Source organism: Anopheles ziemanni, chromosome X (assembly GCF_943734765.1).
Source record: "Anopheles ziemanni chromosome X, idAnoZiCoDA_A2_x.2, whole genome shotgun sequence".
NCBI lineage: Eukaryota > Metazoa > Arthropoda > Insecta > Diptera > Culicidae > Anopheles > Anopheles ziemanni.
The window spans coordinates 15,489,036-15,554,278 of record NC_080707.1 but is presented as its reverse complement, the minus strand read 5'-3'; the positions used below and the strand labels follow the sequence as shown (position 1 = coordinate 15,554,278).

The 65,243-nt window shown below is 48.4% G+C and overlaps 2 protein-coding genes across 2 annotated transcripts; both read left to right on the top strand.

The window, feature by feature from the left end:
* The first annotated feature begins 5,314 nt into the window (after window positions 1–5,314).
* On the top strand, window positions 5,315–41,988 carry LOC131291161 (mucin-19-like). The gene is made up of 10 exons (XM_058320352.1): window positions 5,315–5,368; window positions 21,181–21,431; window positions 21,494–27,873; window positions 28,508–28,671; window positions 35,430–35,567; window positions 35,734–35,809; window positions 37,526–37,681; window positions 37,766–38,165; window positions 38,277–38,549; window positions 38,607–41,988. Exons 1-10 carry the CDS (start codon window positions 5,315–5,317, stop codon window positions 41,986–41,988), a joined length of 11,274 nt encoding a protein of 3,757 aa, XP_058176335.1.
* A 9,123-nt stretch (window positions 41,989–51,111) lies between these two features.
* On the top strand, window positions 51,112–54,363 carry LOC131291160 (uncharacterized). Its single transcript, XM_058320351.1, has 2 exons — window positions 51,112–51,698; window positions 53,268–54,363. The coding sequence occupies exons 1-2, from the start codon at window positions 51,112–51,114 to the stop codon at window positions 54,361–54,363; spliced, it is 1,683 nt and encodes a 560-aa protein (XP_058176334.1).
* The last annotated feature ends 10,880 nt before the right edge of the window (window positions 54,364–65,243 follow it).

The following is a 65,243-nucleotide window of genomic DNA, read 5'->3' as shown; positions in this document are numbered from 1 at the left end:
TATAACAATGTACTGCGCAGTTAGTGCGCGGGGCGCATCCGGGGCCGGCGTGCGCGTCGTGACAGACGAGAACCCCGAGAGCACCGAGTCGCCGGTGACCTCCAGCGGCCGCCATTAGAGCACGCTCGAGAGAAGTGGACGTCCGTGTGCCATCGCCGGCATGCCAAAAATGGACATAAAACCGCCGATCAACCAGCTCCGACGTCGAGCAGAGTTGCCTTGGCATCTTGCTTGGGTGCTTGGCATGGTGAGTGGTTGTGCAGAGGGGAGGAGGGGGGGTAGGTAACAAAAAACAATACACCTACAAACATACATAGTCACGTACATATCACGTAGCAGTAGAGTACCGCGCGGGAAGGACGGTGGAGTAGCTGGACAAAACCACGTCTCGGCGACATTCTCATATGGAAATTCGCAACATCCGTACCTCACATCCGCCCCCGGGGGGAGGGGGAGGGGGGGGGGGGTTTGCAGGGGACTAGGGAGGGGAAAGCGAAGAAGGAGTTGATCTCTTAGGAAACGCCACTTGCGCCTGCCGTTCGACACCATTTCGGACCCAGTTTCGGAACATCTGCGGCGGTGTCAGCGTCCGACTCGGAGGTTCCCCCCGGGCGCCAATTCGCTGAAGGCACGCTGTTGACACGCGCGCACCTGAAGTTCGTTAGTGGAAGGAAGGCCGCCCGCCTCATTATCCGGTGCGGCCTTCGAGCAGGACTCACGGCGGATCCTCGCCTGCGAATCCCTCCGGACGTGGCGACGCTTCCGGGACTACATTTCTCGAACTGCGGGAGAGAGGGGAGAACGGCGGAACAGTGTATGCCCAGTGTATGTCCTTGTCCTTGGGTCTGACCGATGCACACGTCGCGAGAAGCAGGAAGTTGTATGGACTTTATGCATAGCTCTGGCTAGCCTTGAGCCTGGCTGAGTGATTGCTATCAGAAGGGGTCGACGCCGCTCCGGAAGAGTCCGGGAAGATTACTGGAGGACTAGAGGATTCACTTTTCCCAGCCAGGTAGCCTACACTGCAGATACTACGAGCTTATATTGCATGAGACCTTTATAACTGTCAGAGGACTTTTACCTATTCCTTATCGCCGATAACGATGAGGTGTTAAAGTCCGTCAAATCGGCAAACGAAGTACTATTTCTGAAGGTACTATTTTGACAACTAGTATGATCCAATGTATCCAACATCTTGGATTGGTTTCAAGGTTCCGGCTCTGCCAGTATTACGATAGAGCGCACTTGTCCATGGTGCGTGAACTCGCCAGGGGTATCAGGGACTCGGGCACGCACGATTAGATCGTGTCGTGTCAAGTAGCGATCGCTGTTGGTTGTCAATCTGAAGACTGAAATAGGGAGTGGGGTATTTCAGTAACCCGAATTTTTAATACTGAATGTTTTTATTTGCTCTTTCAGATAGGAACTGCAAAAGTTAGTCAGCTTGCAAAAGTTGAAACTGAACATTTTTACGATGTGTTAACTCTCGTACCGCACTGTCCATTCGGCACCGCTTTTGCTGCGTGCGAGTTTCGGCTCGGCAGCGACTGTAAACATATGCCATATTCGGGTTTGGTTTCACATTGAGCGGCAGACCTCTTTTGCCCATGTACGGTGTGATCTCCTTAAAAGGGAAGCGGTTCGCCTGATTCATAATCGGCCGTCGCCGCCTCGGCAGCATCGGGCATCAGGGTCCGAGACCTCCCCGCGCCGCTCTCCCCGCGCACACTTCCCGACTGTCAATTTCCTCAGCTTGGGCTCATGGCTGCTCATTGGTTTTGTTGTTGTCTCCTTCTCACTCTCCGCTTCACGCTGTGCGTGTCTTTTCCTTCCGCTGTGAGGTGAGGGTGCACGCTTAACCGACCCTTTGCTGCCTTGTCTGCGCTGCCGGTGCACCCTGATCCGATCGAGCCGCGCACGAACCCCCTGAAGATCATTTCTCGGACGGAATATTTCTCAGTTTTGCTTTTTTACTTCGAAACAAATATTTGTAGGTTATCCAACGATCGTAACAAACGAATGAAAAGTGTATATACTGCAAGCAAACGATCGGTTTTGTGATAAATTCTTGTAAACTATCCTCGTCTGTGGCATTACGTTCGTACTAACAATTATACCGAGATTTGGATAATCCCTTTCTGATAAAAACAGGCAGGAAAGTATGAATCCCAAAACTTGTAAAGCATCATTGCTTTTATTTTGGAACAAATTTGAAGAAAACGTCGCAAAGGTTAATGATATAATCATAAATAAACAAAGCAAAAAATAGAAAAGTTAGGCTGAACCAGTAGTAAGAAGAGAAAATTGTAAAATACCCAAGCTCTGTTTTAATAAGAGTTACATACAAAGAGCATAATTCCTATAAACGTACCAGCATTTCTTAAAACTCGAAATTTAAAGGTAAAATTTAAAGAAATCTTTAAAAACTAATATAAAATTTTTGTCAAGAGCAGTGAGTTTAGAAGTAAAAGAAGTGAGGATGCGTTTATAGGAATTTTGCGCACTGTAGTTTAGTGTAGAGCCACATCAGTATTTTGTTGAACATTTTAAAAGAACAGTGCGTGTGGATTGATGTGTCTTCGGGTTCGGCAGAAGGTTGACCTTGTCGTCAATGAGATCGGGATTGTTCGGGATAGTTGCATAAACGTATTGGACGCATCGACTCGCGAGAATGTCTGATGCTTGAAGTTGCTGATGGAGGAAGCAGAAGATAGGATAAGGGAGGAAGAAACGCAGGCAACTGCGATGCACATCAGCTCAGCCGACGCACAGCATCCTCCATCGATCGCTCGTTCGCTAATGGATATTATCCAATTTGTGTGCTCGCCTCACTTTTTTCACAATGTGGTCTCTTGTCCATCGCCATTCTTTCTCGCGTTCCTTTAGTTGTTGGTTTCTCTTCCTTGGAATAACCACCCCCTCCTGCTATCGGTTTATTTTTTGCAATGCTTCTCTCGCATATCACACATTTTTATCTTGTTTCAATGTTTGTCCGACTTTAAATGTTTCCTTTTTCCTGTTGCGTTGTGATTAAATTTGCAGCAACGCATTGAAAGGTGGAAAGGTTCTGGTTTAGGGATCACTAAATAAGGGACACTGTATCATGTGTGTGCGTTTATTTCCCTTGCACTTTCCCTGCACAGTCCCACAACATAGACGCGACCTTCTCTCTGCACTGTTTCACACTTTTCTTTTACCTCCTTCATATTATGTGTCCTTTTTTCAAGTCTATTATCATTTAGTACATTTGTTTATTGTATCTTGGTTGTTTTCTCTATCCTTCATTGGGTGTTTCCTTGAAGTTGATCTTATCTGCAAGTTGTACTGTTTCCGAAAACTTCTTTGGCACTTTCCTACCTTTGTAATATTGTCAACCTTGGATGTTACCTAGTTGATTTGTTAAGTTGCATTCCATTGTTGGGTTGTTCTTGAACATTTAGGGGATTTATTTTTGAAAATCATAAATTTTATATGGAAGAATTGTTAGGTGCATGCATGTATGCTTTTTCTACGGAATTTATCAAGATCAGATCTTTCTGGACCATCGGTTCCTTCGCGTGTTGCGACCTTTTTTCTTCCTTTTCCTCTTGTGCGCAACAATTTGCGTCTTCACTTTCGCCCTTGCCCGGAGCTGTGGAAGTGATCGCGAATCACGTTTCCGAATCGGGCTTCGCCATGCCGGGGGGGATGTGTTGTGGGGAAGGGGCGGAGGGTGGCGTTTGGGAGGAAAGGTTGCACGTAAAAGGATGCACAAGAACGTGGCGCGAGGGCTGAAGCTGAAGCAGTAAGTGGCACTTGTGGCGTCATGTGCTGGTGGACCCTTATTTCTTCACCTCCTTCTTTGTATTCCCCTCCTCCTTCGTCCTTCTCCTTCTCCTCCTTCACCATTCTCTCCGGCCGTGCTTTACTTCGCGCTCACTTATCTGAAATCATTATCGCCAAGGGATCGACCGGCCTGCGAGACATTGGCGCCGCATTTTTTCTTTCTTCCTCGCCCCTTTCCCCATCCTCCTTCCCCTCCCCATTCGTCGGCCTTCTACCCCTTCCCAGGCTCTGGGGTAAGGGTTTTTTGGGCAAACGCGACGCGACGCGGCGACCGAGGTCGAACCTCCTTCCCGGAGCCTTCGCCCGATCGGCGGTCGACGGTGGCTCACCGGTGCCGAGCCACCCGAAGCCACCGTGCAGAGCCTTTCGGGGGATACCGATTCGGAGCGAGCCTCTAGTCCGTCGATGGCGGCGCCCATACGTGGTCAGTACTGCAACTGCAGCCTTACCCGACGGACGATGAGCCACGAGCAGCAGCAACAGTCACATTTTACTCTCGCTTTCGTTTGCGGATGCGCCTAGGAAGACGCCCTAAGAAGTGTGGAGACTTCACTATCAGAGCCGGTGGTTCTTGCTAGTTTTATACAAGCCTAAAACCAATCAACGTACAGTGCGTGTGCTTTTACAAATTTCAAAAGCGGGTGACTTTCGAAATTTTAATCCTTCTCTGCTTTCTTGGATCAGACCTGATCTAAGCTATTATTTTCTATTTATCACCTCGTCTACGAGTGTTGCAAGGTTTCGTTTTTCACCTAAGTGATTTAATTTAGTGCATTATCTTTTTTTTTATTTGACAAACCGAAAAACAAGCGTTACGGAAAAAGAAAACGGAACGCAAACACAGTCAACCTTTTCGTACGTTTCGTGATTTTAATGTGAAACATTTGTGAGTGATACGCCCACCCCCCGCGCGCGCGTGTATGTGTGTCTCGTTTATGACGTGCGAATAATTTTTCGTTAAGTTTCTTTCATTCAAGTGAACTTTAGCTAGTTTTAAGTGGTACATTAAAGGTGTCTAGGATAAAAAAAGGATACGTCATAAGAACGCGCTGTTAGAAACAGGTGCGGACGTGCCGATAAAGGTGAGTTTACACAAGCTTTGTTGTAGTGTAAAAGGGTCGTTATTCAATCCATGTTTTTTTTCTGTTAATTATTGGAGATTTAACGATTTAAAAAAGTAATTTTTAAATTTAATCGTTGTTTTCCGGTTTTAAATTAAAGTTCTCTTAAAATTGACTCCATTTGTAACACGAATGCTTGTTCCAACAGCTTACCACGCGAAGTAAATAAAAGTGCCGGCACGCGCGGGCAGGACGACGAACGACGAACGACGAAAACGTATAAATACCACGACCATCAATCGATAACATCGAGCCAACTATCAACACCGTCCGGTACCGGATACCTCTTTGGTGGTGGTGTGTCTTGGCCGAACACTATTGCTTCGTCGGCGCGGCGCACCGGCTCCCGGCGGAGGTAATCGCAAACCATGGAGGCGGCCGACCTGTCGACCATCACCGACGAGGACCAGCTGCGCAAGATGGTGAGTAGGAGATACACCCTTAGCCCGTATACCTGTCAATAAGCGAATGGGCTTTTCAAAACAAACAAACACCCGCCAACCGGAAACTACCTGCGTACAGGACTTTGTTTTGTCGGCCGGCGAAAACTTTCGCTTTCGATCAAGTTGTTTCTTTTGGCCACGTCTTCTTACAACGCGAATCACGTGCGGTTTCAGCGATGAGTCAGCTAAATGGAAGAGGGATGCCTCTGAGAGCGTCTATCTTGTATTTAGATCCTCAATCGGTTCGGCTGACTCAGTGCGTGCCACCTGCTCAAGGTTGCAGTGAAGTATTGAAGTAAAAGAGAAAAAGACGTTTCTTTTCGGCTAATCTGATCGTATGTTGTTAACGGGGCTGTGTGCTAGTAAACGGAACATTAAATGGCAGTTTTCACACAGATGTTTTGCCTTACGAGGAATACTAACGCAATACACAGTTTGTGTTCCTCCTCAATTCACTATCTTTTATAGCGCTATACTTTCTAGTGCTACGTTTTATAGCAAAACAATTTTTAGATATTTGACCCTTGTTGGATTTCTGCAAGCATCCTTCAGAGTTCGCTTTTTGATAACAACTTTCTTCTCGCTAAGTTTTGCGAAATACGAACAAAAAGTGACGAGGAGATTTTAGCTTTAGCTTCACAACACATTCAGATTTACTGTACAATCATATTTACCACTTTTAAAAGTGGTGTTTCTACTCAACGCTTCTTAACACGTTAGATTATGTTTTGCTGTTATTAGTGATACAAAATCTATGATTGGTTGGTTTACAACTTTTGTCAAACATTTCGTTGAGAACGACATTTAATGTTTTTTATTCTAAAATGGTGAAAATAAACCATATGGGACACGATATGCGGGTACTTTGTAAGGTGAAAGTAAAAGTACTCCCATATTTACCTTGCACGTAAAAACGTTGATGTTTGGGTTTTCATTCCATACGGATGTTTGCACTTTACCAGTGTCTAATTCGTCAAAACCGCTAGAATTACAACCATTTGTTGTTTATTTTCATTACTTTACATTACAAAATTGTTTCAATAACTATGACTTTTCTTTAGTTCTCAGCAAAGAAATCATACATGGGACTGTAATGCGGGTACTGTCAATATGGGACGCAGTCAATTTGGTATTTTTTACATTTGCAGCCACTAAATGGCCACTTTGAGATACTTTTTTTTTTAAATAAATTGAAAATGAACATTAGTCATCGCAATTAGTTCCAACAAGTTTTCGATCCAAAAATAAATGAAAATGCAACATAAAAACTAAAGTAATGTTAAAAACAAGTTCTTTTGTAAGTAAGTCTTTGCTTGACTTCGTCGGTTTACCAAATGTTAAAAACAAATTGTATTATAAAAGATTGTACTAAAGAAGCGTTTTGAAAACACTTGGAAGTCAATGTGTTAAAAGTCATTTTCTCGTTTTGTTCGTGTTTTCGTGTCAAGTCGTCAGAGAAGGAATGGCGTGGATTATCTTGCAGAAAGGTGTCAATTAAGTTGTCTTTTTTATTGGAGGTTGATGATACTGTTACTAGTGTTGGGTCAAGTAACACTTATTGATGTGCTGTGCTTTTGTGGTACCACAGTAAATTGTCATAAAACATAACTATTTTTCAACTTTAGCTTAAAAGTTTGATGAGTGATAGTTATTAAAAATTCTATGCACAATGTTTATGCGAATCTGTTATACATAACATTATAATCAGTATATTAAAACCAAGTAGTTTTTAACGTATTTTAGTTTTTTTATTCAATTTTATTTTCCTTATTATTGGAAAATTATTTTCCTCCAACTTCTACCAGTAAATAGGGGTTAAAAAATGTATGTGTTCAAAACACACTATTTACTGCGCGGTGTGTGTGTTGGGTAGCACAGTACCACACGATCCAACGCTAGCTGTTGCATCCATTTATTGAATCTTTGATATGCTTGGTGTTTCATGAGGATTTTACGACGAACGGGGTAATACCTTCTCGAGGCCGACTTGCTTTAACGATGGAAAGGTATCTTCATTTTAATTTACTTTCCGAACTTGCGAAATGAAAATTCATGCGAGAAGGTGAGCGTGTAAAACTATGCCTAATTGTGTCCGAAACAAGGAAAATGTTTATTCGGTTACAAGGGGAATGTCCATGGACTTTTTACTAGCTCTACCAAGTGTATTCCCGTTGTGTAACCTCCAAGCGCTTGCAATTATCATTGAATCGGTTTTGTTAACCTTTCTCCGCGTAAAATTACTCTTTTAGTCACATCGTAAAGCTCATCTGTGTTAATAGTGGAGCGAAAAGTTGGCTAAAAACTGTCGCCAAATAACCATATGGCCACCGAGCGTGGGTCGCCGTTTTAGGGTCAAAGGGGTCCCCGGGGTCTGCATCGCAATTGAACCGATTGTAGAAGTGGAGATAAAATATTCCATTTATAATTGCAAAAAAGACGCAAGTGTGTGTGGAAAGGAGAGAAAAGGAAACAATCAACCCAAAAATGGCAAACGCGGCCATGAGATGGTGACGAATGGAAATGTACGTTTCGTAATGTTGCGATACGTTTTTGCGCCGTTTTATTTTATTATGTTTCCCCTCCCCACTCCCCTCCCTCGCTTGGTACGGCTGTATGTATGTCGCGTCTCGGGCCGGGATCTACATTCAAATGTCAAAAGTATTGGCCGGGGTTTGTTTTTTTTTTGTGTGGTTTTTTTTCTTCATCTCATTCATCTTCGTTCTTCCTCTCCCCTCCCCCGTGCCTTTCTTCCGCGAACGGATCGAACGTTTCTGTCTCAATTTTGGCCCGCGCCCGCTACGGAAAGCAGTTGTCCGTGAGCCCCCGGTAGGACGATCGGAAGCAGGATTTCCTTTTACGGAAGCGAAGTTAACCTTCCGTCCGTACAATGTGGCACAGTGCAGGGCTGAGCGTGAACCGCGTGCGATGCTGCAGATGAGGGGATGGAGGAAGGATGACCTTCGCAATCGAGAGCACCATAGCGGAGCTACTCAAGGTGGCTTGCATAAAGCAGCACGCATTATCGTATGCATGATACGATCCGGGCATCATGTTAGCTTCTTTAACCGTCTGGAAATTGTTCTTAAAAAAAAAGAAAGAAAGAATCAGACCCTCTACATCAGAAGCTATTAATTTGTCGACCACCGATTGGCCAAACCCGACGCGGCTTCGCATTATAGATGGGTCAATTATTGCACAGAATTTATTAGCGCTGCTATCGGCTGGGAGCGCGTTGTTGAACTGACCATTTTCGGCGGGCCGCCCGAACACCCGCCGGTGCGACGGTTTGAGAAATGCCCATTTTCGGCCGCGGACGATTTGGCCAATGCGGGCACCTCGTTGGTGATCGGCGCCCACACACACACACACACACAGGGATCGGATTATTTTAGGATGTTTTTCGGTACCGGCGGTTGATACAGTTTTCCCACTGGCAACTTCTGCGCCAGCGAGCACACAGTTATGCCATTACGGTCAACCACTGAAGCATCACACACCCAAGCGACTTTCATTGGTAGTTGCTGTACTTATTGTATTATTGAAAATGGTTTCGAAAAGTTAGAAACAAATTTATTCGGTATTTGTCAAAAAAATATTATTTTAATTATTTCGGGTTCGTCGCTTGCCCGCTGGTTGATGTCTTTTGTATGGTTCGTTGGAAAGAATCGCATTTCGGTCGGTTTTGAACGAGTTTTTACCGGTTTTCGTAGGCAGATTAACGGGTTTTGAGTGTAAATTCTTTAAGTTCCGACTTTAAACCCTCCCGGGCTGGCGATTTTTAAAATGGTTTGCTTCATCTAGGCGGTTAAAATCAATTAAGCTTGAAAAATGAAGCCACTCAACCACACGCCGCTCGAACGGGTGAGACGACGGGGATCTAATTGATGTTGTACTCGGTCGGTGAACAATTGGTGCGTTCGTTGGCCTCCCTCCAGGCACCAGGCAAACCCCCGGATCGGAACTGGTCTTCGCCTTTTTCGCCGCCGCGAAACCCCGCCGCGGGTTCCCAAAAAAACCATGACTTCATTCGTTCGTTCTGTGTCGGTGACACTCCGGCTGTTGTGACAAATGCGGGCGTAGGTGCATCGGAAGGAAACAGCAGCCCGTCCGCAGGCTCACATGGTTTATTTTAAACTCCATGGCGTCATGGAGCGAGAAATCACGAGCCGGGTCTTGGGCCGAAAGCCGACTCGCCAGGTTTGTAGGACCAGCTTGAGACAGTTCTAATATTTGCCACTCGGTGTGATGCGTAAGAAATGCGAGCGCCGATGACGTAAACTGCACAGATGACCAATTGTCGAACGGCATATGTTGCTTCCGCATGGTCGCAGTTTACATCGCTGCAACCGGAACCATCTGCTCCCATCTTACTCGACTCTTGCAACGATAAAACCAAACGTCCTCATATCACCGACAATGGCTGGCATTGTTCTGAGGGAATATCCAAACAATTTCACCAGCACGTCGTGCTTGAAAACCTTATTCTTAACTTTTACCCTCGCGTTTGCTTGGATGCTTTCGCTTAGTTTACCTTTTCTTCTCCAACGAACGGAGGTGGAATAAAAATTCCAGGAACCCTAGCCAGCTAGAAGTTGAAGGGCCCTCAAAAACATTCCATGCATTTACCATTAAAGTTTTTATTTCAAAGTACACAAAATTTTGATTTAGATTGTACCACACATTTTTAAAAAGGAATCCAATTTAAATTTTACAACAATATTCCTTAATGTTATTCCATTGAAAAGTCTTCATTGCCAAAAGCCTTATTTCATGCGAAGCCATCAATAGCTTTCCAAGAGAATCCTTTTTCTACGAATATCATTTTATATGAACCGAATTGATATGTAATTTAATTTTTACTTTTTAATTGATTTGAATTTTTTAGTCGATTTTGAAACGAAAATCGTGAAATGTTTAAAACAGAAAAATTTAAGAATAATGTTAATAAACAATATTATATTTGGAACGGTACAGTATATTACATTTGCTAATCCATGTACATTATCCTGAAACTATGTATTCTAAGAATTTTAATATCTTTAATATAAATTCCATGGGATTTTAAGGATCTTTAATAAAATCTTTACACTGATCTCTTCAATAAACGTTAGTGCATATATTTCCTAGTTTAACACGTTAACTGCCAAGCGTTTTTAGCACACTTTTTTAGTACAATATGTTTTTTAAAAAAACAATATGTTTTTAATAAAATTTGTCTATAACATTTGATAAACCCACGGTTTTCAAAAGCCAAGCAAAGACTTCGCTTCCCAAAGAACGGTTTTAATGTTACTTTAGTTTTCCGTTGCATTTTCATTTATTTATGGGTCAAAAACTTTTCAGAACTAATTATTGCTGTCATCCAATTTTAGGTGACATGGCAGTCAACATGTTTTCTCAAAAAAACAAGGCTTCTTTTCTGCATCAAAACACGATTCTTAATTCTTAATTTACTTTCATTCGAAAGTAAATTCTCAAACTCACCACGCATTTGATAAAACAAGCAAGTGTGTTGCAAAATAATTATAATACTCTAATAATTATCCGCCTCTGCCTGGGGAAAACATTTCCAACGGACGCATCCTCCCGAAAAAATTGACTCATCGTTCTTATCAGGTGGCATTCCACACATACATCCAGCCAGTCAGTGAGTCATGGAAATGGAAAAAGAAACCGTAGAAAAACTGGAACTGCCGAGGATGAACAAAAAAAAAAAAAAACAAGCCAGACGCTCGAACGGTCGAACGCTGGGAAAAGGTGAATAGACGGCGCTAGCGCGAACGCAAGAGAGCATAAGCAACACATTCCGCTCGTTCGGCGGGGTCCAATGATTATGCTGCATCGAGCCATCCGCCCTCTCCCTCCGCTCGGTCCCGGTTTGACGGTTCGGGAATGCATTCCGGAGCCATCGTTCGGCTCACTGGGTGGGCAGGCAGCGAACCGTGTACCAATCTAACATGCACCGAGTTGGCTACATCTCGCTACATACTTTCTCGTTTTCCTACAATTTCATTTTACCGTGTTTTTTTAAAACAATTTATGTCATAAAGAAATAAAAGGAAATAATCTTTTTAAGATGCTTGGAACGTATAATAAACTAAACCACTTCAAAAACAACAACAGGTGGACAAATAATGGACAAGAAAACAGCCCGTGTCATAATGAAGCAAAAGATATTCATCTCTAAATTCACTGAAAACGAAAAAAAAGAAACAAGATCCAACCAGGTAAACAAATAATGGTAGGAATACGCTTGGCGTTGGCACATTTCAAAACACTTAAGCCCGTAAGCTGACCAAACAGAGCTCATCGTGGAGCGCTTTTTGATGTTCGGAGCCATATGTATTTGCGAGTGGCAGGGTGGGCGGAAGGGAAGGAGGGGCGGTGCAGCACGTGCCGCGCTTGAACCGATGTGGCAAAGTGTTTGGGAAATTCATCCGGCCGGTGAAAACACAAACAAGGAAGCCCCAGTTGGCCAGTGTGTGGGGAAAATCCGGAAGATAAAGAAGATACCAAGGACTGAAAAAAAAATAGATGAAACTAAATATGAGCAGAAAATTTTAGGAAGTAAAATAAAAACAGAGTACTTAAATATTTACAAACATAAAAACACCAGTTTAAATATCGTCAGCTGTTTTCTTTACCATTTCGAACCGTCAAATTGAACTTTTGAGCAGCGGTTTTTTACAAACCTGAAGTTGTTTCTTCCTACGTTAATCGTTCGAACTGTGTTCCTCCCGTGGTCTGCTTTAATAAGCTGTTTTTTGTTGGTTTTCGACCGATGTTCTTTAAATGGGCATCCGGGTTAAATCCTTCAGTGAAAGAGAAGTACAAGGATTTGATTTTAATAAACTTTCTAACAGCACAAACGGAGCAACGTTGTAAATACAAATAAAACACCGCGAAAGGAATGACCAACTTGTTGTTTGGGTGATGGGAACGGCGAGGGTCGGTGGTGGGATGTTGCAGTCACTATTTCACTGCATTTATGGTCAGACGATCGCGCTCGAACCCGCGTGTGGGAGCTGGACGTTATGTGGGCGTACTACTTCTGCTGTTTTTTTATTTGTCCCGTGATTCTGCTGTTTTGTTGTGCTTTTAAATATCTGCCAGTTGTTTTCGGACGATTCGATTACGCGTCAACGAGCTTCCCTATTGCTCGCTGGGCGATGAAGTCGGGTGGACGAATTGTGTAAACCGGCAGGCCACCCGCGCGGACACACACATACACACACGCCGCTCACAAATACCACGCTTGGGATGAAAGGTACACACACCAACCCGGGGAGCAGAAGACCCGCTGAAGACTCCAACCCAGGGCAGGGAACTTTCACTGCCCTTTCGAGCACCGCGAGAACTCGCAGGTCTTCCTGGTTCTGCGCCTGGCTTCGGTGTGTTGTTTTGCTTCAAGGCAGGGGTCGGCATACATTCCCTAAAGAAGGCCAGATGAACAAAAGGCACACGTTTCCAGAAAAGGGCCAGATGATGGAAAAGAACCTTAAACTGCGGGCCAGCTACTTTAAATGATGTTTGAATGTTTTTACGTGATATTAAACCCTTTTTAAATTGCGTGTTAATTTTCTTCTCCAAAAAGAGTCATAAACATAATGGAAAATATTTCAAAGTTTTACTTCTTATCGCACATATTGAGTTTTTGGGTTAGTTGTCTGGTACTGAACAAAGTTCAACAGTTTCAACAGATATTTTTATTTAAAAATATGTGATATCGTTAACAAATCCGATAAAAATCCAGATATACTATGTTTGCAGGTTGGTCTAATATATTCTTACGGGCCGGACAAAATCAGCTGCCTTAAACGGTGATTTAATGGTTTCAAACCCTTTTTGAATGGAGGTATTAACTTTCTAAATAGTAAAGTTACGTAAAAGTTATATAAAATAAGATAAATTATTTGAACTATTATAATAACTCTTTTTAAACATTCTCGTTGAGTTTAGGGCTTTTCAATAACCTTGGTTTAACTGGCGCACTCTCAGTAATTTAAATAACCAACAATCTAGAGTTGTGTAAATCTGATTCAGATTCATAAATCTGAATGAATCTCTGCCTTATAAGGGATTCATGAATCTTTCGTCGAGAGATTCATGAATCCCAAAGACATACCAAATGGTGAAAAGTCACCAGCCAAATGAAAGATTCATTAAGCTTAGATGATTCGAATCCGCAAAGATTAATGAATCCATCTGAATGAATCTTAGGTGAAAGATTCATATGAATGAATCTCGCCAAAAGATTCATTAAGCACAACACTACAACAATCCCAATACGATAGCAAGAAGTCTAACAAAATATACTAGGAAGTCGCCTAAAAATTCCGATATTGTAAAACATTTCGATAAGAATTGAGATGGATTTTTCGTATGTAGTACATACATTTAGCTACGGGCCAGATAAAATTAGTTGGCGGGCCGGACTTTGCCGACCCCTGCTTCAAGATGTAGCTTTGAATGGAGCCATCTACACGCAGATGCCGGTTCGCGGTTTGCCGCGTGCATCGGTGTACGTGCGTGCGTGGTTTGCGGTGTCGAAGCCGGTAGATCGCCGATCCACACCGGTGTCTCATCGCGTCCCACGGAGGGCTTCGCTACCAACACTATCTCACGCGAGACGGAGCGACCGTGGGGCCAAAGCACCGCCAACGAACGGCAGCAGGCAGCTTCCAACACCCACGGCGCCTTAAATCTCCTCGCGTGCTCTCCTTCCCCTTCCCGTGCCCCGTTCCAGTCTCCCCTCATTCGCCGTCGGTATAGGAGTGTGTGAGTGCCTTGAGCCCGTGCACAGGGAACGCTACCCGTTCAGCCGCGAGCCGCGAAGGCAAAAGCCGCCCAGCGCGGATGCAAGAACTTTAGTCCAGCACCAGTTGCGCACCAGTGAAGTACGGTGAACCGAAAAACCCGAATCTTCGCTCCGACTCCGGCTTCCATGCGGTGGCGAAGCAGAACGTGTGAGGAAAGCCATTGAAGAACGTACGAAGAAAGAAGGCACCACATAATAATAAAAACAATAATAAAGGTAGCAGTAACGACGCGAAGACGACAGCGGAACCGCAACGGGACGGGAACACCGGAGCCCCTTTCGGTACACCGGACAAGCCGGAGTGGGGTGTAAAAGAAAAACCAAAACACACACCGCACCGAAAACAGAAAACAAAAAACGAGAGCACAGCAAACAAGCTCACTGAGCGCCAGTGCTGCCGGTCAGTGAAATTGTGCAGGAAAAGCCAGTTGGTTGAAAAAAGGTTGGTGGTGCAAACGCAGCAATACAGCGTTAGGAAAACCGGGCGTGCATTGAAGAAGCAACAAAACAACGAGTTAAATTAAGCAAATCACAAATACGAACCGTATCGAAAGGAAAACAAATAAACAAGATCGAATGTTTTAAAACGCAACGACAACGAGGAAGTGTGGAGAAAAAGTTAAACAGTTGAAAGTGCTCACAAGAACCGAACCAAAACAGTTGAGTTGCAAGCTAGCAAGTGAAATCGTTCTGCAGTGAAAATCAAAACGACGCGCAATCGAAACAAATATAACGAGAAGAAAAGCGAAAATGACGGGACCACTGCTGTGATTCAATCATAACATCAGTTCAACCTGGGAGCGGAAGCTCGAACAGCTCGACCATCACCATCTCGCCGGCCGATCGAATCCAAACGCAATCGAACATCGATCCCAACCGGCAGCAGGGAAGTGAACTCCCGAGTGACAGTTTTTAATACGATCGCTGCTCTATTATTTATAACAACAAAAGTAAAGAACGAAAGCGAAACGTAGAGCGAGTGAACAAAACAACGACGGTGCAGGAGTGACCCGGTGAGTGTGGGAAGGTGGGTGCATCCGTGGACCGGTTTGGCTCGGTGCCGGTTGGGTCCGTTTGTTGCCAGGGAATCGCTGCCGTGGCGGCCGGTTTCCTACCTTCGCTTTTCGTGTGCCTTCGTTGATCCTTTGATGATCTGCATCGGATATGTGGTATTTTTCTTACCATCACCCGGTTTGGATGCTTCCGACCTTGATTCCGCGCTTCGGCCGCCCAATCCCATCTCGCGTTTTATTATCCTGCACAAGGCTTTCGGCCATAAAAAACACTGATCCAATATTTCCTCTCGCCAAAGATGATTGCTATTTTATGCTAAACATGGGTTCCTTTAGTTAATTGCTTTTCAACCAATGGGTAATAAAACTTCAGGTCTGCAGATCTGAAAGGCAACCATAGAACAAGTTTGATGCTTCAGTAAGGATTAAATGGTTTCCTAAGCTACTCTGGAAAATATTGACCTTTCCAGTAAAACTCAGAACTCACGGCGGGGCGTTGTCAGAGACGTCAAGCATGAAAACAAATTTGTAGTTTCTTTGAATTCAAATCTTCTGAAGTATTTGTCTTTATAAGTAGTAGACCTACGCAGGAATGGCAAGTAAATTTATCGCATTTAGAAGTTGTCAGTAAGTTACAGAATTCTCTTCAAGCAGAGTCCAAGTCCTGCTTGAGGATGTCGAATACGAAGACTGTCCAATATAAGTCTAATACAAGTAGTCGACATTTAAAAAGTTTGCCTACCAAGCTGTTATTTGTTAGAACTTATCTGAAAGTTTGTAGAGCTCTCTGCAAGTAGTGTCCAAGTCGCACTTGAAGATGTCGAATACAAAGGCTTGCAGTAGAATACAAGTAGTAGACCTTTTATCGAATTTAGAAGTTGTCGGAAAGTCACAGAGCTCTCTTCTAGTAGAGCCACTGTATGCAAACACTGTCAATACATGTCTAATACAAGTAGTAGACCTATACAGGGTTTACCTACTGAGCCGTGATTTTATCGAACTTAGTTCGAACATGTTAGAAAGTTACAGGACTTTTTTGGCGTAGATTCCAAGTTCCGCTTGATTCTATCGTATTTAGAACTTGTTTAGCTCTCTTCCAACGGAGTCCAACTCCGGCTTGAGGATGTCGAATACACAGGCTACCTAATACAAGTTTATTGCAAGTAGTAGACCTCTACTGGGTTTATCTACAGAGCCGCGATTTTATAGTATTTAGAACTTGTTTAGATCTCTTCCAACGGAGTCCAACTCCGGCTTGAGGATGTCGAATAGAAAGACAGTAAGAAATTAGAAACCAGACCGAAATAGGCACAGCAAAGTTCAAAACAAAACTTCATAAAAAAGGCACAGTGAACTTGAGAAGCTTCTCGTTATGCTTGTGACTGATTTAATGTGCTATGCTTGCGGGTCGGTTGCGGTTTTGTGGACGTTTCCAAACAAACAAGCGGCACAAGCGCGGCCCCGCCCGGAACTGGGTGGTTTGGGAATCACAGCTTCATACCGGCGCGGTTCGCTTTTTCTTACGATTTTCCCTTCCAGCCGAATGTCTTCCGGTGTGTGTGGAATGAAAACGAGTCAAAGTTCTTTGTCGCTTCTTACGTAGGTCTTCCCCAACGGAAACCGTTGGGAAAGCGTAGAGGCGTCGTTCTCTTCCATAAAAAAAAAACAACGTAGTGCGTCAGAATCATAATTGCAAATGGTGTGAAACAAAAACACACACAGGAGTAAAGCATAGTCGATGGAATGTTTTAAATACATTTCGGGAGGGTAAGAAATAAATATTGTTCTTCCCTGTGCATTGAAGAGGTAATAATATAATTGTGCCGGGTGTTCTCAGCTTCCCTCAGCGGCCATTCCTCCGAGGCAGTGCTATGTAGTCATTAGTTTGGCCAACGCCTTCACACTTGCCGAAGGCCTTGTTTCATTCATCCATTCAGGCCGGACGGCGGGGGTATCTCAGACGAACACGGGTTTTTCGTAACGGGCTACGGTGGTCCAAGTTTTCCCGCTAGCCCATTTCCTTTCCCTCCCACCTCTCGATGGGGGAATGGCTACTGCCGATCAGCTGACAATCATCAACACCGTTGGATGTCGGAAGCTCGGATGCTCGGTTAGCTCGCGGTATGGGATGTACCAACGCGCACCCGGTGTTGAGATGGGAGGAAGCGGTTGTGGCCGCGGCGGGCAATTACATTGAACGTGGGCGGATGGGACTTCCAGCCTACAGTGGGCAGGGCAAGGCAGGGTCGATACTGACCACCACGGGGGGATGAGAGCGCTGCCATGAGTGGGCATATAATATTCCATTTTATTGCGCCTTCAGTCGGACGGAACCTGTGCGCACTTCATGCCGTGCTGGACTTCCCGATACCGTAACAAAACGATCGACCGATTCGAACAACCGTGGGTTTTGCTTCGCCCCTTCCGCTTATCAGCACAGATACGTCCATCGTAACGCCAGAGTTCACACCATTGAATAGCTCCACACTATTTGGTTTGCTTCATGCATGGACCTCCAGAAATGGCGAGTAAAAAAGTCTACCAGATGAAGAAATAGAGCGCAAAGGCGAACGGGAAAGGGGAAGAAATGGTACGAGAAATACCGTACGGTACATGATCACATTTGTTGTTCTGATATCGAATGAAACAAACACGCTAGTTGTTAGATTCACTTCATAGGCTTCTGAAAAACTGGAAGATTTGCGTGTCTGAGCTTTTCTTAAATTAAAGAAACTACTTAGCATAAAAGTGGTGTCCCTACCTAACGCCACTTTCAAACCTGGCTATGATCAATTTCAATAGAGGTAATACATCAATGAGACAAACATTGTGTGCTCTTCTTTAACACCTAATACTACGATATTTGATATGTTTGCTTGAAACATGGCCTGATAGACTATAATGAATATACAAAATTAGACCGAAGTAGACGCTGCAAGGTTGGCAAACTGGTAGACAAACATCGTTTTTATGTTACGGGCTCTTCTTTACCACCTAATGTTACGATATTTGAAATGTTTGCCAGAAACATAGCGTGATAGACTACAAAGGCTCTGGAAAATTAGAAACCCAGCCCGAAGTAGACCCTGCAACATCACTCCAGGTATTTCAAATCTCGAACGTCATTTACACATACTATTGTCTGTATCATCCGGATATTGGGACGCTCCTGAAAACCGGAAAACTGGTAGATAAACATGTCAATTATTGATGTTTGAAAAAAAAACACTGGTTCTGATAGCCTGTCAAACTCTGCATGAGCAATAGATCTTTTATTTTGGAGAACCTGGATTGTTTCAGAATAACCGGAGATTCAGCTAAGCCTCGCATAGTTCGATAGAGAGACTACTCGTATAACGGAGGTGAGGCTTTAAGCAGAACAGCCTTTTATCTGTTGAATCTACTGGTTACCTTCGTTAGATTTTATTTCAGATCCTCTTCATACAATGTCCTGTGTCTTAATGCCTAGTTGTTGTTTTTTTCTAAATCGTACTCAGCCGTGAAATTAGAATATCGCCTTCCGGTCACGTTAGATCCACAATTGATGTGACATACGATTGAGGTGTGCTTAGAGCCCTCTTTGACCGTCGGTGTTTATGTCCACCCTCACACCTTCACTACCGTGTGGTGGATGCAGTTGGTCTTGGCCCCGCACGGTGCAACGGTTACGTGGGATCGTCTTGGCTAGGAAGGTGACGACGACCCGTTCGCTACCGGGATGTCTGGACGGTGGGAGCCGCGAGTGTGGGAGAACACTCGAAGCGCTCGTTGCGGAGTCACGCGGATATAAGTAGGCTGTTAGTCAGCCGTCAATGAGTCGCAGTGGCAATGGCGGGAGGCGGTGTGCGTGCAACCTATCCGCCTACACCTGCAGGCACGGCTAGCCGGGGCGTTGCTGTCGAGCTCTCGAAGAGACCGAACCGACATTAAGCTTAACGATAATTAACCCGTACGGCACCGTCGGAACCGAGTCGCATGCTCGATCGGTGCGAGGTCAGTCTGGCTGCTCCCTTGTCGCCAGCCACGTTTGTCACCGACGGCATGAAGTCATGCCCAGCCAATGGTTGCGGTTTCCCATTCACATCTCTTCCCCCAGCCAGCTTTACGCTGTTGCTGTTTAAGGACATGGCAACCGTCACCGCCTTTTTCGGGCTCCGGCTTGCGAGCCGCGAACCGAAGGCGAACAGCTACACATCCCCGTACCGCGCAATGGGTCAAATGATATCATCCATCCCTCCATCCGAACACCATCTGGGATTTGGCGTTTGGCGAGCTTTTCCCTCGAGAGTGGTGCTTTCGTTTTTCTTGATTTCTTGTTTGTCGAGATGCAGACCGACGGCAACACCGCATCCACACCATAACGCTATTCTAATCGGGGTCCGAACATGGGAACATTAACCGATCAATATGGCCAACGGAGACCAGGACCTGCAGACGGAAAAAAAAAGTCTGACCACTCGCAGGCGAATCTCTTTTTTCCTTTTTTGGACCTTGTAGCCGTTAAAAAGGGTTGTCGAATAAATGGCGGTGGCTATGCAATCGAAAGGGACTGTGGTTGAAGCGCCGCTTATGGCTTACTTTGGGGTTTTACCAAAAGGTTTAGGGCAGTAGCCTTCATTTTTCAATTTTAAATCCACGGCAATGGCTCTTTCATGGACTATTGCGTACAGTTTGCATATAAAATTGTCGTCAACGGCTAATGAGCTTTTAGAGCTTTCTGTGTTACTCTGCTATAATAATGCGTGTCTGAAAACATATGGAGATGTCGATAAAAATGTAACCTTTTGGAGGCCTTTATTGATACGTTTGTATGTGATTTGTTAAGATGTTTCGATAGAATCTTTTCTCGAGGAGATAAAATAGGCCTTCTCGAAGCTTTAGGATAAGATACAATAATAACAACAGATTATGTAGTAATGGCAGAGAAAAGCTCGAAAAACAAACCGTCGACACATCTCGATCACACCTGAGATCCATCAGACATGACCCATTGCATTTCAACCGGACACCATATGGCGATTGCAACCAATGATATATTTTTTGCAGATACTTGACGCGAACAGAAGGGGTCTCTCACCACTTTGCACGTTGACGGGTTGAGTCTGATCGCGCGGTATGGGCGTGGGATTGTGGACAGTGACATGTTTTCTCCCTCCTTCCTTGCACCATGCCTCTCGCAACCCGGTCTGATCGAGACCTGGACATACATGGGACAGGCACGTTCTTTTACGGTGCGTGTTTGCTTCCATTTCTAACTGCCCACCGCTTGGAAGGCGAAATCGAGAGACGGTTCGAGTTGTTCCAATCGTGTGGCCGTACGTTTCACTTATCCTAGGGTTCAAAGAAGCGACGCAACGAGTTTTGTTATAAACTTACACTAGTTTAGTGCTCTTGATAAAATATGCCAACGGCTTGTCAGGCCACCTTGTGTATTTATTTTGGCATGTTCGCCAGTTCTTTTGTGGCTTTCATGGCCGACTGGTGCTCTTTGTAGACTTCAAAGTTACTAAAACAGATCTAAAGTGTAAGGTATATCCAAAAATTTACACTTGATAGGTTAGTACTTGATCTTAAACCGGTCTATCTCCTCTACTGATCATTGGCCTATGCTGTACGGCTTTGACATTCCCTTGTTGATTGCCACAATATGGGCATATGTGGATTCTTGGTATAGGATACCGTCTGATATGTGTAGTATTAGCTTTAAAAGAGACCTCAAGTATTCTTTACCAATCTTTGCCATCTTGTTTCAAATTGCGTTAGAAACTCCACGATGGTGACGACGTCTTTTATGAGGAGGGGATGTGGGTGATGATCTAAACTGCAACTTCTCCCTCTGTTTTTTTAGGCAGAACTCACCTTACATAAGATGTGTAAGGTTTTGGTGAACTCTAAATACTGATTCGTTTGCAATGTGAACGAGTAACTGATGTCGCAAACTTTTCTCTTTCGTCCAACAGTGGCAGCTGGCGGAGGACTTTACGCGCAAAAAGGAAATCCGAGCGTATATGTACAAGCTGCGCGAGCAGCGGCTGAAGGATTTCTACGCCAGCAACGACAGCAGCCCCCCGTACTTCTTGATGGATAAGGCGAGCGCCACGTTCGGGCTGAAGAAGAGCACAGTGGCGGCGAGTCACGGCGATTCGCTCGTCGACCAGAGCTTCGAAAGCTTCAAGACGAAGGAGATCCGCGACTCGGAGAGTCCGACCAGGTAAGGGGCGGGCGCGCCGAACGAGCTCGAGCTCAGCTCTAACGCTGGTGGTTTGCTTGTAGGTTTGGAAATGCGGCCACCGTCCCGTCCGCCAACAGTGGCTGGCAGATAAAGACGTCGGAGGAGGTGAGCGACGATGGGAAGACGCACACGATGCACACCACCGCCACGACGCAGGGCACGAAGGAGCTGGACGGCGGGCGGATGACGTTCGCCGGCCACAACCTGGAGTCGCACAGCGAGCACTTTGACGGCGACGAGTCGAACTTCGTGCACAGCAAGGGCGACCAGTCGAGCACGGTGCTGGTGGAGGACAGCGTGATCGAGGATGCGGACAGGGGCCGCATGGTGGCGGGCACGACGCGCTCCACCACCACCTCGACGTCCAGCTCGACGTCGCGTGTCGTACGTCAGCAGCAGAATGGCAGCGACGGACGGCAGCAGCTGCTCGACGCGACCGACTATGCGCTGAACAGCGACGATGTGGCGGCGTCCAATATCAATACCACGAGCAGCACCACCACCACCACCAGTAGCAGCAGCAACACGATGAAGCGAAGTAGCACCAACACCAGCGACGAGCAGTGTGTGGCGGCGGCTCCGAAAGAGCTCTCCAAAGATCCGGAGCGCGTCCGGGAGGCCTTCCGGTTGGCGCAGGGCGCAGGCAAGGTGCTCGAGCGGGAGGAGACGATGGTGAACGCGACCACCAAGATGATCACCGAGACCAAGCGGCTCGACGATGGTACCACGGTCACGACGCGCACCTACGAGAAGCTGCCGGCGGCCGCCGACTCCGACCAGTACGAGCACCGCTCGCGAACGGTTCGTACTCAGCATGTTCAGGAGCAGCAGCAGAAGCCGGAAGCAAGCCCCACGCGCACCAGCGTCCTTTCGGAGGTCAGCGGCAGCGAAGATCAGCAGCGTTCGAGTCGCAGTCGCACCGCGACGACAACCAGCACCACTACGCAGCGCATCTCGGTCGAGGTGGATGCAGCTCACGATTCGTTCGCTCGCTCACTGCGCTCAATCTCGCCGACGGGAAGCGTACGGTCGGTGCGCTCGAACGCAACGCTCGTTGGATCCGGCCGAGCAAGCGTCAGCCCGGACAAGGGACGCACTGGACGTCGCAGCCCTTCGCGCGAGTCCGACTCCCGGCCGGACTATATGCGCTCGACGTTCACCTCGGAGCGCAAGGTGTCGGGTTTCCGTGAACCGGAGCAACCGGTGGGTGATGGGCGATCGCCCAGCCCACGCAAGGTACCGGCGAACACGCCCCAGGAGTCGCGTGGAGCTTCACCGGTCAAGCAGGATGTCCAAAGGGACAGCCACAGCGAGGTGTGCCAGAGCAGCGTCGTAGAAACGACGACCTTGCACGAGCAGGAGGTCGACGGTGGGCGTGTGCATGGAAGCACCAAGCCTCCGCTGGTGCGCAGCGAAACGTACGAGGAGCGATGCCGCAAGATCCTCGGTATGCCGCATCGGCCCTTGGGTGAGGAACCTAAGGTGGACGCAAAGTCCACCACCGGTAGCATCTTTAGCACGTACGACAACACTGTCACAACCGTTCAGCAGCAGCAGCAAAACACCGGCACACGCTCGGAGTTGCGCGAGCAGCGCAAAAAGATCGAGCAGGAGATCCGTTCGATCGAGCGTGAAACGCTGAAGACGAGTGCCACTCGGCGCACAAGCGACTTCCTAGCGGACGAACGGGACAGCGTGCTGGAGGAGCGCAAGGTGCAGAAGGAGTCGTCCCCGGGGCGTAAGAGTTCGGTCGGCACGTCCAAGGAGCCGTCACCGACACGCCAGGAGCGTGCGCCGGTACGTGCCGAAGCGAAGGAACCATCCCCGACCAGGAAGCCGACGGTGCAGGAGGTGTCTCCGGTTCGAAAACCGTCGGTGAAGGAACCCGCCGCGGCTAGAAAATCGCCCGAGAAGGAACCTTCCCCGGTGAGGAGGATGCCGGCGGAGAAGGAACCGTCCCCAACAAGGAAGCCTGCGGAGAAGGAACCGTCCCCAACTAGGAAGTCCCCAGAGAAGGAACCTTCCCCGAAGCGGATGTCGTCGACAAAGGAACCAGCTGTAACCAGGGCTTCTTACGAGAGGGAACCAACCCCGACGCGAAAGCCCTCGGTGAAGGAGGTGTCCCCGGTTAGGCAGTCACCGGTGAAGGAAGCTTCTCCGGTGAAGGACGTCTCACCATCACGCAAACCAGCAACGAAGGAAGTTTCGAAGGAGGAAACCGCTACCAAGACCAGCAAGGCGACGGTACTGGTGGAACAGCGTCGGGAGGGGCGTAATATCTCCGTTGCGGAGATCACCATCGTGCCGGTGATGGAGGTATCGGAGGTGCGCACCGCTCGCAGCGCATCGAAGGTCCTCACCAAGCAGTCGTCGGATACGAAGTTCGATCGTCGAACGGCGACAACATCGACGTCGGCCACGGCTAGCAATGTGAGCAACCGTGCGATCACCAACAAGAGCTCGTCGGACTTTGACGTTACGAAGCGGCGCGCGACGGAGGTGACAACGTCGGTTGGTGTCGGTGGTAAGCAGCGTACCCCAGCCACCAGTCCGGACAAACGACGTCCGGCGGCAGCGGCACCGGTGGCGACAACACCGACGACCCCGTCGGTCAAGCAGAACCACATCACGGTGGCGAAGATCAAGATTAACCCGCTGCGCAAGCCACAGGTGGTGACGACCCGCACGGAGGAGTGGAGCAGCACGCGGACGAGTCGCAGCCAGGCGGCTCGGAAGCTGCCCGAACCGGAGACGGATCCGGAGTCGAGCAAGGATACCGGTATCTCGGACAACAGCGAGGTCGAGGAAACGGTCGAGCGCGTCGAGGTGAGTGCCACCGGTACGGCCTGTTGCCGTCATGCGGGCGCGTACGCCGTCACCGACCGCAAAGACTCGGCCCCGGTGGTTCGTACGACGGGTGCGGCTCGGGCTAGCAAAAGCTACGCTCGCTCGTCGAGTGACAATCATCTGCGGGCGACGAACGTCGTCAACCGGCCTGCGGCTACTACGACTACGACCGCGCCCAGCAGCAACCGAACACCGGCCGCGGTCAATGGCCGCGGTAAGGTCGAGCGGCCTGTGAAGCACGTCGCTACCAAGACGATTAACCTGTCGAGCTCTTCGAAGCTGTCCTCAGCGGTGGCTGGCAACACGGCCACGAACACTACAACCACCACCACCACCACCACCACGACATTCGACTCCGATCACCTGGATAACGTGGTGATCGACATTCAGCAGGCAAAGTCGTCTCGCGAACCGACCCCGAACAAGCTGGTACCGATCCCGGTGTCGCCTGACACCGAGGATACCGGCAAGCCGCGCTACCCGGACGCGGTGCAGGAGCCGGACGACGAGCGGGCCCCGGGGTCGGCCCAGCCGCGTGTCAACAACATCCCGATCTTCGAGGAGGCGACCAACGAGTACGTCGGCTGCGAGATCACCGAGGTGGACGAGCAGCAGGAGTCGGTGTCGGCGCACGCCACCCGCATCACCAACCTCGACCGCGTCACCGAGGACGACGAGTCGCTGCTGAGCGTGACGGAGAAGGTGAGCAAGTTCGTGCACGAGGCGCGTCGTCTGCAGGAGACCGGGGAGTCGCAGCCACGGCCACCACAGCCGGTGCGCTTCGTGGTGCGCCACGAGTACGACGACATCGACGAGCACCTCAAGTCGGACGAGTGCCTGCTGAGCGTCTCGGACAAGGTGACCAAGTTCATCTCGACCGCCGAGGAGGTGAAGAAGATACGCACCTCCGGACCGTTCGTGCCGGACGGGGCGGGCAAGGCGGTCACCGAGGTGCCGGCAAGTGTCACCGAGGGTGACGAGTGTCTGCTGAGCGTGAACGAGAAGGTGAACCGCTTCGCTAGCCGTATTGGGGAGACGCGAGGTGAACCAGCACGCCACACACCGACTGCTGAGGATGGTGCACCGCAGCTAGGTGGAACCGAACCGAACGGCGAGCTGGTGGCCGACAAGGTGACGAGCAAGTTTGCTCCTCAGAAGTCACCGGAGCTGGTGAAGAACGCCATGCGTAGCACCGCACGCCATACGGTTGGTGAGGAGTCGGAAACGGAGCTGGCGGGACGATCTACCAACGCCACCAGCATCACCGAACGCTATCGCACGGCCACGGTGACGAAGCAAGCACCGGCGGCGGCGGCGGCCGGTCCCGCTCCGACCAGCCCGATCACGCTGCGCAGCACCGAAGCCGTGAAGAAGGCGAAGGAAATCTTCGAGAAGGGCCAAGCGGTGCAGGACGCTCGCCAGCGCGACATCCTTAGCCGGCCCTCGATCTGGGAGGAGCGGCGCGCTAAGAAGGAGGCGCTGGAGAAGGAGAAGGACCAGGGCAGGAAGGGCACGACCGACGTGAAGCTGACCGACATCGGGGTATTCCGCAAGCAGTCTGCTACATCGACGGATGTCGATGGTGGGCAGAAGAAACCGGAGGAACCCCGCGCCGTGGAGCCGGTGGAGCCGGAAGTCGGTGCTCCTAAGTCGGCGGGAGGTGCGGGTAGCCGCCGGGACAGTGGTGGAGCACCGCGCGCTCCGGCCTACATCCGCGACACGGTGTCCTCCAAGAAGGACCTGTTCGAGAAGCGCATCTCGTCGTCGCGCATGCAGGTCGAGTACACTACGCAAACGTCGCAGGAGGCCTCCGAGTCGTCGACGGCGGTGCGGCGCCAGTCTCTGAAGCAAACGGACCGCGAGCGCTCGACTGCACCCTCGGTCGGGGACGGATCGAAGCCGTCCTATATGAACCACACGGTGGCGTCGCTCGAACACATCAACGCGAACCAGCGTCGTGAATCGGTGGATTACGGTGGCTCGGGGGCAATCCACGAGCAGCCAGCGGTGGGTCGTAACGCGAGCACGGCGTCGACGACGACAACCACCGCTGCCACTAGCACCAGCTCCAGCAAGTTCGGTGTCGAGCTGAAGCGCCTCGATGCAGGCAATCGTACGAGCACGACGACGGTGACGACGACGCTGGCGGCGGTTGCGGCAAACCCGACGCCAGCGCAACCGAAGCGTAAGTCGAGCGGTGCCGGTGCGACCACCCTCACCGGTGACGTTGCGATCGAGGACATTTTCGAGCTGGAGGTGCTCGAACGGATGCTCGAAGCGGTCACGGGCTACGAGCAGCGGCGTCGCATACGCGCCCAGATTCGTCTGGTGAAAAAGCAGCGCGATGAGCAAGCGACGGGTCGGCAGAGTAGCACCACCGTAACGACCATGACGACGACGACGATGGCGGCGAAGAATGCCAACGGAGTCGCCACGAAGCGCAAGGACTCGAGCCCGACGCGTACTTCGGCGATGCGCAAGACGTCGTCAACGCTCGCCGATAGCACCGACAGTGCCGGCACTAACGCCCGCCACCAGATGGCTACGTCGACGACCACGACGGAGGTCACGGTGGAGAAGCAGCAGCAGGAGGTGGGAAAGCCGACCGCACCGGTGGAAACGAAACAGGTGACGACGGATCGGTTCGGGGCGAAGGCGAGCGCCAAGGACGAGCGTCCGATCTGGGCGACGAGCAACATCCTGAAGAAGGCGTCGGAGAACACGCGCACGTTCAAGGGAAGCGGCGTTTCGTCGCTGGGCGCTGGCAGCGGCACCGGTGGCTCCTCGATGACGGTAAAGAAGACGGTCACCTCGAGCAGCAGCAGCAGCAGCTACCACACGAAGGCGTCCGAGCCGAAGTCGACCACCGACTGCATCACCTCGAGCTACGGCGTGGGCCCTATGGACGAGAACGGGCTGCCGCTGTTCGGTATACGTGCGCTGAAGAAGAAGGCCACACCGGTGCCGCCGCTCGACGGGGAGGGTACAACCGTCACCGGCACGATCGTCACCGAGACGCTGTACGCGGAGAACGGTGGACCGGCCGTCGGTAAGCGCAGCACCACGCACTATGCAGGCGAGGAAGGTGGCTTGAAGGCGATCACCCGCACGGAGAAGTTCGACTCCACCGGCGCCCACTCCGTCGAGGAGGTGGAGACGATCGATGGGAGCGGACGGACCGCCAAGGTGGTGCGCAAGGGTTCGGTCAAGGAGCTGACGGAGCGATTCGTGCACCGTGAATCATCCGGATCGCTGCATCAACAGCAACAGCACCAGCAGCTGCAGCAGGACTCCCGCAGCTACCCTAAGGCCGGTCTGATCCTGCGTTCCAGCGCGCACAGCCACTCCAGCCGTGCCTCAACGCCGGCGACCGATGGCTGCTCGCTCGGTGACGAGCACGAACAGGAGGAGGAGGAGGACGAGGAGCAGCAGGTGGAGTTCCGCCGGGGCGCCGACGCCCACACGATGACTTCCTCGACGAGCAGCACGCGCCAAGTGCGCTCCTTCCTCAACGACACTACCAAGGTCACCGACGTGCAGGACGTCCTGCAGCGCATGAGCAACGCCGACCATGGTGAGTTAAACTTCTTCCAAGTAGTGTTGTACTCCTTTCAATGAGTCACTAGACAAAGTGAGATTTTTTGGTGACCAAGAGGGTTTAAAGAGCCACCAGTAGTGTTGTATCAAGAAGCTTATTAGGTGAGCAGAGCTGAGCTACTTCGCTCAATTTGGTGAGCAGAGTAGTGTTGTATCAAGTAACTTATTAGGTGAGCAGAGCTGAGCTACTTCGCTCAATTTGGTGAGCAGAGTGAGCCATCTAGCTCAGTTAAGTGTTGCATCGATGTAGCTCTGTAACATACTGATGTGGCTTACTGACTCAGTTGGCTCACCTACTTCTCAAGTAGCTCATCTACTCAGGTGGCTTAGTAAACTCAGTTGCGCTGGGTTTGTTAATTCTCCTCTAAAACCTACAGAGTTTGCTGAGTCGCCAGTAAACCTGAGTTTACTGATCTACTATCAGAACTGAATTAAATTAGCCACCAGTACAACTGAGTTTGTTGAGTCACCGGAATAGCTACCAGAACTGTATATGAGCTACCAAAGTTTTTTTTTTCAAGTTGGTGGCTCACAGCTCAATCACTACTCCTAAAGATTGCTGAAGTCAGTAAGCCCCTGGTCTAAACCGTTTTCTGCTTCCTTTCTTGCAGTCGAAGAGTCGGGCGACACGGCGGAGGACCGGGAGGCACGCGCCCTGCTGAACAAGTTCCTCGGTGCGTCCGTGCTGATGAGCGGCGTCGAGTCGCTGATGGCCAAGCCGGCGGGCACCAGCATCACCACCACCACCACCACCGGACCGGCCGCGAAGAAAAAGGTAAGTGCGCTCATGTGCGTCAGCAAACACCAGCGGCACGTGCGTGGCCGTCTAAAATAACATCCACAGACCACCGGTGACTTCCCGCCTGCCTAAACAATTGTACACACGCCCGCGCGTGCGCGTGTGTGTGTGCGTGTTCTTGGTGTCGACGTGTTGATGCGATACGGTGTACATTTGCCAGGCCCTGTTTACGCGATCTGCCGGAGTTTTCCCAACCGGAGTTCGAGCGCCGAAAACTAAAGCCGTCCGAGTTGCGACACGGCAAGCTTAGATCGTAAAATTTCCATCACCCTCGCGCCAGATCTGTGCTATGATTTGACGTGGCAGGGCATCGGTGCTGATTCCTGTCTTGCCAACCATTGACGCAAGCAATACCTATCGAACTGCGGTTTGCTCAACAAGGAATAACAGTTTAGAAGGGCTCCATGACTTCCTGAACTCCCGTTTTCTTACAATATAACATAACATCAATGGCTAAGGTGAGGCTATCTGCAACAGCTTTGCATAGCTAAAATGTTCGCAGATCGATTCTCCAACGTCTCTTCACCTAAACGCCACTGAACTTCTGAATTGTTGCTAAAACCAATAGTTTGAGGAGCATTTTCAATTGTTGGGCAGGACATTTTACCACACTTTCGCCAACTTAGGTGGACTGACAGTGTTAAGTTGTGGCAGTTGTAGTTTTTACGGTGACTCTTTTAGTAAACCTTAGTTCGCTATCACGGCCCGCTTATGTATGATTGAGTCTCTGAGCCGTACAGCTGTCAACCATCGATCAACGACCGTGCGACAAAGGGTTAAATAAATGTCTACCAAAAACGAAAAAGAATCCGTCGAGAGTCGGCTCATCTCTCGCTTTTTATTTTAAAACACACGGTTGCGGAAATGAAGAGAAATGGCAATATCCTTGTTTTGGCCAACCGGTCAGAGGGTCAGGACGACAGCGCGCATATGATACCATTTCATTGTTCGGTCGGTTATAACCTCAACGATGGTGACGTTTCCTTTATTATCACCACTGAAGACAGAGACTACAAAGAACGCTTGCAATCTGGGTGCAGAGATGAGGAATGGTCAAGTCCAGATTGAGAGGTCGGTCTGCGTTCGCGTATAGTCAATAATGTTTCCCACGCTCGGGACAAATTGGTAGGTGGTCTGGTGTTGGACATGTTTCATGTGTTTTCCCTGTTATTGTAGAAGGGGGGGTTGTATGGATAAAAGATTGAAGCTTCCTCATCGTCTAACTGCGCCATCAGAGGATATGGCGAGATATTTACGGTCTAGAACGGACACATGGCAGTCTGACCTAAAACCTGCACTTGCCAAATTGTTTATGAAACGGCCCTGATGAGGTTTATATCTTAGCTCGTACCGAATTATTTCTACTTGGTGCTGATGAACCGTCAGTGCAGACACTACACGGCGATATTAATCAAAATTGCCTACGTTTTGCATCAGTTCAGCAGATTTATGGAGTCCAAATAAATGAACAGCACCTGTTCCGGTACCATAACAACGAAATCATTCCTCGAAAAAGTAAAACGTCCGGTAGAATACGGCGTCGGCTGGTGGTAGTCGTAGGTGGGACCGCACTCTGTTCCCGAGTAGCCGCATCTCCCGGCGGTGCGGCAGTATCATCACCATATTTGGCCATGACGAGTTCGCGAATGGCGTGAGCGTTGGTGTACTTCTCACCGTCCGCACCAGAGCACCAGAGAAACAGAGACGCTGGCAATTGGGTCCAGCGTAATGGCGTTGCAAATAGTGACTGACAAAGTAAACAGAGAAACGGAAGTGACCGAGGGGGAAGGTTTTAAAGAAAAATCTGCGTATCTGGCGTCGTGACCTCTTCGGCCATAGCCTACCATGGGCCATGAAGTCTTTCTAGACTTTTGCGGATGTTTGTGGGACTACTCTTTACTACGAAGAGTCCTGTTTTGTTTGGGAAACGAGTCTAGGCTCTTCGTCTTTTAAGTCTTTTACGGATCTCTCACGTTGGTTTGAGATAGTTAAAACTAAATACTTGGCAGACATATTGTGCGACTTAAACCAAAAGGATCTAGAATCATTTTACAATAAGGCAAATCCTCTCAGAAGGACATCCAGAAACTGGGTGATTACCCTTCAAAACTTTGGTCCTTGTCTTGATGTTTTTACGAGGAAATTTTTGTTTTTGCAGATTTTCCGCCACAGCGTGTGGCACATGCGCACGCCCCTCCGGTCTTCTGGCACATTTTCTCAAGGTAGTATCTCGCGCTCCTACTCCGCTCGTCGTTTTGGCCCTTTTTATTTTTACCAACTTGTGTGTCCATCGGATGGCGACCGTGGCGTTTTGGGATTCCCCCTTCGGGGTGTGCGGAGCGAAACTCCTAGTATACACGGCGCACCTTCAGCTCTCAGCGTTCAGCTTGGGCGCATGCGTCCGTGCTCGAGTGGACGCTCTCGAGCGCGGTGGAATTAAATTAATTGCACCGGCAGGCGCATTGTAGACATGAGTTGCGGGATTGTTTTTGGTTCCCTCTATTTCGCCAGTCGGTAGAAAGTGGTGCTGATAGCTGCAGTATCACATTGTAACCATTGCAGGCACAATACTCCGTCTACGTACCGCGTGTACTAACCACAGAGTGGGATTAAACCGGAAGGCTTGCTATCGATACAAATGCACTCCAACCGTCCACTAAGCCGCATTGATGGGAGAGGATGGCAAGGAACTAGGAGATGAACTGTTCGCACTAGGGAAAGAGAGACTAACAGGGAGAGGGAGAGAGAGAGAGAGAGTGAAGCAATAAGAGAATTCGAAACGTTGTTTCCTAGAACACACTGTATTGAACCGGGTGTTCGATCTCTTGGGCCGCCAATCGCGCCAGAGCCGCCCTCCGAGTGACAAGTGCGTGTACTGTTACGCGGATCCCTTCGCGTGCGCCTATTCTAACCATTCTGACTTTCCGGCCGACGACGGTGCGTAACGGTTTGCCGTACCGGGGCCATCTCCATTCCCCGCCCCAACGCTACTCAGCAATCAACGCCTGAGCTCGACGCATTTCCGCACCACGGGACGCCATGGGCTGCGAATCGGGCCGGTAAACACTGGACGGATCACCTACCTATCTTCTATCAGCCCGCCGGAAGTAACGCAAGTTGAAGGTGTGGAATACCATCGTGGAAGCAGTTTCGTGTCCTGCCTTCTTGGTATATCAGCGTCGCGGAGTCTGTTCGGTGTTGTGTTCTCCGAAAGCATCCAATCCTGCAGCAAAGGGTTACAGCTAACAGATAGTCTCCAGTCCCGCAGGTCAGTCACGTGGAGTGTTGTGAAGATCAGCAGGGTAAGGGACACGGTTCTCAACGAAGTCCACCTTACTCGAGAAGGTGCGAGCAATCAGCAAAACGCGTCAGTTGGTGCGACAAATGACATATCGAATGACCCTAAAAGGCGTCCCAAGAAGTACAACAGCTCGCTTGACTGTTTTGGCGGTGTGTGCCAGTGCGGATAAGGGGCGCGCGCACGAGCGACGTTACCGGCAGGCTACTCCCGGATTCCTCTGCTGCCAACCGGCGACGGCGGCCGGGAACAAAGCCAAAGCCGAGTGGACCGAACACGCGGTGACACAACGCGGATAGGTTTATTTTTGTGCCGCCAGCACGGGCAGCGGTGTGGGACCCGTGTCCGCTCGCCGGTGGACGAAAATGTCGAATCAGATACTGTTGCGTCCTCTGTGCGAAGTTGTGTATTTTTGTTTGGTTGGTCCACCCCGTCGAGAAAGTGGTGGAAAAGTGTGGGGGAGTTTATGGACCTGTTTTGGTGCAGCACGTAAGAGGCGCCGGCTGTTGCCACAGAGCTACTTGTATGATAGTAGCACGAATCTTTCGTAACAGCGACGATCGCGAGGGTTTCTTGTAGTGATTCTGTCATAAGCTGCACCATGATCAGCGTAGCTTCATTAGAATATAGCCTGCTGTACAGAAAGCTCGCGATATATAAAATCCTTTCTTACAGTGAGTTGGTTGGATATGCGTGCATAACTAAATTGCATAACCAAAATATCCATCTTTCCTGTGCTGTTTCGTTGCCCCTCGTTTGGCAACCTCGTTCCCATTTTCTGTACGAGCATCTGCAAATTTAGTTTTCCTTAGAAATCTTACCCTATTTCTCTCTCACACACTCTCTTTCACGTACCTGCTCTCTCTCTTTCTCTTGCGGTGTACAACTTTGGATTTTCCTTGATCGGAAGATCGGTCCTGTGCGAGCCGTGTGCACCGAACAACAAAGCACACGTCTATCAACTACTCATAAATACACGATTCGAACCGTTTGCGTTCGAACCTATTTTGGCCCGAACCCGATCGGACTCCACGAGGGGAAGAGTGCCGACATGGTGGGACATGGAACGGTTGAGCGCCGGGCCGATTTCAAACCCATTTCAAGTACGTGCAGTACACCAAACGGAGGCAAGTTGTTGGCAGATGGCTGTTCCAAAACCCCCTCCTGCCTCTTCCGTACGATAATTCTCTAAGCTCTGAGGCGTTCTGATGGACAACGTTTACGTTGTACTCTTTCCCACCAGGGTGGACCTCGGGTTTTCCCCTCCCTAGACGCTGGAAGTCACTGGAGCGTGCGGGTCGGCACCTCCGGGAGACGCGTTGGTTGCGGTGTGTATTTATAGTCCCGAAACGCTGTGCCACTGTTTGGGCAGTGATTTAGTAACCTTGGCAGAGGTTATGCACCTGCTCCGGCCGGCAGCGGCGGCGAGAAAATGTTCTCTAATCCGGCCTCGTCAAGGCGGCGAAGTAGAACGCACATATGGCAAAGTCTGTAAGACATCCCACCACGCTCTCCAACAGGCCGCTCCATTTGCACACCAACACGCACGGCTGCACTCGCTGCTGTTGGCCTAAATATGCTGACCTGCTTTTGCACGGTGCTGAGTTCGGATATGAATCTTTGATTAGCTTGGATACAACTTTCACTGCACGCTCATGAACATCTATGATTACTAGTTCATACAATTTCGCAAACCAGATCATATTTGGAGTAGGAGGTCAGATCCAGGTACTTGTTCGGTATTTGGTACAGGATACATGGTGATTTGAACTACCTCCTGACATTTGCTGTGTTGGAAGCTAGAGTGGTATGGTTTGGACTTTGCTTATTTATGAGATATCTGTCACTTCTTATTGACAAGAGATCCGTCAGCACCTAGTAGAACAACATTAATTAGTGCACAACTGTTCGTGCACATACTACTCCCGAGGATCCCTTCGGTGACCAGCTCACGGGTGCAGAACAGCCCGATCAATCGCGATTCTTTTCATAAGCATTTATTTTAAGCTGCAGAAGTTCATAGATTAAGGAATGCCTGTATGCCCCGCTTGTCGTCGTACACGAAGTATCGAACAGACGAAACGGGTGTTCCGCGACATACCATGCATCGGTATGCATACAATTTCATGTGCACGTACCGGCTCGCGAATGGATATTTTTACTTTCAAGTGTTGATCTTGCGAAACCAAAACTGACAACTGGGTGCAACAACACGGGTAGCGTAGGTGTTTACGATGGGGAAGACCAGGTTCCCGGCAACGGTGACTCATAACCGCTATCTTTATCACTCGATTTTAATTCATTGAAACCTTCTGATTTCATTTTAGGGTCTTAGAAGAGTAAGGAAATGAATGAAATAAGGAATGTCAACACGTTGTTTATCGGAAATGTAATGTGTTCCTCATCTCGCAAGGCGAGCCAAGACATTTCTGTAATCTGACCATTTAGGGAAATTTGGATGCAAGCCAGATTATCTTTGGTCGTATGGCTTATTTGCATCGCCAGTCTATCCGGGATTTATGTGTTCTGTCGAACCGAATAGAGACTCTAACTCTTGAGAAGAAGCACCTTATTTAGTAAGTAATTCTATGATTGTGTGAAGTACTCTTAGTAAACCATACAACTGGAAAGTGCCTAACGATGCCTTGCGTTAAGTATGAAAAAACGGGATGGTGTACCGGGCGGACATGGTTCGGGTACGACTCGCCCTTTTACTACCTTTTGCGTGAGGTGTAGCGTGTGAAAAACAATATAAAATAAACTAAACACCGGAAGATTAGGATGTCGAAGGCACGTAGCCGCGTAAGGTTCGCACGATCGATGGTAAAAATAGCCACAACGTACAAACGCGCGACGTACCGAGGCGTACCGCAACCAGCCGCTGCCCTGTATACGCCTCAGATAGCTTGGTGGACAGTGTATGAAGCATGAGGTTTGGTATGGAAGGTCAACAGAGGGGAAGACGAGTATGTGTGCGACTCGGATGGGGAATCGCGCTCAAGAGGAAGGTGGAGTAGACCGAGGAAGATGTCCAGGGTACGGAGGATACCGATTGAAATGTTCAACCTCTATTTGCCTTGCTCTCGACTCGGCACAGCTTCTCTGCTAAATGCATTCGCCCTGAAACGTAGCGGGCGTTGCGTGTTGTGATACTGCTAAAAATAACCACACGAAGTCTTCGAAGGGAACACTCTAACGCTACAGCGCTGGGCACGCTTCGAAACACATCACCCCAGAGACCTAAAGACGGTCGGTACGGCTTGTGAGAACAGCGCGCTGCACTTTCGCCTTAAAAATGTGCTAGCGAGGATGTCATCAATGTCAATATGTTTGTAAACAGCGGGTTTTCCCTTATTGTTGAATTAATTTCCCGCTAGCATTCGCTTCTTACATAATACTCATTTCGATTACCCTACCTTCACTCTCTCCTCCACAGGTATCGAAAGTATCTTCAACGACCACTACTAAAACACATACGGTGAAATCGTCTGGCGGTAGTGCAAGCAGTCCTACTAAACCAGCTACCGTTGACAACCTAGACGAAATCTGGGACGAAGCTATCCTAAAGCAGCTGGTGAGCACTCTATCTATCTATACCTCTCTCTGCTAATCGTATTCACACGTATGATCTCGCTGAAAGTGGAACGAAAGAACAACGGAATGATTGAACTATCGTTTCTTTCGACAACGCCTCTAAGTGTTGATAAACATTATTATATTCTAATATGTTCTTCCTTCAGCTGGAATCTTCCTCGAGCTACGACGACCGTCGCAAGATACGAGCTCGCATCCGTCAGATCATGGCCGAAAAAGAAGGTACTATTCGAACCATTTTACTCCTCTAACTATCTCTTTCTTCATCTGCGAATTCCGTTCGTTCCGTTTTTTTTTGTTTTTTTCGCGTAAGAAAATCAACCAATATGATTGCCACAAGCAAGGTGTACTCTCAGACTTTGCAAAAACCACTATGCACTAGTGTAACGTACGCAACCGCTTGATATGACAGTGGAAGCGAACAACGGCGGGGCGCATCTACATATAGGTGGCAACACCCGGGCCGACACCAGTGCATCGCGAACACAATCTCAATCTGCAGCGTTATCGTTTGATTAAGCATCAACAGACGCACCCACTCCTCCATACTCATTGGCCTTTATACCTACAACACCATCAACAAAACAAAAAAAAACAATATAAAGACAACCCAACAGAACAAGTACCCGAACGAAACAGTTTCCCTTCTGACGGATCACACATCGTTAAGGGTCGGATGGTTGGACTTTGCTGTTTGATTTTTTTTAGTTGCGATTGAACTTAGTGCCGCCGTGTTATGATCGTTCCGTTGTTTTCCTTCTTCTATTTCTGTCCTTTGGCATTCGCGCGCGCATCTGTCTCTACCTATATCTACTACTTTGCTGTATTCACTGGTTTTCCGTTTCTATTCTTTCATCGGAATGACTTTTAACTCGTTTTAGCTAGTTTGATGTTAGTTTTCTTTTTTTTCTGTATTTTAAATTTCTTTAAACCGTTTCCTGCAAAGGACATTTCAGCTCGTTTTGCCTATTTGCCTACTTTCCATCACTCAGTGTTACCATGTTTATGTCTAGCGCTGATTAGTATCGATATGGCTGATGTTGGCGGCATTTTGGACCCGATTCGTTCTGTTTATCTTCAAGTACCATCGCACGTTTTATGTAAAGCGTCGTTATCTATAGCTGTTCTCTCTTATCACGTGCGGTCCGTCTCATAGTACCTTTGCGGCAATAACAAAGCGTTCCATACAACTTTCGTTCTACCGTTTCTTTGTGTTGTAATTATGAGATTCGTTTTTTGCATCCCATCGAAGACATTCGCCTTAATGCGCATGTCCCATGCATCGAACACCGACATTGTTGGTTTGTTTATTGAACGGCAAGTGTGAACCGCAAAACAATCATTATTGTCACCTTGCTTTGCCCACGAAGCAGAGTTCCTGCTCAATGGTAGTATACGCGAACAGATGTTACCAAAAGAAGATCTAACCCCCTTTCCCGCCCCCCCGTTTTTTCTCTCATGCATTTTTAACCTTTCATCAATGTTTACATCCTCTGAGATTCACACACGGTTGAGATTGATTCGTGATGAAATCGCTGACACAAGGTAGCGCAGCCTGCCTTGGCGTCTCCTTCGCTGTCCCTTTGCGGTGGCGTATCAAAATACACACCCTTGACGTACACACGTACCAAATGTTTCGGGAACCTCGATCGAAATCAAAAAACCTTAATTACCGAACGCCCGAAACGTATTTCTGTACATCAAACTCTCTCGCCTCGCCAGCTGGTTTCATTGCGACACACTATGTTTTTTTCCGTTCATTTATTAATCTTTCTTTCTTGTCGACCTCCACGTCTGTGTGTGTGTTTGTGTTTTTGTACACGGGTACTCCTACACCTTCCCACCAACCTCTCGCACGGTTCGTTCGTATCCCACATCGTATCCTGTGCTCCAAAACAATCCATTTCCTGTCCCACACTCCTGATACCCGTTCTGCAGCGTGCGCCGATATTGTCGCCATCGTAACCGCCGATCTGCAGCGCGAGCGCCAACTACAGCAGCAGTCAGCGGCGGCGGCGGCCGTAGCGCCGACCAACGGTCTCCCTCAGGGTGAGTCACTCCTGTTGCCTTTGCTGCAGGGGCTACTGCTGAGCAGCGCGGTGTCGCTCGGGTACAACCGGGGCGCCCTAGCCGGGCTGGTCGGTGGTGGTAGTGGTAGTAGCACTAGCGGTGGTAGAGGTAGTGGCGGTGTTGGTGGTAGCGATGGTAGCGGTAGTGGTAGTAGTGGTAGTGCGACACAGGCTGCATTGGTGCCGCCGGTGGAGGACTCGGGGACCGAGTCGGGCGAGGACCTGCGCCTGTTGGCGGCCGCAGCCGGAGCGGCTAGCGCTGGCAGTGCGCTCGGCAGCGGCGGCGGGGGGGCCGGAAGGGACGCCGGGCGGGTGGGTGCCGGGCTGACGGGGATCCTGCACGAGGTGTCGGCGGCCCTCGAGCGGCTACAGCTGACGCTGCGCGCTGAGCCGCTCGGCCAGGGCTGCGCGGAGGTGATTCACCTCGACGGCGAGAAGCGGAATGCACTGTTGGCGCTGATCACCCGACTTCAGCAAGGACTGCTGCAGCCGGATAAGATAGGCGACGTGCACGGCGACACTGGTAGTAGCGGTGGTGTCGGGGACTCGTACGGTGACTCGCGGAGGCCACCGACGGCGGCAGCCGCCGCCCCGCGTCCGGTGGGGCAGGTCGAGGGGAGCGCGAATGGGAGTGAGCGGACGGCAAACGGCAATTTGGACGACAGCCAGACCCGACCCAGGGCCGTTGGAAGTTCAAGGTTCAGCGCGAAGCGGCGCACCAATCGCAACAGCCGCCACACGGTGGGCGTCAGTCGTGAGGAGCTTGCCGACGCGAGAAGATTCATCGAGGAGATGGTACTGATGGACGGCAGACAGCCGCAAGCTGAGCGTGCGCCGGCTCCGGAGAAGACGTACCTGCTGCAGAAGCAACACTCACTCGGCACCGTGCTCGGGTCGGAGCCCGCGCCCCAAGGACAACCGTCGGCGGCTAAACCGGCTGCTCCCAGCAGCAGCACCAGCAGCACGACGACTCCGGCGACAGCCTTCGCCATGAAGCGGCCGAGTCAGTTCGTTCCGAAAGAGATGCAGAATCTGCATCATACGACCCTCGATAAGGTCGCGAAACAATCATCGGCGGCTAGTGCAACAGTGGTGGCGGCGGCGGCGGCACCGGTTGTGCCCGCCCGAACGAAACCCAGCAAGGAGAAACTGCTGCTGCTGAGCCGTCAGTCGCTGAGTGTCGACCAGGCGCTTCCACCAACCACCAACGGGCGAGTGAGCCCATCCGGAAGGCAGGATGTGGCGGCGGCTAAACCGATCGATCTGCACAAGCACAAACCGGCAGCGACGGTCAGGCCACAACAACCGCAGCCGGTTGCGGCGGCTGAGGAGCAGTTCAAGAAACCCACACAAACGGCTGCCCAGCGGGCGCTGGTGAAGAAGTACTCGTTTAACGATGGCTCCAGCACGGACGAGGACGACGAGCGGCGCGCTCTGCGCAAGCTGGACGAACCGAAGAAGACGGCCGAACAGATGGTGCTGCGCAACAAGGTAACGCCGACGGAGGCGGCCACCGGCCATGGTGGTTCGCTGGTAATCAACACGGTGCAAAAGATTGTCAGCCGCGAGACGAAGCCAACCACCGAGCAGGTTGGTCGGGTGGCGCCAAGGTCGACGACGAGGCAGGGGCAGGGCCATCAACACCTTCACCACCATGCGGCGACGCAGGGTCGCAGCCGAACGCCTGATTCATCGCACAAGGCGGATGAGACGCTCGCCAAGCCGGTCAACAAGTACACCAGCAAGAAGTTGCGCATGAAGCGAGCCAACACCATCGACATACCGAAGAACCTGCTGCCGAACAGTGGCAGCGAGGGTGAACACGATGAGGATGATGATGACGAGGTGAGCGCGGCTGGTACGAAGCAGTCGGCGAGGAAACGAACGAACGCGGGGGTGGCCGGGCGCGGTACGGTGGTGAAACCACAGCCGCCTGGAGCGCCGCCCGTCGAGGTGCCGGACTTTAAGCCGCGCACGGAGAACGACCTCAAGTTTATGGCGTTTCTGCAGAAGCAGAACCAGCAGCCGCGCCAGATGTGGAGCAATCCCGTGCGCGAGCACGTCGGCTCGAACAACTGGACGAACAAGTTCGGCCATCTGAAGAGTAACTTCGAGCAGCCGGGCGATCGGCGTAGCCGCTCGGAGCTGCCACCGAAGTACGGTGCGCCCAAACCATCGGCGATGAACTTCTGGAAGCAGGCCGAGAGCTCCTCCATCGATGAGCCCACGCCGATGGCTCGCCCGACTACGAAGCAACCAACTCCAACGCAGTCCAAAAGCAGCAGTCAACCGTCGCCGTCATCGAACGTAACCCAGCCAGGAGCGAGGACGTCAACGACTCCGAATCGGGGTAAGAACGTTCCCGGTACCTACTCCCAGACGCTGCAGCCGAGCGCGGGCGGTCATCCTAAGGGGGATAACACTGCAGATCGTTCGGTCGTCGAAGGGAAGCTGGTGCTGCCGAAAGCCACCGGTTCCACGCTGAACCAATTCTCGCACGCTTCAGCGTCCGCTTTCAAGCCCATCCCGAAGAAGCTGCCAACCCCGACCGGCCAGCTAGAGTTCAAGCCGATTCAGCACGAGCCGGATATTGTGCGTCCCATCCCGGCACGCGTCTCCAACGCGACGGGTTTGGTGAAACAAATCGTGGCGACCGGCTTCAAGGAGACACCCGAGGTAAAACCGGAACCGATGCAGGTGCAGCTGGGTCTGGTGCGCTCGCTGGCGGCACAAGGCTACCAGGAGACGCCGTACGTGCCGCTGCCGAAGATTGAACGCACGCCCACGCACAACGTGCTGAACTATAATCCGCGACCGGACGCGGCCAGCAGCATCGATCCGGCACCGGCTGCGCCGTGGGTTGGGAAGCGGGCCTCGGATCCCGCGAGCAACCGGGTGGCTAGCATCGCCGCCACCAAGTTCACCGCGAACTCGTTCGGGCACAACAAACAGGCGCTACCGGCCCAACAGCCGCTAACCTACCAGGGCTCGTTGAAGTACGCCGAGAGGCCACTGGCGTACCAGAGTACCGGTATGAACGGGTTCGCTATGGCACCGTACGAGAAGCGACCTTCGCTACCGGATGTGTCTGCGATAGGTAGTCACCTCGGAACGTACACCTTTACCGACTACACACACCCGGAGTCGGTGTCGACGTTCTCGCTGAATCGCAGCGACTCGCTGACAAACCCCGAAAACGAACCTCTTGTCCTCACCAGCTCCAACTCCGTCTTCAGCCCGACAACGGCTATCACGCGCATGGGTCCGCCCGTGTTGCAGCACCAGCAGCAACCGTCCCAGATCAGCTACCTGGCGGTTAATGTCGATCAGCAGAGCTCCTCCTCGCACTCACCGGCCAATCCGGATGAGGACGATGACCTGGACGACGTCTACGATTACGACGATCTCGACTCGGTCGACTCGCAGGAGATGCGCGTCGTTTCGAAGGTGATGAAGGCACCACAGGGACAGCAAGCAACGTATAGCGCCCCAGTGCGCTCGACACACCTGCGAGCTGTCAACGGCCACGATGGCCCGGATGCTGGTGGGCGCGGGTCGCTGATTGCGCAGAGTCTGCACAGTTCACTGAAGAAAATTAAGGACAAGAGTCCAACGCCACCAAAAGCTCGCGCGCGCTACTCACAGGAATTGTCACCGGCGCCGGTTCCCACGCAAGCGCAGCCACCTCCACAGGTCGAGGTCACGGCACCGGTACCGTCGCACGCTATCTACAACAACGTACACGCGCAGTACGCGCACCCTCGGCTAGCGGATCACCATCACCAACCGCTGCTGGCGCGCACCAAGTCAAGCCACAATCTCACCGTGCCGGTGACAGCGCAGCCGCTGCGACCTATCAGCAGCGACAAGCAGCGCACGGTGGAGGCGTACTTCACCGGCCAGTCCGGTGTTGCGGGGCGGCAGCCATCGTCATCAACTGCCCCCAGCTCCGGCTACCAGATGGCGCGCACGGCCTCCAGCAAAAATCTCGTTCTACGCGACAAATCCGGTATGGCTGGGCAGCACCATCACGCCGTACGACCGGTGTCCTACGCAATGGGCCACAACATGGGCTACAGCAGCTACAACGGTGGGCAGGCGATGAGCTACGCACCGTCATCCGCACACTTCCAGCAGCGTAACGCACCGGCCGACTATCCGGCCTACAAGCCTCACTCACACCAGCAACAGGCGGTACAGGCACCCCTTGGTGGCGGCCTGCTACGAAGCCGCACCATGCCCCACATACCGCTCGGTAGTTTGGCCCTGCTTGACGAGAACAACGTGGAGGACGCGTTCGAGGAACTGATGAACCAGTCGTTTGCCGTCTAGGTCCACGGTGGTACCAGGCCCGGTGGGCAAAATGGCCGCCAACGACAAACCCGTATGGGGCGCGCATCGTCAGAACTCCTTGGGAGAGCTATCTCTGATACCTGATGCGAACGCAACCCGCGCTAACCGGACTACCCGGACGGTGTTCCACAAGCATTCCAGCATAGTTAGTTGTGTGTTATGTGTACTGTATACGGTATAAGGACGGCGATCTAGGACGGGGAAGGAGCCGCCCAACAATCGCCCATACTGAGCTCTAGCTGTACCGCCCTCTCTAGCTGCGGCGTCGGTGTAGATGTGTCTAGTGCAGTGTGGTGCGTGTCGTGTTTGATTTTATTTGTGACAACCGCATTATTCCGGCTACTGCTGATCCAGTCAACTACTAAGGCTGGATGCAAACATCAACCTTTGTGCTGTGCCATAGACCTATACGTAGCGTCCATACGATGGATAGTAAACCAAGTAGAGATAGTTTAGTTAGGTGGCTGTGCCGTTGGGAATCGGGCTCTTGGAACGTCAGAAGATAGACATATGATTTTGGGATGTTTTGTGTGACCATGATGGGACCTTGCTCTGTCGTCGTCACGATCCATTGCTGGTGAACTGCTGTCCACCATCTGCTAACTCTTCCACGCCAATTATACTACCACCACGTCGATAGGCCAAGCCCTACTACTAGCTCCAAGCGCGCTATGACGTTCGTCGAAAGCCTGGAGGCAATGCGGGTTCCATCCAAGCCAGCTGAAGAGGCACACCGGAGATATCAAAGCTCCATCATGGTTCCCAACAGGGTGGGAGTGTGTGACCAGAGCAAAAACCCTGGTGCGCCAGTCGTGAACCGAAACTAAACGCAAGCAAGCAACAAGCATAAACCAAGCACAAACAAACTCCAAATGGTTAAACGAGCCGTATCGTACGCATCCTGCTCGTTTTCACACGAATGCGTGCGTATATACGGCCCCCACTCAGTGAGTCCCGAATCGTTTATATTCCATTTTGTCTGTCATTTTTTTGGTTTTTTGTGCGTGTTCGTGGTTTTTTTTTAATTCTTTTTTTACCCCCGTTTTTGTTCATCTGATCGTTTGTACACCTTTGACGTATGACACTCCTCGAACATCATTCCCTTTGCGCATCAAATTGCTCGTCCTCCATTCGCTACATCGTTTTCATCCACATTTTGTTTTGCGCTGTGACTTTTACAACTCGCTAACACTGAACGCCCAAGCTCCATGATTTTTCTTCATTCACTCCAACATCCTTTGCGTCCCCTCGATTCGAACTCGGTTGAAGCAAAAGAGGCATGTTGTGTGAACCGGCAGGTTCAGGCAAGAAACTCAGAAACAGAAACCAACCAAAATCTCAACAAGACACGCTAGTGTCGGTGCGGAAGCTGTTCGCTGATCTGCGCAGTTGTCTTTATGCTGCAGGAACAGTGAAACGTTTGTCAGCCCTCATCTTTTTTATCCTGGCCATAATAGTTGGTACAATTGCATAGCCTTCATGTGTCTCAGGCAACAACCGGTGGCATGTGCTGCAGCGTTAGTCCATCTCCTGGGGAAGGTTGAAAAGATACCCAAGTGATGTTTGCTGATGCAAGGGAAACCAGGTGCTTTTTGCACGTGTGTCTTTCATCGCTATCAGTCGTGCTGCACATCTCAACTCCACTCGGTCTGGTGGAGCCGTAGAGCGCTTGCCGAAGTGTTTGCCTCCATCAGGATGAACGCATGTGTTATTTTGTGTGTATGTGTATATGTGTGTGCATACATGTGTTTTGTCAAACTCCCTAACATAGAATCGATGCGGCTGCAGGTACCGCGCGTGCCGTCACCAACCTGTGGAGGATACTGCAGACGTCACACTCAACTCACAAATGGAATTCTATGTATTCCGTGAGGGTGTGCCGTACTGGGTGAAGGAGCGTTTGCCCTAACTCGCCTATTCACAATGCTCCATACCATAATGCTTAGATCATGTCGTAGGGTTTCACCTGCAAGTCATCACGCACTGTCACCTTAAGAGTTGCAAAAACGCAGATTTCGACGACCGTTTCTAAAGCACTACATCGAAACCTTTATCGTGCGCGTGTGCTCTAGCGTAGCTGTAAACCCTCTGATACGGTCCGCAGATGGCTACCGATGCGCTGCTGTGTTGCTTTCCAGGTGTGTTGCGGCATCCAGCCAAGCGCCGCTGCTAGTTAAAACAGCATGGCCGCCCCGAACGGCCCACTAAGACGCGGTCGAGAACCACTAACTAGGGTCTCTCCGGAGGTATTGGATGTTGAGGCGCTATGCTACTGCTGTGCGTGTGAATTTGTTGATGTTTTTGTTCGTGCCTACTGCGAGCTGCATTTTGTTGTTTGACTGTAGAAGTTGTTTTGGTTTTCAACCCACCTCTCTCTCTCTCTCCAAGCTCCCCTTTTCCCCCGTACTCGAAGGCGCTGCTCTGCGTGTTGCACCACCATGTAAATTGATATGTAGCACCTCCGTAATACCGATAGTGATTGCAGTGATGTAGATCTTCCCAGCTCTCCCACCCTCATCCCTGCTCACTTTCGTACTCGGTGGCTGGCTTTGGCCACCTAATGAAGCGCTGCGCGATGCATGTTCTAACGTTGCTTACTCCGTTATGTCTCTTTTCATTCCTGACCTCTATTGCCGCGAAGCAGCAGTCCAGCAGACGACTACTCGCAGTGTCGCGACAGCGAAGATGGAATCGCAGGACGGATCGGCGGTTACTACCAGAACCACAGGTAGTCGAAGGTCAAAGGCAGCCGTGCCGTACCATCGAGTACCCTAATGTTTCTTCTCTTGCCTTGCAGTAACCACAAAGACGGTAGCATCAGGTGGCCCCAAGCCGATGTCCCCGTTTGCCAAGTTCCGTCAGCTCGATAAGCAGAACTCCCTTTCATCGCAGTCACCACCCAAGTAAGTGAGCGTTCAGGTCAACTGTGCTTACCGATTTAGGAAGTACCAAGTGAGCGACACAGTCGAGCATCCCTGGAACTGGCTAACCAATCCTCCGCCATTCGGTCGAATAATAATCTTCCCTGCGGACGACTCATTGATAGTGCGCGTTGTACTAGTTCCAAGGAGACGGGTTGAAACTCATTGCAGACATCAAAATTCTACCACCGGTACTCATGCTGCATCTATTAACATCACCTAATAATAGAATCATCGTAGTGAACCCTTCTGGGTTTGGACTTGCTTATCGTAGGTGGCCATCATCTTGCTACGTGAAGCGAGTATCTGACAGAACCAATGATGTGATGTTTGGGGTCAGATCAGATAAACATTGCCAGTAGGTCTACACATTCTATCTGGCCTCCAAACGTATATCAGAATTTTGACGCAAATCCAGTTGGCAATGTTTATCTGGGGTGCGAAACATGTTAACAATGCATTGTAGGTTATAGACAGGTTCATCCGAATATCCGTATGGGGTACGCCGTAATTTTTGGTGGGTGTTAACCGAATTAGCGCTAGAGTGGAAGGGACCAAAGCAAACAACCGTTACGCACCTAAAGCCTTGTGACTAATCTAGGAAGCCATCTCCTTACTCGCCCATAATCTCTTAACCCTCATATAACACCTTTTACCCTTCGCCATTAATGCAAGTCGCGTCCATCACTCGGTATATCATGTTCTTCTGATAAGGTACGCCAGGTAGAGGTCCTCGAGGAAGTGCTCTATGAAATAGGCTCAGCAGAGGGATACGGTTTCTATCCATTGCGGTAGACACTCATAACAAGTACACTATCAAGTCGGTGTCTTAAAACACCCTCTCGACGGGGAAATGTTTCTGGAAGTCTTAAGTCTGCGATTCGGAGGTGGCTCATCCAATTGACTTGGAATCCATAAAAAAGGATCATAATGGACCTTTCTCACCTTTTCTTTCTCTCTTTCTCTCTCGCTTTTCTCGCTACTCCCATATCCTTACTACCTACTCTCTGTTGACGTGATATCACGATCGCTTGTAACACGTTATTGTTCTGGACTTCTATCCGGATCGTACATATTTATCTTTTGTTCTCGGTTTTCTTGTGCTTTGATATGAACACCTCTACGATCCGAATACGCGAATATGCTCTGATTCAATTTTTTATTCTATATGTGTTTCTCTCTTTATCTTTCTTTCTATTTCTCTCTTATTCTCTCTTTTTTATATTTTAATTCTTTTTCTCATACATACTTGTTCATTCCAATCAACTAATTTTGCCTTTTCGGTTTTGTTGTATCGACCGCGTACTGTCTGTTCGGTTCGGATTACTTATTTGGATCTTTTTAAAAATACGCCCACACGTCCTTTTCATCCATTTTCCTCTCACCCACGTTTCTTTTAAATAATTCCATCCTAACTTGATCAATCCTCTCCGTTCGTCATCGGTTCCGATTGTGGCTTTGAAATTGCTCCCTGAATTTTTGGTTTGTTTTTGTTTTTGCCAACACATTTTTCGCTCCCCTCCCTTTCCCCTCCTTCCCCACCGCTACTTTTCACCTGTTTCGACGCTCGAAATAAAATTAAAACAGCTCCCCCAAAACACCGACTACTCCAACGACACCGTCCGCCGCGTTGGGTCCCATGTTTAAGTTTACCGATCCTGCCTTGAACCGTCGCGCAGCCACTGTTAAGGATCAATTGTTGCAGTGGTGCCAGATGAAGACGAAGGAATACGAGGTACAGCCAATTTTCATTGATCTTTCCAACACTCCCACCCCCTCCTCCCCATCCTCCCCCGCGCCTATTTCCCTATCCCAGTGCCATGGCCTTACACTACGCTCCTGTTTGCTATTGCAACTTTGCATTTCGTTGCGAGTTCTTCTGCTGAATGTTTTCTTTTCTGGACGTCCTGTGAATGTTTGACGTTTCTGTTACACCGTTTTATATTATTATTTGCGTTTACGCCTTCCTTCCCTTTATCTGCCCTTCCCCCTTGCTCACCCACCCAGGCATGTTTATAGGTTGTTTTATACCTTCCTCCCGTACGGAGTTGTGTGCGTTTGTATTCACGTTCTATCAAGCTGCCGTGGCTTAGTATTTCTCCCACTAAGTACTACTCAGCAAACGTTTCATTCCTGATAAGGTTCACCAACTGGAACTGGATAGTATTTCACCGTTTGGTACATGTGTGTGTGTGTGTGTGTATGTGTGATGTTCTTCGCTTGTGACCTTTCCCTTCCCGCCCTCTAAATTGTTACGGTACAAAATGGAACCAAACACGAACCCGCTTTTTGCCCCCCTTCGCCATTTCCTCTTAGCGTCTACCAAACGGCATTACTTCTTCCGTCACTCTCAACGGTCCCCTTGTCCCTCAAACATTTCCTCCCCCTTTCCCCTTCCCTATCCCATTTTCCAGCGGTTGCATTTATGAACTGCCAGTACAGGATCTGGTCAGCCTATATGTCTCGTTTTGTTTTTTTTCCTGTTTTTCTTCTGCAAGGGAAGGGGAACATGCGTCCTCTGTTTAGTGAATTTCGAATGTTGTTCGAATTGCTGTTCTGATTCTCATGACCGTGCCAAAATTATCGAAAAGAAATGTATAAATTATTCATCGGAATTTGCAAAGGCAGCCTAACCTATCGTAGTAAATGTTAGTTTCTCGCTAACCATAACATCGCTTGAGCGCACCTAAATACACTGGAACTCCTAACCCAATCTCGCATTAACCTCTGGAATGACTAGACTAAAACTGGGAATGGTTTGTGTTCCGCTTCAATTGCATCCACACCGCGGAATGAGAGTTGTACATAGTAGTGACGTGTTCCTGTATGTTTATGACCAGTAGATAGTTTTGTTTGCGGAATAGTACTATCCATCGCAATCGGTAACCATGTGTGTAGCCACGCGGCAAGACTGTAGGATGTTCTATATAAAATACTTACAAGAACTAGGTATGAAATTATTCTTATCTTTAACAAAGTATTCGAGGAAGTTTGCAAGCTTCGTATGAGTCGCAATGTTTCGCAGTCTTAAAGCGTGGTTCACCAAGAATCGGTGGTTAGCATCTCCTTGGCATGATGATTGGTGTGCTTAGCTGTTAAGACGACTGTTTGGGCAGTGTATCAAACACAGATATGAACATCGTGTGGCACCGCGCACACTTTCCAGCCTTCAATCCCTTACCTCCGATTCCATTGCGGCCAAGTTGGCAGTAACTTATCGTTTTCCATTTTCTTGTTTTTCCTCCCCCCGTCAACGTTGCGGCGCAGAACGTTAAAATAGAGAACTTCTCCACCAGCTGGTCAGATGGAATGGCATTCTGTGCGCTGATTCACCATTTCCTTCCGGACGCTTTTGACTTTAGCAAACTAACACCACAGCAGCGACGCCATAATTTTACCCTCGCCTTCCGAGTGGCTGAGTAAGTATTCCGAGCCTTGTCCGGCGGTGTTGTTGTTGAATTTATTTATTGTTTTCGTTCTTCTTGTAGTGAAAAAGCCGGGATCGCGCCCCTACTGGACGTTGACGACATGGTTGCAATGCGAAAGCCTGACTGGAAGTGTGTCTTTACCTACGTTCAATCGATCTATCGTCGCTTCAAGAACGAAATATAGGCCGGCGGATGGGCGCACGCCAGGGAAAGAGGAACGGACGGGTTGTGAGCGGTTCTTGGTCCGATCGTGCGGCGTGCGCCATTCCCGACGGCTTTAGGATCCCCGAAATGCGGTTATGCAGTTGCCTGTTAGCGTAGCATAGATGCAGTCACTCCTGTCTACCTTACGACGCACCGTCCGAAAAAGAAAAAAAAAACTAGGGAAGAAAAGAAATAGCGTTGCCATCTACCAGCAGATATAGATCACACTAGTGTTTAAAGCTCATTTCGTTGTGTTTCGTTGTTGATGGCGCTGGAAAACAAGATTCCTTTGCTTCTGTTAGAATGAAGTTAAAAAACTGAATCAGTCACCATGCTCAAGAGTGAAGATTCCATCTGAATCCACGGTAGAAGTTCGTTCGCAAGGTTCGAGTGTGGTCTTTGGCACCACTCGGTTTAGACGTTTAGTGGATAAAGGACGAGGTTCATTTGCGATCTAATATTTAATTGCCTCCATTTGTTTTGTTTTTATCTTGCCTAATATGTATTGAAGACGCCCTATGCAGTACTTTCCTTCCTCCTCCTACTCCTGCTCATCTTCATCATCATCATCATTATTTGCATCAGCACAATCGCAGCGCACAAGGGACCATTCCCTACACCCAGGGAGGCGAGGGTAGCGAGGTCTTCTTACATTGTATTAATGCTGCACAGCACACCTTTCATACATACGTGCACTCTCCTCTTCCCGGCCATGTTTTTGCATGGACGAACGGATTCAGATCCAAGCACTTATTTTTTCTATCACCGAGCAGAAAAAAACCTTGTGATTGGATGGGATTTTAACATACTTTCGACATACTGATACTAAACACATACTTAATAAATGCAAAATCACTTGGGACACTCCCCGCGACAGGGAGAGATTTTCTACAGCGATAGAGAGCTAGAGCGGAAGAGATAGAGAGATAGGCATAAAGGCAGGGTGTGTGCGGGGGCGGAGGGCATTGCAGAGGAAAATGGCGCGGTAGATAAGGGAAAACGAAAGTATGGCAGAGGAAGTGCAACAACTACAAAATTAGTTCTTTTAAAGTTTTGGAAAACGCAAAACCAGTAACTACGATGGTGATGATGATGTTTCAATCAGATGTAAGAAGAAACACAATGGAGAGGGAGAGAAAACGAAGAGAAACAGGGAAAGAGAGCTTCAGAAAGTTATTTATTACTACTGTTAAAATTACGCCTGCTTCATGTTAACGTTAACTACATTCGTATGCAGTTTGATGATATTTTTTCTCAAATTTATTTTTTATCAATAAAGTACTTTAATAAATGAACTAAATGAATCAATGCGGATCTTTGTTCTTCCACTTGCGATTAGATTACGATATGAAATGTTTGTCCTTTGCTTTAGTTAATGGATGATGCAGTATTTTTCTGCTCATTGTACATGATTTACTGTTGTTTTTCATTTTGCTTTTGTTTGTTACCCGATGTGTGCTTAAGAAATTATTTACAGTGACATTTACATTTCTTTTTGTGTGGCGTTTAGCAAACAACAGGGATGTCATACATGTAACACGTCATGTTGGATTTTGCGGCCAGGTTAAACAGGGACAAAGTCCAACGTGGTGTGATAACGACGGATCGGGTAAAGGTTGAGGACAACTGAGCGTATCGCAGGCGTGGATAGCGTTGATCTGTGTTCATATGCCTTCTTGCCGGTTCTTATCTACACTGATGCATTGTTTCGCTCTCTCTCTCTCTCTATCTCTCTCACCCACATTTTTTTCATCTCTGCAATCTGTACAACTTCCGTGGTCCAGCACTTTTACCCCGATTCTTAGAGCTCGCTTGTACGCTGTCCGGTTCATAGGAGGACGTTGTTCGCACAACGAGATGCGCTTGTTATCTTGGATGGATTATCTTGGGTGCAGCGATAGCAAGTCTGCTAAAGGCTGGTCTGTTGAACCAGCGATCGAGTGCATGCTGCAAGACCAGTTGCCGCTGAACTGGTTAAAAGTTGGCCAACGCTTTATCTGAAGGCCAGCGTTGTACCATCAAAGCAAGGGCTTTGAAACCAGTTCTGATCTCATAGGAGACCTCAGCGTGAAGGCACGCGCTGGAAAGACACGCGATCGGAGGCAGTATAGCTGCAGGTTGTACCTCAGTTTAGCCAAGGACACATATTTACAACGGACAAAGATAAAACTAGATCAATTAGAGCGAGGAAGCAACAACAGGAGCGGGTGGACGATGACCCAGCACATCTCGGATGCTCGTCGAGATAGGCAGGCAAGAGGTAAGTGGGGATCCGATTGTTTGCTGTTTTGTCATGCCTGCTTCGTCCAGCAGATACGCTTGTCGGCTTGGTGTGGCTGGAGCACTTCCGAGTTCCATTCGTCAGTTGTGCCGAGAACTCGTTTCGATCGCTTGATGGGAGTCATCCGTTCACGAGCAAGAGGTTGTGGAGAGCGGGTAAAAACAGGTACTTTAGTGCCAGCGTACCATCGCCAGCGGGTCAGTCGTTTGCAGTGTCTGGTGTATGATAGTTGTTGTTACGGAAGCGATCGCTTTTAATCTACTGGATCATGGGAAGCGCTGAAGAGAGTAGTCTAGTGAGCCGTGTAGGTGGTAGCTGCTTTTACGATGCGACTACGCACGTCTGGTCGGGATTGCGCCGATCGGCGATGTACAACCCCGATCAGAGCCTCGGTCAGCTGGTGCTCTCCGTGCTGGAGCGTTCCGACCCGGACCATCCGAGCCAGATTTCGGCCGACATCGACGGTGGCCGGGTGGTGACCTGTGGGGAGATGTACCGGCGCACGGTGTGCATCGCCCAGCGTCTAATACAGCTGGGCTACGGCCAACAGGGCACGATGGCGGCGTTGGCCTCGCGTAATGGCGAACACGCAGCGCCGGTGATGTTCGCCTGCTTCGCCCTCGGCATTCCCGTCAACACGCTCGATCCGGCGTTCACCGCGGCGGACTTTAGCCACATGTTGTCTATCACCAGGCCACAGCTGGTGTTCTGCGAGAGCCACATATTGGACGTGATGCGCGAAGGAGCTGCCACGGCCGGCATCGATCCAGTGTACATCCTGTTCGAGGAGCATCGCGTCGGCTATCGCCATGTGGACGAGTTGCTCGAGTCAACCGGAACGGAGCAGTCGTTCGTGTAAGTAAGGTGAAAGAAATAGGTGAGGTGCGCCAGTCTGTCAACTCCAGTGCACAGTACGCAAGTTCTCAAAGAAGTGCCCAACAAGTTGGCAGTGAGACGTCAAACTGATACCGAGTGTACCGAGAGAATTCAACTTTCAACCGATATACGCAGGTTTCGCACGAATTAGGTAGTGCTTCAGCTACGCTTTTCGAGAATAACGTGAGATACAGCTTTCCACACGGCGATGATGTAGAGTCAGAGGCGTATTCCACCATCATGCGGCCCTCGGACGGTACAACAATCTGGGCATCTTGCAATCAAGCAGACATTCGTCCAGTACCTCAATAAGTTAGGGGCAGAATATACCGATACAAACGTGAGGAAAAACTTCCACCTCATTGGTTATTGATCTCTCACAGGTGAATTAAGGAAACGTGGGGCAACTTGCCTCTCTAAAGCAAAAACAAAAAATAATTTCTTAAACTCCTTTCACTTAATATAATTTCAAATTTGGGTAAAAGAGTAATCTTTTTTATGTTCGAAAAATATGAAAACCTGCTTAAAACCTATCTACTTTTTGTTAAAAAAGATTTTCGGAGAGAACTTTCAGTTTGCACCTCTTCAGTTTGACAATCATGGGGCAGAACGTACGGTAGGGCAGAATGCACCGTGATTATGAAAGCACCATGCACCCAACGTTGACTTGTTCTTGTTTTTATGGAGCATCATTTTTGTTTTTAATTTAAAATGTTGAGGTTTTTAATATCGGAGGTCTTTAAATAACAGGTACAGGTATTTCAAGAATGCATGGTTGATTGAAAAATGTAATTTTAACCATTGCAATACCTTAAATAATAGTTTTATATTATTGTTCTTTTCTCACTTTCTTTATGAGATGTTCCGTAAAATCCATGTAGAATGTACTTCTTCTTCTTCTTCTTCTTGGCGTAACGACCTCTTGGTCATGCCTGCCCCGTTAAGGGCTTACGAGACTTGTTTCCCTGTTGTACGTGGATAGTCAGTCCTCTCGTACAGGGGAGGGTCCGGTCTCGGTTGGGATTCGAACCCACGCCGTCGAGGTGGTGAGCCCCGGCGCTCATGGGCCGATTTTCTAACCGGCGCTACCGCTCGGCTGTCGCGGACCCCAATGAATGTACTAGATACATTAATATAATGCTTAATATACTTTTAAATGACTTAATTGAGTTTAAAACCGGGCTATCTTGCCCTACTTTTCCCTACTAGGGGTTGTTCATATTCTCCATCCGTAACACACCGATTATTTATATCAGCTCTCTGTTACATTTGTTTGTCGATTCGGTTAAAATAGTGCCGGTGCATCTTGCCACCCTTTCCTCTACAATTTTTTTAAATTTAAATTAATGTTGTTTTTTTATGTCTTGTGAGTGGAAGAGAATGAGATAGAGTAGATAATCGATTTGTGAAATTTTTTAGTTTTTTTTTCTCTCAAACAGACTGTTAGAAAGTAGTATTGGGGGTTTGTGGGTTCATCTTGCCCCATCTTACCTTATTTATTTCTTCGTATGTCCAATCTTTTTGACCAATGTTGTTTCATTGTTTCAGAGCACCGACGCTCGATGATGCCGGTAAGAGCCTGGCGGTGATCCTGTGCTCGTCTGGCACGACAGGTCTCCCGAAGGGTGTTTGCTATACGCACGCGTTCTGCATCACCAACCTGCCTACGCTGTGGCGGTCGTGCCCGAGCGACCGAGTGTTGGCGTTCAGCTCGCTCTACTGGCTGTCCGGGTTCGCGTCCCTCATCATCGGCACCGTTTCGCAGGGGACACGCGTCATCACCCGCGACCCGTTCGACCCCTCGCTAGCTCTCGAGCTCCTGCAACGTCATCGCGTCACCATCGGGTTCTTCTCGCCCTACCAGTCCAACCTGCTGGTGCGGGAGCCTCCGCTGTCGACGGCGGACCTCTTGGCGCTCCGGTTGCTACTCTGCGGGGGTGCGCGCGTCTCCACCGAGCTGTACCGGGCCCTCCGGGCCAAACTTCCCGCCCACACGGCCCTGCAGATCGGGTACGGCATGTCGGAGTCGTGCCTGGTGACCCTCACCGACGGCCGGTCGTACCGGGACGACTGCGTCGGCACACTCCAACCCCGAACCGAGGCGAAGATCGTGGCCGATGTCGACGGTCCGGCGCTTCCTCCGGGCCGCCAGGGTGAGATTTTGCTGCGCGTCCGCGTCCCGTTCGCCGGGTACTACGGCAACCCGGAGGCCACGGCCGACACGATCACCCCGGACGGCTGGATACGCACCGGCGACATCGGCCACTTCGACGCCGACGGCCACCTGTACATCGTCGACCGGAAGAAGGACATCATCAAGTACGCCGGCTTCCAGATTTCGCCCGCCGAGCTGGAGGCGCTCGTCCGCCTCGTACCGGGTGTGCTCGACTGCTGCGTGGTGGGCGTCCCGGCCGAGGGTTGCGACCTGCCGGCGGCGGTGGTGATGCGCGCCCCTGGCCCGGCCGGAGATTCCGTCGACGGGACGCAGGTGGAGGAGTTCGTGCGCGCGCGGGTCGCCGACTGGAAGCGGCTGCGGGGCGGTGTCTACTTCACACCGTCGCTACCCCTGACGCCCTCCGGCAAGGTTGTGCGTCGGAAATGTCTCGAGTTGGCACTGGCACAAGCAGGGCGCATCAACACATAAAAACGGGGAGAAGGTCCAGTTCCTCCATTTTGCTGAAAACTCTAAGGCCAAACATTTGTTTTCCATTAAAAATAAAAAGCCTCATAGGTATATTTTTAAAATGGTGTTAAGTGCAGTAGTGAATTTATTTTATCCTATTTATACCAACAACTCCATTTGACGTACCTCCGGTCTTTAAGTTGTAATTTCTCTGTAAACAATTAGTGTATCAAGAAAAACCCAAAACGAACCTGTTATGGAGGTAAACTTGTACATTTTTCAAATTTGTTTTTATTTTTAGAAACTTATTTTAACAGGTACGTCATTTTGACGCCAAGTATTGTAGGCCCTTTGTAGGATGTTATCTAATTGAGGTATTTTAATTTTTAATTTTTATTTTTTTATGATATTTAATTCTTAGCTCTATGACTTTCTATCACTTCTGCTGACTTATATCACTATATAGCTGATGATGTAATGGTTTTAAAGAATACAACTTTCCATATCCTTCCAATTTCGCTCGACTATCTAAGTTATCCTATTGTTAGTCACTAAAGATCCTGGAAACAGATAAAACTGGCCTCAGCGGTACCCACTGTCATTCCCGTATTCCACATTACAAATGCTGTATTTACTAAAACTGGACCGAAAGGATCCTTACAGTTGTCTAAGGTAATTTCCTCCTTTACTTGTCTAAGAGTTTTCAGTTAGATTGACATCATTTTCATTAGTTTTAATTGAAATTTTTGGATCACATGATGTGAAGGACACAATCGGTGGCTCTTTACCCGTATTCTACTGTTTTCTTTATTTTAAGCTTTTATTTTACCAAATTACTTTGAATAAACGGTTTAAATACTACAGGCTCTATGAAAATTGAATAGTATAAATAAAGCTTGTTTACTTGATATCATAGTAAATTCGACAGATTGCATATCAGTTACTGTGTCATACATTTTCGTCAACAATATAGTACAATTTACAAAAGATCAGATTGTTCAGCAGCAGCTATCAGCTATGCCCGACTTATTTGCATCTACCTATCTTACTGCACAATGCAGTTATGGCCTTCCCATAAAAATAGCCAAGTCAACCCATTACAACAACCATGCCTTGCTCGTTGCCTACCTCCAGGCGCTTAAGAATCTTATAGGGAAAATTAAACTTGATGTTAAATTTTACTTTACACGAAGTGAGACTTAATCGAAACTAAATTGTCAATACCCAACAGAGGTTATTACAAACTCCTGTTGATAACGATGTTGCAAACTAACCTCCAAAACTTTGCGTTAACGTACGCCTATGCTGGTATGCAATGGTTCGAACATTAAACTTATCGTTTTGATACGATTGAGTGCCTGAAGGTATGCAACAGGGTTTGACATAGTTGTTGCGCTCAGTTGAGCTCATTTATTTGGCCCCGCTAAATTATTTTATTTGACCTGTTGGAAATGTTCCTATAACAACAAAAAAGTTTGTTGTTTGTTATAACTACATATAGTTTGAATGTATTTCATGCATTAATAGTAGAAGTTTGGTTGATTTGCACACACCGTTTATTCATGTTTCTGTTCACCATACTCAAGCACATTCCAATAGTTGTTACATATTTGTTATCCATCTCTAAGCTGCACCAAAAGCAGAAGCCAATGCTACTGTACTAGATGTGGCAAATCTTTTCGAAGGTCTACGTCGGATGGTGTGACTCCTTGACCATTTTTTTAAAAGATTGAATTGTTAACTTTTACGATAAAAATATGTCCCAATAATTACATATTTGATATTTACAGTTGTGAGTATACACATATAAGGAAGAAATTTTAGTCAGGTATATCTGAAGCACAAAACTCTGGCAATTCACAAAAAGATGTAAGTTTTGCTGTGATTCTTTTCGATTTCGTGTAGACGGTAATATTCGTGAGCAGATGGAAATAGATTCGCATTCATGGTAGATTTGCGTGTTTAACAAGAAGCTTAGAGGTAGAGAGGGTATGTTCCGCACCGAAATATTATCAGCAAACAGTATACTTAATCGAATATGGCAAGCCTCTGTAAAGTCGCACTCAACACCAAGTGCTGAACATCTTTGCAAACCGAATTCATCACTCACTAACCGAAGCACATATTTTTTTCGCTCATTTTTTCAGTTTCATAGCATTTTGTTGGGAGCAAAGTTCCCTTTGAGTTTCATGTGAATCGACCGTTTTTCTGTAGTTATACCTTTGGTTTTAACGCTTAAATCCTAATGGCGATAATTTTCAACAAAATGCAATTTTCGAATTTAGTATCTCAAAAGACGAGAATATAAAAAAAGGAATAGTAAAGTAAAAACCTACAACCTAAAACGTTTACTTAAAGTAAACCTACATCTATTTTTTCTGTTCTACCAGTCCCGAGAGTCGTGTTTACCTCCCCTATATTGCGTAATTTTGATCACTCTTTCAAACACACTATCACTTTTCAAATTTTGAAGATTTTTCAAATCCGTAAATGGCTAGTTTTTAGTATATTTGTTGACTATCTTTCAGTGTTTTCGGTTCTTTCATGCCCTTCTCCATCAGTCTACTAGCTCTGTGTAAAGCCAAAATCAGCAAACTTGACTTAACAAAAACTTAAAACGTATAATATAATTAAAAAAAGAGTGCGCTATAAATCAAATACATTAAGGAACATTTAAAAACTAAAATCATAGTTTTGCAATTACATGCGATGCCATTAATCGACATCAAAGGAAAATTCCAAAATTCACAACTACGAGGTCAAATCGTGGCGTCATTTGTGCTTTTCAAATATGCAATTAGTTTTCATAGATGGCTTAGTATTTAAGATTTTAAGAACATAAGGTTTCCAACATTAACATTTGGAATTTTGAAAAAAAAAGTTGAAAAGGTTCCAAATTTCGTTCAATTCAATCTTTTTCGCTTTACCCCAAGCTAGGGGAATGTTGAAGAAGTGCATCAAAACATTTAAAAAACTCCAAAAACTAGCAAACAAATATACTGAAAATTAGCTGTTTACGGATCACAAAAATCTAAAAAAATGGAAAAGTCATAGCGTCTTAAAAAGAATGGTCAAAATATTATCATTCTCCCGAGATTCCATGCGACCAAATACAAAAAAGGGATTCTCTCTATCCATCTTGTGGTCTGAAGTTTTCTGTTCTTTTTTTGTGTTCTTCTGTTTTTAATCTCTTAATTAAAGATTCATGAATCTCTAAGCCGTCGCAAAAAATCTTTCAAATTTTTGAATGTGAACCGAAATTACACAACTCTAGTATTTGCACCTGTACGACCTTTTCGATTCAATCAGTCTTACTGTCATGTTTTTGTACTAATGGCATCCTTCCCTTCCGTTCTTGGTTAACTTTTGGTTATCGTTTGTTTCGACCCACACCTTGCTACTACCAGCGATCGCACTACTTTTTATGTGTTACTTATACTAGTGATGAGTCTTACGACTCTTTTCACGGGTCGACCCGGATTCGTTGGAATTGAAGCTGTATACATAAATCTTTTAGAATATACTTTTTTTAATACTGTGAAAAAAAATGTTTCATAAAAATTCAAAATCAAAATTGTGTCATGCAAGAACCAATCGACCTTCTTCTTCATTTGCTGGTTCCTTCTCCCGGATCATGAAGTTGTTTCAATACTGGCGTCAACCCGTGGTTCCCTAGGGAACTGGGTCCTTCTAACGGGTCATGTTGTTTCCATACCGGCGTCAGTCCATGGTTCCCTTGGGAACTGGTTCCTTCTCCCGGATCATGATGTTGATCCAATACCGGCGTCGTCCCGTTTTTCTCTAGGGAACTGGTTCCTTCGCCCGGTTCTTGAAGTTGTTTCAATACCGGCGTCAGTCCGAGGTTTGCTAGGAACCGACATTGTTCGATAAAGCCGCGATCTTCCGTGGTAAATCGTGACATTTTCAGAACAATCCTTATAGGATCCTTTTCCGGCTCTTTGCTGGACCGCAGGCCGTCTCGTTTGGCAGCTACGCGTTGTCGCTTCTTAGGGGTGGCTCGTTTAGCCTGTTCGGTTGGTCGCTTTTTCTTCGCGTTGTCGTTGTCCTCATGTTGGGGAGCCTTCTTGAGCTAGTATAGTGAAGAGATTAGCGAGGAATTTTCAAATTTCCGATTGTGAGGACGGGAAAGAAGCGAGGGAGGTGTCTTGTATTAAAAACATACCTTTCTTTTCAGGCCCCCGATAGGGCGAGATGTGGAAGGTGTCGGTTCACTACCCAATGAGGTGTCCGGGTCGGGCACCGTTCGACGTGGGCGTCCTACAGGGTGCCGAGATGTGGAAGGTGTCGGTTCACTACCCAATGAGGTGCCCGGGTCGGACAGCGTTCGTCGCGGGCGTCCTACAGGGCGCCGAGATGTGGAAGGTGTCGGTACACTACCCAATGTGGTGGACAGCGTTCGTCGCGGTCGTCCTACAGTGCGCCGAGATGTGGAAGGTGTCGGTTCACTACCCAATGAGGTGCCCGGGTCGGACAGCGTTCGTCGCGGGCGTCCTACAGGGCGCCGAGATGTGGAAGGTGTCGGTACACTACCCGATGTTGTGGACAGCGTTCGTCGCGGGCGTCCTACAGGGCGCCGAGATGTGGAAGGTGTCGGTTCACTACCCAATGAGGTGCCCGGGTCGGACAGCGTTCGTCGCGGGCGTCCTACAGGGCGCCGAGATGTGGAAGGTGTCGGTACACTACCTAATGTGGTGGACAGCGTTCGTCGCGGTCGTCCTACAGGGCGCCGAGATGTGGAAGGTGTCGGTTCACTACCCAATGAGGTGCCTGGGTCGGACAGCGTTCGACGTGGGCGTCCTACAGGGCGCAGAGATGTGGAAGGTGTCGGTACACTACCCGATGTTGTGGACAGCGTTCGTCGCGGGCGTCCTACAGGGCGCCGAGATGTGGAAGGTGTCGGTTCACTACCCAATGAGGTGCCCGGGTCGGACAGCGTTCGTCGCGGGCGTCCTACAGGGCGCCGAGATGTGGAAGGTGTCGGTACACTACCCGATGTGGTGGACAGCGTTCGTCGCGGGCGTCCTACAGGGCGCCGAGATGTGGAAGGTGTCGGTTCACTACCCGATGTGGTGGACAGCGTTCGTCGCGGGCGTCCTACAGGGCGCCGAGATGTGGAAGGTGTCGGATCACTACCCAATGAGGTGCCCGGGTCGGACAACGTTCGTCGCGGGCGTCCTACAGGGCGCCGAGATGTGGAAGGTGTCGGTTCACTACCCAATGAGGTGCCCGGGTCGGACAGCGTTCGTCGCGGGCGTCCTACAGGGCGCCGAGATGTGGAAGGTGTCGGTACACTACCCGATGTGGTGGACAGCGTTCGTCGCGGGCGTCCTACAGGGCGCTGAGATGTGGAAGGTGTCGGTTCACTACCCAATGAGGTGTCGGACTCGGGCACCGTTCGTCGCGGGCGTCCTACAGGGCGCCGAGATGTGGAAGGTGTCGGTTCACTACCCAATGTGGTGCTTTGGGTTGGCAGCGTTCGTGGTAGAGGGCGCTGAGAGGTGAAAGGTGTCGCTGACCACGCAGGCACAATCACGTTGTGACGGCTCAGATCGAGTGGTATCGATCCAGGAAACATTGCCTCCAGGTGCTCCTGAATACTGGCAGATTTCAGCGACTTCAGTGCGTTGATGTTGACGCACCCGAACCGCTCGGTCAGCTTGATCAGGTGGGCGTCTATCTCCTGCAGAGCCTTGCGCCACTCTTTGGTCTTGCACGGGCGCCCGGTTGGATCCCGCCGGTTGTACAGCAGGCAGTCGTTCCCGTTCAGCTTGGCCAAACTGTGGGTGCCGAAGAAATGCACCCAAACCTGGCCGTTCGGCAGTATGTCCATCACCTTCGCCGGCCAGAAGCGGTAGCCGCGCACCTTCCCCCACACTAGCAGATGCGGATTCGTGCACGTCTCCTCGAACCAACTGGCGGGCTTCTCCTGGCGCGCGATGTAACACTCCTGGCAGTATCTTATCGACTCTGCTTGCTCATGGGCCGTTTCAAGCATATCATTGATCGCATGCTCCATATCGCAACCTTCTGAAACGAAGAGCAGTGGCGTCAGAACCCACAACGTTCGTTCCTGAACGGTGCCCATCACTACTCCCAAGCAACATTTCCAATGCCTATATAGGCTTAAGCATGTTTTATCAAAGTTTTCTGGTGTCTGTACTTCGTCAAATTGGATTAATTACGGCTTTTTATTATTGTTTACCCTATTAAAGATAGCTATAAAACCGACCTTCACGTCTGAAACGGTTGTCAACTATAAGAGTAAGTCAGTATGGTGGACTATGAAATCTTTGTTAAAAGACCTTCTCTTAAAACCAGCCGAAAGACAATGCGTATTAAAACCAGACTTAGATTTAACGTTGTATAAAAGAAGTTAGAAAAGAAGACTTATTACATTCATGTTGAAAAATTAAAAAAAAACTTGTAAAAAATTATAAAACTTGTTCAAGTCTATCAAGCATTGGAAATGTTGCTTGGGATACTCACCCGGTAGGAGACGAATGTACTCCGCAATCATTTTCCAATCGTCGTAGAACGCATCCACCGAGTTGTACCGTATGAGCTGGACCTTGTTCCAAATCCTCTCTATGTCCATGTACTGTATCTTGTCATCTAAGAGATCACCGAACAACTCGTGTCTGAAGGGAAAGAACAGATGGGCCTGCGGCGAGTGGAAAGAGAAATCGAACGTACGCGTCAGATGCCGGTTGATTCGATGTTGCTAAGAAGGCGAACCTCTTACCTCTTTCACAGAACAGAACACCGCGTCAACGGCGTACGCCAAGCACTTGTGGAACTGCACGATCTTCGGGGTGTACGAGCGCCATTTACCCCGCTCCAGTTCGGCCAACGGTTGGCCTGGCAGGCACAGCTGACAGGACCAGGGATTGCCGGTGGTCGCCGGCCAGCGGCAAGCTTTGTGGTAGCTGCGACAACACGTGCTGCACTTGGGCAACCGATTGCTGGGCCGCAGACAGTACCAGCACTCATGCTCGCGATTCACCTTCCAGAGTCCGGTATCGTATCGTGCAACGAGTGGACGACGAAATGGAGCAAATGTTTATTTCGTGTCAACAGTTGGGCCAACGGGCGACACTTACATTATAAATCATCGCTGGCTTCCGGCACTCCAGGCAGTTCCAAGGGGGCTTGTCGGGATGGGTCGGACCCGCACATTGCTCGTGGTACTTGCGCACGCAGGTCTGGCAGCTTACCAATCCTGGTCCCTTCACCTTGCACCGAAAGCATTGGAAGCTGTGTTCGTCGGCCTAGAAAATGGTTCACAGGGACGAAATGCACATTTACTTGTTGACAGGCTTGATACAATTATTACATGCCGCTCGTCTTGTTACAATTTGGAAACACAATTCTACTTGAATTACTTATCATCAATTTTTTTCTATTCATTTGCTTTATATGCCTTGTTTCTTGTGAAATCATCATTAACTTTCCGGAATCTTATTCAATCCATGGGATCGTTTTCTCTGTACAACATTGGTTGGTCATTTTTTTCTCATCCCATTGTACTACTTTAATACATTTCAACGCTATGGTTTTCAAAATATTAGACTAACTAACGAAGATAAATTTTATGAAAAAAGGAAAAGGTGAAGAAATATTTAAAGCAGAAAAGTTACAAAAAGTACCCACTTCGAAATATACATTTATCCAAATCCAAAAGCCCAAAAAAAAACTTGATAGCAGATTAGTCAACTGTTAGTCGATTTACAACCTGTAAGATTTTTTGATCAATAATCGAATAAGTACATGTGATGTTAAAGTTTTAGCTGGTAAATCAGATGAATTTTTGAAAAAGTCACAAAAAACAAAACTACTAAAGCGAACAAGACCAAACCAACGTTTAAACTATTCATCGAACACATGCTACTGATACGAAAACTAAAAACTAATAAGAGGCTTTGATCAACTAGATGTAAAGAAAAAGTTTCCTTGATCCGAAGAGAACAGGAATCTGACATTTAGTTAAACGAAGAAAAGAAAAAATTTAAGGAAAAGTTGAAAGAAGAATAGAACAGAAGAAAACGAACCGCTTGGGAATTAGAAACAAAAAACTTTCAGTACATTAATCCAATTAACCTCTTCACAGTCCTGCCATTTTTTTACAAAGTTAACAAACATATTAGAACGTGTTTACGAAGCAGGTACACTCGAAACGACGCGCAACAAAAGTAGAAACAAAACGTGCAACAAAAAACTGCAAGCAGTACAAGTTAGTTAAAGTCGATTTATATCCTATAGGAACTTTATGAACAGTCATAAAAAAAAAACACCAGAAACTGCAGACAACAGGCACAAGGGAAAAAAACAACTGTGCACTAAGGCTCAACACACCTCAATTTTTTTTTTTTTTTTTATTTTAGAGATTTTGACCTATTCGGAAAACACACCTCAATAAAAAATCGATCTACGACGCGACACATTATATAGTTTTGTTTACGATACACTTTTCTCCAATTTTTCTAATGATCCCTCATTGAAAGAATATACGAAACAAGAAACTTGATTGCAGTTCACATCAAACAGCAATATGAAACGATAAAGAAAAACTAAACTTGAACTAAGCACCTATACAGGAGATGTACAATTGTGCAACAATTGGCACATAAAACATTTTACAAAGCAGAAGTGCAACTGTAAAGAGTTCCACAAACCACCACCACTAAGTAGCGAATATACATAAGCCAGCCTCAAATGCACAATTAGTCACCAAAATCAATTGAGGCTATATCTCCGTAACTAAAAACTATCACTTGCACGATGACGCTAGCGTCGCTATCAATCGAGAACGCCACGAATGGCTTGGTGTTACAGCCGATTCAGCTTTCACATCACAGCATCATAACCTCAATAATTTTTTTTAAAACAACATCGTCATTAGATCGCTTATTCTTTACCGAGCTCGCATTCATTTGTCCCGTGTTGTAATCAAACGCCTACGAATAATAATGTACACCACAAACAAACCCCTAATAATTCGTCACCAAGCGGAGTAATAATCCGCAAAACCAAGTCATAAAAGTTGATAGCCAAGGCGGAATGCTAACACATCGGAATTGAAACTTGAGCGTTCCGCGCCAAAAAGGGGCCCCCGGAGGGGGGGGACGCATGCGCATTCGGCATTAATTCTGCTGGGATAAATCAAAGCAGGAAATGATCCCGAACACGTTTCGTGAGTTTAAGAGGAAGATTTTATTTACTTTAAAGAAATACTGCACACGTTAGCTTAGAAGAAGATGAATGAAGATATAAAACTGCGTACCATGATGATGGCGTCACTTGGAAATGTTCTTTATCGAAATGATGATTAAATGATGCCCGCTTCCAAAGCACGTAGCAGCGATTCAAACGCCCGGGTCGCGCACTCTGACACTTTTGACACCGAACAGAAAAAAACTCTAATGTACGAGTACTACTTTTATATACGTTTTCACTTTGAACACGAACGATTTAAAAGAGTTAAAAAGGCTGCGCTCCAACTCCAAACGATTTAAACTCCCGGTCGGACAGTCGGGCTTTTTTTGCCACCGAACAAAGAATATTATAATTCCCGACTAATACTTTTCACTTTTTCACTTAGAACACACGATTTAAAAGAGTTAAAAAGCCTGCACTCCAACTCCAAACGATTAAAACTCCCGGTCGGACAGTCTGGCTTTTTTTTTGCCACCGAACAAAGAATACTATGATTCCCGAGTAATACTTTTCACTTTTTCACTTAGAACACACGATTTAAAAGAGTTACAAATCTGCACTCCAACTCCAATCGATTAAATCGATTTGATACCGAACGAAAGCCACTATAATTCACTTGTACTAACTTTCCACTTATTCACTTTGAACACACAATTTGAAATTGAATAAAAATCATTGACTTCAATCACACCTTCGTCGCTTCAGCTTCAACTTGCAAGTGAACGGGCTGGCGGTTTCTAACAACGATGTAACTACAATCTGCGACCGAACAACAACACTGCGCGCGCACGCCGCCCGGTAACGCTTCTAATGCCCCCCACCGTTTGCCGTCCCCCTCTAACTCGTACGCGGCGCGCGCGCCAAAACGGGACGGCTAGCTTTTGTGCGCGGGATGATTTCACGCACACAGCGATGCGCAGTGTGATTCTGTAGCGCGTGCGGTATGCGCGTTTCAGCGCGGTCGGGTTTATGCTACGCATCTCTCTATCTCTCTCTCTCATCTCCCCCCCGTCTCGCCCGTGCTGTTTTCTATGCTCTCGTTTTTATGCTTAAGGGGGGAGCACAGATGAATCACAAATATTGTTCTATCATGTTGAGTGTGACGAATTTGAACTTCCTCTTCCGCGCCGTTCTTGCAAGCGTCGTCGGATTTACGCCGGTTTCAGGCCGCATTTAAAGGTTTCATTTTCCTTGCGTTCCTCTCACTGGCCCTTTTTCCTTTCCTTTGTTTTCGTTTTTACCACTTTTAAACGCGATTAGATTTTTAGGGTTTTAACGGATATATTAACACGTACGGTACAGCGTCACCAAAACATGGGTGACAGCAGTAGCTAGTTCTAAAATGTTTTTGACCCATAAATAAATGAAAACGCAACATAACAATTAAAGTTAGATTAAAAATAACTTATTTGGGAAGCTAAGTGTTTGCTTGGCCTTTGAAAACAATCGTTTTAACAAATATTAGGAACAAATTTTATTTAAAAAGATTGTACTAAAAATTGTGCTAAAAACGCCTGGTACGTAACGTGTTAACATCGAGCGCAATTTTTAGTACAATTTTTTAAATTACAATTCATTTATAATATTTGTTAAACCTATTGTTTTCGAAGGCCAAGCAAAAACTTAGCTTCCCAAAAAATTTATATGAAATATTAATATAATTTTTA

Bases quoted from the DNA above. Each gene is read 5' to 3' on its own strand.
- LOC131291161 (XM_058320352.1), top strand. From the start codon at position 5,315: ATGGAGGCGGCCGACCTGTCGACCATCACCGACGAGGACCAGCTGCGC. The intron at 38,166-38,276 runs GCACGGCGACAC...GGTCGAGGGGAG, and splicing joins CCGGATAAGATAGGCGACGT to CGCGAATGGGAGTGAGCGGA. The intron at 38,550-38,606 runs GTCGGAGCCCGC...TGCTCCCAGCAG, and splicing joins TCACTCGGCACCGTGCTCGG to CAGCACCAGCAGCACGACGA.
- LOC131291160 (XM_058320351.1), top strand. From the start codon at position 51,112: ATGGGAAGCGCTGAAGAGAGTAGTCTAGTGAGCCGTGTAGGTGGTAGC. The intron at 51,699-53,267 runs GTAAGTAAGGTG...TCATTGTTTCAG, and splicing joins GGAACGGAGCAGTCGTTCGT to AGCACCGACGCTCGATGATG.